The following is a 72,089-nucleotide window of genomic DNA, read 5'->3' on the forward strand; positions in this document are numbered from 1 at the left end:
TGGGTCCACACGGCCCCACGATGTTTTCTGTGTGTAGTCGATAACCCGGCCTGGCAAAGGTTAAAAAAGCGGAGAAAAACAACAACTTACACAACCAAGAAACAAAAAAACACAACAATGTCTCACCTGTGTTTCTGGCACTACATCTGTGGCCTTGACCTCTGCTACTTTCTTGGTCACTGAAGTCACATCCACAACATGGAGAAAGTTGCTGCTGATGTTAAAATCTTCCACCTGAGAAATAAATAAAAAAATAAAAAAGAAGGGGAAAAAACAACAACACTTCAAGTTTTGGTTTGGTTTGGTTTGGACCGTTTGTTTGTTTGCTTAACGCCCAACCGACCACGAAGGGCCATATCAGGGCGGTGCTGCTTTGGCATTTAACGTGCGCCACACACAAGACAGAAGTCGCAGCACAGGCTTCATGTCTCGATCACCCAGTCACATTATCGTGTTTCTATAACCCACCGAACTCTGACATGGATTACAGGATCTTTTCCATGCGCACTTGGTCTTGTGCTTGCGTGTACACACAAAGCGGGATAAGCCACTAGCAGGTCTGCACATAAGTTGACCTGGGAGATCGGAAAAATCGGCACACTTAACCCACCAGGCGGCCGCGGCCGGGATTTGAACTCACGACCTTCTGATTAGGAGGCCGACGTCTTAGGCACAAAAAAAATAATAGTCTGTTTACGGTATCTCGACCGACCCTATTTTTTCGCGCGACCCTAGACTTTTTTTTTGGCATTTGGAAAAAAAACTAAATATCTGGGGTTTTTGTCAAAATAACTTAAAAATAAGTTTTTTGGGGGAAAAAAAAAATTAAAATAAAAAAAATAAAATCCCGACCTACCGACCCTATTTTTTTTGCCAATGTTACCGTAAACAGACTTTTTTTTTTTTTGCCTTACCACCCCGCCACAGCGCCCGTCAAGGACACATACCAAAGATGAACATCTCGGGTGCTTTCTGCCCACCCTGCACAAGAAGCAGTCAGAGTGTTGATTGTTGTAATGTGTCCAAGTGGGGGGGATGTCCTTATCTGCCACGTGTATTATCTACTAAAGTGTGGCGTTCGTGAAGATGTGTATGTGCCTGTGTGTGTTGTACTAGTATAACGTATGCGTACATGGAATGACATTGCGGGTTACCTGAACATTGACAATGACGAAAGAAAGATTGTGTGTGTGTGCGCGCGCGCGCGTGTGTGAGTGTGCGTGTGTGTGTGCGTGCGTGTGTGGGTGTGTGTGACTATGTTTGAATTTATTCGGATTTAGTTCTCTTTCCTTGTTTGTATTATGATTATGTAAGTGTAAAGCGCTCTGGGCTTGTCACCACGAGGTTTACGCGCTATATAAGTAATCGTTATTATTATTATTATTATGTAAATGCATGGCCAGACCCGAGATGGAGAGCTGAATAGTTCATACAAGAAGGATTGAGCCTGTCACGTTAATTGTTAACACTCTAAGGATAATACTGCTTTTAACTCATTGTCTCCCAGGTACGGATATATCCGTACCCACAGTCACTTCAGTCGCTTCCTGAAACGTCGATCTAACGCCTGCATTCCATCCTGTTGATACACAGTTTCTACACAGTTACTACATTTCTGAGTGACCTGCTGCAGCACAGCTGGTCTCGGCTAAAAAAAAACTTGGGTCAAAATAGGTGGGGTAGAAAGTGTTAAGTGATGACTGTTGCCCTTCATGCATTCATTTGTTGACAGGCTGGTACAGTCTTCTTCTTCTGCGTTCGTGGGCTGAAACTACCACGTACACTTGTGTTTTTGCACGAGTGGAATTTTACGTGTATGACCGTTTTTACCCCGCCATTTAGGCAGCCATACGCCGCTTTCGGAGGAGTTCGTGGGCTCAAACTCCCACGTACACTCGTGTTTTTTGCACGAGTGGAATTTTACGTGTATGACCGTTTTTTACCCCGCCATTTAGGCAGCCATACGCTGTTTTCGGAGGAAGCATGCTGGGTATTTTCGTGTTTCTATAACCCACCGAACTCTGACATGGATTACAGGATCTTTTTCGTGTGCACTTGGTCTTGTGCTTGCGTGTACACACGGGGGTGTTCGGACACCGAGGAGAGTCTGCACACAAAGTTGACTCTGAGAAATAAATCTCTCGCCGAATGTGGGGACGAACTCACGCTGACAGCGGCCAACTGGATACAAATCCAGCGCGCTACCGACTGAGCTACATCCCCGCCCGGCTGGTACAGTGACACCTCCCTGTTAAGACCCGCGATTTAGGACTAACTCCCTTCCAACACCTTGCTTTTTCACATGTTCTGTTCTTGCTTTCTTTATTTGGTGTTTAATGTCGTTTTCAACCACGAAAGTTATATCGCGACGGGGAAAGGGGGGGTGATGGGATAGAGCCGCTTGTCAATTGTTTCTTGTTCACAAAAGCACTAATCAAAAATTTGCTCCAGGGGCTTGCAACGTAGTACAATATATTACCTTACTGGGAGAATGCAAGTTTCCAGTACAAAGGACTTAACATTTCTTACATACTGCTTGACTAAAATCTTTACAAAAATTGACTATATTCCATACAAGAAACACTTAACAAGGGTAAAAGGAGAAACAGAATCCGTTAGTCGCCTCTTACGACATGCTGGGGAGCATCGGGTAAATTCTTCCCCCTAACCCGCGGGGGGTATTAAGACTGATATATTTTTCAGATCTTTTCAGGTCTTGAAAGAGGGGTTTCACTGTAATGAAGCAGAAAAAGCAGAGCTCAGCAGCGACTTACATAGTGCGCTGGCGTTTTGAAAAGCTCTCCATGCGTGATGACACAACCATAGCAATGGTGCGGGGAGGAAGGGGGCTGCAGCTGAATGAGGGTGGTGGGTCGACCATGAATCACCTGACACACGGCCTCATCATGAACGTCCCTGTGTATCAAACTGACCACTTGTTCTACCTTGTTGCCTGTGGGGGGAAAAATGAGAATAAAGAGTTTATTGAGTGAGCACAAAAACACAGCACAAAAGCTAAAGAAGAAACTGCCAGAAAGACACAAACAGAAAAAGTGGTCAAAATGATCAAACTGTTCACAAATTTCTTACAAAGAGTAAATGGTAGAAAAACAGACACTGTACCACGAACTTGATGGAAAAAAAGCTTGGTATAGATTAGGAATAAAACAAACAAACCAAAACTAAAGCTTTAAAAAAAAAAAATCTCTGAGCCGTAAAGGAAACATTCAGAAACAAAATAATAATAAAATTAAGAAAAAAAAAGACAACAGATAAACATTCAGTTGAACCTCCCCTGGCACCTCCTCTCAATAACAACCACCTTAAACGAATTTTTCTTTTCTTTTCAACATCATTCACCTTTCAATTAGGTGACCGCCTGTCTATAAGTATAACGGCCACTCTTAGTTGGTCCCTAGGGTGGTCATTACTGACAGGTACGACTGAAATAACAAAACAAGCTAAACCAGCACCTACCCCTTTCCTTATAATCCAGGAGACCTTTTACAATCTGCGGGACAGCGGTGGCAGAGTGGGTGCACACCAGTGACGTCACTGAGTCGATGACAACACCCACTTTCAGATTCGAACCCTGGATACTTGCATGCAGAGCAGAGATGGTGGGCCCCACTGGAAGCCTGTTGCCGATTCTGTCAGGCTCGGGAAGGCTGTTTGGTGCTGTGACTCTGTATTGGAACAAAACAATCTTAAAGAATATGGAAATGACTGATTACATGTGATTACTGAAGAACCCCCTTTTATTTATGGCCCTCTGATTTAAAACTACCCCCCTTTTGATTTTCTGTTCTTTACCAGGCTAATGTAAATTTACCTCCATCTTAAAGGTGGTCGTCTACATTTTTGCTTTTTTTCAATAATCTTACGGTTAGATTTCGATACTAAATTATGTCAAATGATGAATGAACCATGGGGAAAAAAGTTATAGAAAATTTTTATTTTTATTTTTGGGTAGCGTGACTCACGCTTCCAATATTTTGTTTTCTGTTTGCTGAGAACAATTGTGCTTTGCCTAAAAATACTGACCAATCAAAATCATGTCACTATGCTAATAGCCACGCCCAAACAAGTGCAGCAACAGTTTGACACTGGAGCGCTGTCCACGCTTTTTTTTAAACGCACAAAATGCACGGGATTTGAGAGGAGTTTTGCGCTTGGCATTTTCCAAATAAGGATATCCTACTATGAGTACTGCGCTGGAATACTACAATGAATTTTCAAACGGCTACACTGGCTTCGTCTTTCCTGATCGAAAGGGGGTGTATTGTTGATATTTGTAGATAATAGACTCTGCATTTTAATGGTCAAATGGCGATTTCGGTATAAAAATGTAGACAAGGACCTTTAATGGTCAAATGGCGATTTCGGTATAAAAATGTAGAAAAGGACCTTTAAGACTCCTTCTTTTTAAGACATGATTTTCTCATGTTTTTGAGGTAGTACATGTAACACAAGCAAGTATGGTCGCTAAAGTAGCATTCCTGTTTGACTCCGTAAAAAATAAAAGCACTGAGATACAAATACGTCAGTATTCCTTTATGGGAACAAGTGTGAGACGGACAGACAGACACATGTACATATACATATCCCTTCCTCCGTTCGCCATTCTGCTTCTAAGGACTCTTTCCGCAGTTCCCTTAAAACGCACCTTTTTCGCGAATCCTTGTAAATTTGTCCTTGCCATCTTTATAGACTGTTAGAGGTGAAGTTAGATTTGTTGTTTGAATGTGTCTTTTTTGTATAGTTGCTTCAGCTTTGATTGAGCTATAGGGTTCTGTATGAAATTTGCATTTAGTTTTTCTTTTTCTTGCTGAGTGTATGTACAGTCCAGAGAGGAGACGGACATGGTGTGAGCTTGTCCAGGGGGGTATATGAACATCTCAGTGGCAGGGGGATGGAAGCACTTGTTAATGAGTGGGAGTGTGTATGCGCGTGGTGTGCACGAGGATGTATGCACGTGAGTGATATTTGTAAATGTGTATTATTATAATATCATCTTTGTATTTATATTATTGAAATTGTTATATCTCGATGTACAGCGCTAAGAGCATAGTTAAAATTGTGAAGCGGCGCTATATAAGCTATCTTTATTATTATTATTATTATCTATATATATATACGACTAGTGTCTGTGTGTCTGTGTGTCTGTGTGTGTGTGTGTGTATCTGTCTGTGCGCGATGCACGGCCAAAGTTCTCGATGGATCTGCTTCAAATTTGGTGGGCATATTCAAGTAGACCCGGGACACGACACAACCTGGTCGATATTTCAACACGTGCTCTCAGCGCGCAGCGCGGAACCGATTTTGGTTCCACCTCAGCTATTTTGGTTCCACCTCAGCTTACCCGGGCCCCCATACCGACACACCATAGCCACTACACCACATCACAACGCCAAAGTTCTCGGTGGATCTTTTTCAAATTTGGACACCGTATTCAGCTACACCCCGGACACAATATCATCGATGAGATATTTCAACACGTGCTCTCAGCGCGCAGCGCTGAACTCATTTTCGTTTTTGGGTTCATTTCACCATTATAAGTAACTCTTCCTTATCTTCTCCAGTGTTTGGCGTTTATCTCCCTTCCTTCGTGTGGCTTTCCCGTTCAGTTGTAAGTTACTACACTGCGCTGTCCACTGCGCTGAGCGTCTTCGGATATTCCCGGCGTTCTGTTACTGTTACCTATTTTTAGAAGGTCAACGCAGTGTACAGAACGTAAATTGGACCCGTAAATTATCCTCACTGTAAAAGTGCAAAGGTCGAATCAATTTATAGCCACGCGAAAAATACACTGTCATCTATCTCTCTATAGATACGGCTTCTCTGTGTTTGTGTGTGTGTGTGTGTGAGTGTGTGTGTCTCTATGTAAGCAACACCTGTGCATTCTTCAGTTCTGTTTGTGATGTGGTCTGGCGGCTTTTGTGTAATTTTATGTACTGGCCTTCCTTTGAGAAGCCATAACTTGCTCAGTCCTGTTTGAGTGGAGTTCGCCTCCAAAGGTGATTAACACGGTTACATTCGTCGACAAGGATGGGACTCGATATGGTCAGGAATGGCATTATGGCCACTGAATCATTTTCGTGCTGTTCCCATTTCACGAATCTGGGAGGGACCTAAGCTTGGCGGGTCCATAGTTCGGCGTACGGCTCTAAGTACTTCTTCCCGGCGAAGCCGGCTACCCGGCGAAGCGGGTATTCATTCTAGTTATTATATATATATAGAATCAAAAAACAAGCAAGGTAGGTTGTTGAAACGTTTGTTATTGACAAAACAATACGTTACATTCACTCTTAATAATTGAATGTAGCATATTGTTTTGTCAATAACAAACGTTCCAACAACCTACCTTTCTTGTTTTTTGATTCTGAATTTTGAAACGTTGGCAGTCTCTTTGTTTTTGGATTTATTTATATATATATAATATATAAGGACAAAAGATGGACATTAACAGTAAAACACTATTTACACGGACATACATTTGTCAGTGAGACACACACGCACACAGCGACACATTCACACACAGCATTTAGCTTTCTATTTAACTGAAATCAAGAAAAATAACTTTTTCCGTACTTCTTTCGAAGCTCTGCTGGCAAAAAGTTTGTGCAGAAATGCAGTGGACGCTCACTGGACAACAGCAGGACCTGGTCACACCTATAACAAATAATAAATAACATTCATTTATAAATGACAGGGTGAAAAAAATGTGATATAATTTGTAAAATGTCCGTGTCACAAATTTGTCATTCTAGTGAATTTGTTTTCTTGCTGATTTTGATATTCCCAACACTTGTTTAAAATTGCTAGTCAAATGGAACAAAAGAACACAAGAAGTGCAACTTGATGAGTATGTTCTGTAGAGAGAAAATCCTCCTCCTGTTCCATGTCTTTAAAGAATGTTTCATACCCAACAGTGGCAACACAACTTTCACAGAACAGCTATGCATGTACATGTAGTTATAAACTTGGAAATGACTGGTATTATCTGTGTTTGCAGAAGATATTGAAAAAGAATTAAAGTCGGTTTTCACATCCAATTTTCCTGGATATAATAATTAATACATATATATGTTATATCATTTGTGCATAATCAAATTTCAGTGAACAAACCCTTTTGTTCATCGGTTTAATTAAAGTCAGAATCAAAATTATCACACTCATGCATTGTTTTGTTCCCATGTTGGCCTCTGTCTTCAGTCATTGATGCATACTTATCTAATCTGACTCATTGGTCCGACTCCTGGCTGGTCAACATCTGATAGTTTTGACATGTGGTAGGAACTCAGACCATCTATTTTTCTACCTAGCGGTCAAAGCCAGGACATTTGGACCTTTCATATTTTAAAATCCAGATCCAACTGACCTTTTGTACTATGAGGATTGGAACAACACAGTACAGTGACTCACTGACTGAGAGTCAACATTATTAAAAAAAAATGTCAGATGTTGAACTTGTAAATTAAGGCACTTAGATGAAAGAAGCTATTTCAATCTGGCCAAAGATTGATCAATTTGATGTGTTTGGAGGTGAATAAATAGGATTGGACGAAGAGAATTGCTCCACCATGAAAACACAATAGAAGATTTATGTTCAGTCGACTCCATAACACATGCACAGTTGAACCTGTCTCAAACCACCACCTGTGGGACCAACCTAAAGTAGTCGTTACAGAGAGCTGTTATGAAAAGGCAAATCATTTCCATGGGGCTTTATCAGACATGGGATTCAGAAAAAAGTGATAATTAAGGAAAAAGAAGGTGGGGGTCTGGGGGCCGCAGAAGGCCCCCAGTAGGGTCCAGGGGCAACGCCCCTGGTCGGGGTCTGGGGGCGAATCCGCCAGAAGCTGAAGGTTTTTAGTGTTTTAGACACACAAAAATGGCCCTGAAATGCATATTTCAGCTTAATCATAGCCCCCCCCCCTTCTCTTCCTTCCCATGTTTCTCAAATTAATTTTACGCTAAGACTGAAAATAAGGAGGAGAAAGAGAGAGAGAGAGAGAGAGAGAGAGAGAGAGAGAGAGAGAGAGAGAGAGAGAGAGAGAGAGAGAGAGAGAGAGAGAGAGAGAGAGAGAGAGGAGGAGAAAGAGAGAGAGAGAGAGAGAGGCGGGGGGTGGGGGGGTGGGGTGGTGGCGTGTGACGGTGTGGTTTCAATGTTCTTACCTTGTCGGTGCCAAACGACCCCAGTGACTGATTACCCGACTGGGTTTTCAGGATAGTCAGGTGCTTGTTGCTTTTCAAGTGGCTTTTGAGGGCAGTCTTTCCATTGGAGCCGTAGTTGATAACATTAACATCGTTGCACAAAGTGCACTGAGATTTTCCCGGCAAGTTGATTTTAGCAAAAGCATCGCCAACTTTCAGTTTCACGTCTTGTGTCTTCTGGCCTTTCTCGTATTTTCAGCTCAATGATACAACTTCATCGAGCCAGTCGAATCTCCAGAGATTTTTCTTGTACTTCTGCTGGCCAATTTCCCGGGCTAGAACGGTTTCGTCTCGCTTTAGCTTCCTCATCATTTTGGCAGGTACTGGCTCGAAGCGATGTAAAAATGGCGCCGAATCATTCTTATACGGTATGCTTATACTGAATCCCCGATAGCTACGTTGAAACGGTGACTGTAGGAGACAAAGAGCGCGTTCCCATACGGATCGACCAGCAACAGTCTGACCGTTTTAGGAACCAACCGTTCAAGAATAGTATGGAATGGAGCGTCGCGATCAGCGGACCGGCCGAAAAACTTGGGTCTATACCTACATATATACCCCAAAATTTTCTCAGCGGATTTGCACGAATCTCAAGAATGATCCCTGGAGCCTAAAAATTTACGGAATTCCGTAAATTTACGGAAGAATCCCATGTCTGCTTTATAGATATCTGCCATCTGGAGTATGCCATAATCAGATATTGAGTGTCCTACCTGTGACACAGAATGTGTAGTAGGACCTGAATTAGATGGCGACCTGGCACTTCTGAAAAATCTGAAAAATGTTAGAGGAGCATGTTATTTGCTATTATGAATATTATTAAAGTGTAAAAATGTTTTTAAGAGTTTTTGGTTCCGGGCCGACCATGCAGCCATACTATCCCACCCACCATCTCCCATGAATGTTTTTTTTAACCATTTAAGTTTAACAAAACAAAACAAAAATCTTGATTTGCAGACGACAGAAGTTCCTGTTCCTCTAATCATCACCCATTCAGGCACTGAGTCACAGTCACTGTATGAGTGGTAACCATGTGCACTGATTTAGTGATTATCATGCATGCAAAATTGCAACTTGCAAGCTGCAACCGATCGAGTAAGCTTACAGACTTAAAATACAAATTACTAACACATATATATATAATATATACTAGTATGTACCTTTATACTTGTTTGTTCATGTCAATTTGAACATTCGTTTTTTCTTTTAGCAGTACATTTTAGCACACACACATACTACATTGTGACATTTTCGCGGTCCTTTTGTTACTCTATGCTCTCGAAATCGATGAATAGAATTTGAGAGAGAGAGAGAGAGAGAGAGAGAGAGAGAGAGAGAGAGAGAGAGAGAGAGAGAGAGAGAGAGAGAGAGAGAGAGAGAGAGAGTGAGTCCTATACCTTCAATCACTACATTCTGCGACTGTAAAGTACCCTTACACAGATCTTCTAACACCAACATCGTTTTGCTCACTAAATAACTCGAATACCGAACTTCTAAACGTAATTTGCAAGCGTCACAGCTGTATTTGTCGGCCTTCCACTATATTGTGGGAGCTTATAAACTGAAAGCAAAGCAATGGTGGTCGCCATTTTAACCAAGGGACGCTACTCTACAGAGATGTAGTACTATACATGGAGCGAGTTTTAGCGTCAACTAAGGTGACTCGAGTCGAACCGGAGGTCGCAAAAACTCGGTCCGGTACGACTGGAGTGACGTCACCGGTTAACCAACTTTCAACCTTGCTTCCTGCGTAGGGTCTCTCCAGTTCCAAGATGGCTGCCAAGGCGAGGTGAGAAACTTCTGCAAATATTTTTTGACAAAGTTACGGATTGTGAGAAGACATTTGTTGTAAATCACTTAGCCTTTCAAAAATTAAGGATACTGGGTTGGATACTGTCTTGGTTTTAATGCATTTTATTTTAGCAGTGATGTTTATTTTGGGAAGAAATGAGGTCAACAGGAGTTTGGGTGCGATTTCGGCTCAAATGTACACACACACCCAAAAAGAAAATAGTTATACACCAGTGAGTAACCTTGCACGGTTCCAGCGTCGCGGACGACGCTGGTATCTGCGGTCGGGAAAGACTTGCCACGAATTTGCCACAGGGCGCCGCCATGAGCAAAACTCTCCAAGCCAAAACAATTTCAAAGCTGGGGCCAGCGGTAAAAATAGCCAGCGGGGCGATATCACTTTGTCCGCACGTCGCTGGGCATATCAGCGCAGTTCAACGTTGCCAGAGACCAAAGAAGCGCTTTACTCAGGTCGCAGCGCGCAGCGGCTCACTGGAGGAATGTTTGAAAACTATCTGTGCTCGACTGCGAGCAGACCACAGGCACATTACACCCAATAAAGTTTGGACTTGTACTGGCAGAGAGCGAATGCAAATTCTTGTAGGCATACACAGACGCAACATAGCATATACAGACAATAACACCCACAACACTTCAACTGCATATGAAAGGAATAAAAATAAATCCGCAAATCGCGCACAATACACCAGTTAGAAAAACAAGGAGTACCAAAGCGGCGTGCAGAAACTAAACTGACTCGGAGACTGAGAAGAAACATTTATCACACGATGTGGATAGCAAACATTAAAATAAAACAGATAAGTCAAGCAAAAAATAAACACAAATATCGAAAACACAATAAACAAAGGTAAAGAAAACAAAAAGAGATGCTTGCCGACAGTCAGTGTGTGTGTGCGTGGTTTGTGCGTCAGCGGGGTGTGTGTGTGTGTGTGTGTGTGTGTGCGTGCGCGTGCATGCGTGCGTAGGCTACGTTCTTGCGTGTGTGCGTTCGAATGAGAAAGAAGAGAGAGAGAGGATTGAACAATGAGGTCACGCTCTCTGTCACATGAATACATATACACACACTGAAGGCTACTTCGGACACGAACACTTGCCAACAACTGTGGTTGGACATGCTTTTGAAATGTAATATTTTTTCGACATGATTTCTGGACATACGAATCCCGCTGTGTTGCCTACTGATGTTGCGAATGATGAAGGTTTTGAGTTGACTGACCTTGAGGAGGGATTGCATCAGGCGTTTATCGTCTCAAATTATATCCTTGCTACTTTTCAGGAGTCAACTATTGCCATTCATGGTAACTTGGATAGTCAATGTTTTTATTTGTTTGATTCCCATCAAAGAAACAGAAATGGTAACCATTCTTCAAATGGCGCTGCAGTTTTGATGTCATCAAGTTAATTCCTTTGCAGAATTGATTGATTTTCTCAAAAGCCATTATCAATGTGTTTATCAATTAACACCTGTTCATTTCTGTCCAACTGCAATGCAAACTCAATGTGGAGGAAACAAGGATTCATTACAAACAAGTCATCCCTGTACATCAACAGATTTATGTACCTCAATCAATACTGCTAGTATGAGTGACAGGAATCTAAAAGAAAAAACAACCAAACGCAAATGTACTACTACTTCTACGACTCGTTTGAATGTAAAACAGAAATGTAACACTATCTGTGACAATGACGGTTCTACGACTCGTTTGAAGGACGGTATAGATCGAACCTTAACCCACAACTACGAAAATTTGTGTCAGACTTTTTTGAACAGGAAAATATGCCTCTGTTCAACAGTAACCAAAACATGGAAGATGTTTTTGAAACTTTACAGAAATGTAACACTAGCCTATCTGTGACAATGTTGCTTTTGAATTGAACCCACATTTGTTGAACAGGAGAGAATGTTCCTGTTCAACAGTGCCCAAAACACTGAATCTGACGTTTTTGAATCTTTTCTGTCATCTAACTGAATCTGACGTTTTTGAATCTTTTCTGTCATCTAACCCAATTGCTCATGACTTCATCGATCTTGAACATGCCTACTTTTCAAAGAAAGACAGACAAAAGCGAAATCTGCATGTTAGCCATCTGCCTGAAATGGTCAATGCACTTTTGTAAAATTGTCACAGCTGTTATGCACTTTTGTGAAATGGTCAGTGCTGTTGTGCACTTATGCAAAACTTGGTGCTGTGCTGTTAACATTTGAACAAAATGCATTTTGTTCAAATGTTTAGTGCAACTTGCTACTATATAATCGCTGTATGCGCTTTGTGGTAATAATGCACTGTTGTGAAAAGTTTGCGCTAAATGTTGGCACTATGCATCATTGTTGGAGCACCCTCCTGTAGATGCACCATGCTGAAAAATGTACTTATGTGAAATGTTTCGTGTAAATTATTGTCACAATAATGTTTTGTGCGCCCCCATGTATGTGTTCTGTGCTAATAATGCACGGTTGTGAAATGTCCGTACACATTTTGTGGCAATATGTAATTGTTAGTGCATCCTCCTGCGGATGCTTCGTGCTAAAAATGCACTTCCATTAAAATATTGTACGCTCATGTCAACTGGTACTATATTTTCAATTGTTTCTCTGTCAATTTCAGATGTTTGTTTCCAATTACTTCAGTATCTCCCTGTTGCAATTCCAGGTGATTCATTATGCATGTGCCAATTTGAGGTGTTTAATTCTGATTCCTGTATTTACAGTGTAAAATTAAAACTATTGTTTTCAAACATTCCTATGACACCTGGTAATGGTTCTGTGTTTTTTTGTAATTTGTATTATGTTTTTCTGCAATAAATATTTGAAATGGATCTGAGACTGACTTACTACTTTTAGCACTCTTTTTCACCACATTCCCACGTACAGATATTGCAATATCAACTCTTCCTTTCTACCTGTTTCAAACAAGCTCTATTTTTTAATTAAAAAGTTTTTTTTTCTTGTGGCTGTTTGATCAATTCATAGCAAGCATTGACTGAAATAAACAATTTATATATCCAGCACAACATGCAATTCATTAACTTTTGACCCTAACCTTTAACACTTCCCAAAATAAATCTTTGGTGGACATTGCATCGACGCTGTTCATTTTGAATGAACATTTTTCTTGTTATTGTTCAGGAAAGGCCTGCAATGCGCCACACGGTTACATTATCTTCAGTGTCTGGGGGGCTTCGCCCCTAGCACCCCGGCCACAACTTGATTCGGACCGCCGCCCCCCCCCCCCCCACCCCTCCATTACCCCGTGATCCGCCCCTGGACGACACTGAGATGTCTCTTTCTCTCTCTCTCTCTCTCTCTCTCTCTCTCTCTCTCTCTCTCTCTCTCTCTCTCTCTCTCTCTCTCTCTCTAAATGCATTGTTATTACCACAAGACAAAAGCATCAGCTAAGTCCTCTTAAATTACAACTGTCCTTAGGTACAACTCAAATACAGCAAGTTAAAGAACATCGCATACTTGGTGTAACTGTTGATGAAGAAATGAAATGGCAAACACACATAAGCAACCTCTGCAAAGTGTTATCAAGGAATTTGTATTTGTTGTCAAAACTCAAACATTATGCGAAGTCTGAAACATTAAAAATGTTCGTTCATGCTCATATAATGCCTCATATTAATTTTGCTTCGACATTGTGGGATGGCTGCAGTGATGTTCACTTATTAAAACTCAATTCTCTGTACCGTTGTGCTGCAAAACTTATCCTGTATGAATCGCACATGTCTACAGAAATGAAGTTAAACAGCCTTAATTTCCTTCCCCTAAAAACCCACCTTGCATACAATAAGGCTGTCTTTATGTATGAATTAGTTCATGGTGATGTGTCCAGTTATGTGCAATCCTATTTTACACATGTTACCGTCGAAGAGGTATGGGTCTCAAAATTTACTTCCTCCAATTCCTCGTATAGATTTTTATAAATCCAGTTAGCTTTTTCAGGATCATCTCTGTGGAATTCTTTGCCAATAGAAATCAAACGATCCGCATCATTAAAGGCCTTTAAAAGGCAGTTGCACACACATTTGATCACACTATAAACTGCCCCTGATGTCTAGTTTCCATTGTGTACTCGGATAATGCATACAATGCTCTTAAGTGCTTTGTTTTTTATGTTTATACTCACGATCATTATTTTGATGTTTTACTAGTTTAATACTTTGATTAGATACTGTTCCTTTTAGGTATGAAATGATAGCATGTGCATGTGTGTAGGTAAGCGAGCGCACGCTCGCGAGCGCGAACATGTGTGTGTGTATATGTGTGCATGTGTGTGTGTGCATGTGTGTGTGCGTGTGTGTGTGTGTGTGTGTGTGTGTGTGTGTGTGTGTGTGTGTGTGTGTGTGTGTGTAAGTGTGTGTGAGCTTGTGTGTGCGTGTGTGTGTAAACGAGGGTGTGTGTGTGTATGTGCGCAGTCTTTGCTTTCGTTTACAATTATTCTCTGTAGTATGTTCCAAGGACAGGTTGGAAGATTAGGCTAAGCCTAAAACCTTTATCCTTATGTAATAAAGTTCTGAGTTCTGAGTTCTGAGTTCTCCCACTGATTTGTGTGTGATTTCATGCCTTCAATGCGAAGTTCTATGCATTCACTGACTGACGTACTTCACTGATAGACTGACAGACTGTCCATAAGTTCATGCACTGGGCGATATGTTTTTCTCTGTCTCTTTTTTTCAATTTTTCAATCGCTCACAAAATCTCCAGTTTTAGTTGTTTAGGCCGATAGATTGACCGAATTTTTCAATTTTGCTCCACTTGACCTTTAGTATTTTTTGTGAGTGTTGTGAGGACACATTTGTTCATTTTATTTTATAACCGACAACAGCAACTCAGTTGAATTGCGGGTGAATCACTGCAGAAACTTGTGTTCGCCATACACACCCGCCTTGCCTTCTTTGCTTTTTTTCAACCTGATATGCAGTTTCACATGTGAAAGAAAACTGAATTCTTCAATCTACTGCTGGAGTAACTCCTGCTCTTGCATTTGCCAAGGACCAAAAAAGGAAGAATTAATTATTCACAGGTGAAGAACAGGAAAACATTCAGGACCTTTTTGTAAAGTTCTGTTCAAGGCTAGAGTGTACCCTGAGAACAGGAAGTAGAGTTAAATACCCACTGAACGCGAACAAAATGCTCAATTAAAATAGCACTCTTTACAAAAACTTTCAATGGTTTAAAAAGCGACTTTAAAAAGCATTTCCTTCAACGAGCAGCACAGAATTGTTATTTCCTTTCCAAGCCATGCTGTTGTGCCTTCGGTCTCTTATTTCTGGTATTGCGTCACGTCATTTTTATTGTTGTCATTTTTACATTTGTCAAGTTATAACATACACTGCCGAACTAAAGTTAAGGGCCGGCCTCTGATTTGCGCAGCTTTCCGTTGTTATTTTTTATGCCAACACTGCATGACGAAAAAATGGCCAACTTGGGTTTTCCAGAAGCCTGTCTCACTGCTGCACGTGCCTGACCTTGTTTTGCACGCATTGCAGTTCAGCAACACCGTTTTTAGGGGCAGTGAAAAGGTTGTCAAAACACGATAATTTCCTATAAAATTTGCTCGACTTTAGCTGAAGAAGCAGTATTGCAGTCGGTGTTTGGCATTGTGCAGGAGCAAACCATGGCTATACTGAAAACTCCTCAACGAAAGTTGCACAGGAATGGGTATTTAGGGGCGCACACCAGAGGTCTGAGTAAGCATGCCTCCAAGAACGAAACTGACAACATTGGATCGAGGACGGGCGCTGGGATGGCTGCAGGACGGCGTGTCTGGCAGAGAAGTTTCCAGACGGCTAGGAGTGAGCCACTCTGTTATTCAGCGGCTCCACCAACGCTTCCAGACTACCGGAAGTGCTGTTGAGCGACCTCGGTCTGGGCGCCCAAGATGTACAGATCGATGCCTGTGTCCAGGAACATGACAGGTATGGAGGCGGTTCAGTTATGGTGTGGGCTGGCTTCCATCTGCACGGGAGGACCCCCCTGTACCGTATTAGAGGCAATCTTACCGGCGTGCGGTACAGGGATGAAATCGTGAGGCCTCAAATCATCCCTACACTGCAAGCCATGGGTGCCGGCGCTATGCTCCAAGACGATAACGCGACCCCTCATCGCGCTAGGGTGGTCCAAGATGTTCTGCAGCGTCAGCAGATTGTGAGGATGAACTGGCCAGCCCGATCCCCCGACTTGGCGCCCATACAACACCTCTGGGACATCATTGGGCGCCGGGTGAGGGACAATCACCCCCCACCTGCTGATGTGGACCAGCTCTTCCGATTCCTGCAGCAGGAGTGGACGGCAATCCCTCAACAGATGCTCCAGAACCATGTAAACTCAATGCGCTCACGGATCGGTGAATGCCTTGCAGCCCGGGGTGGCCACACCCGTTACTGAACTTGAACAAACTGACAGAACTTTCTTGCCACTTTTCGAAAGGGGGGTGGGGTACTTCCGACGGTTGCTGCGCAAATGAAATTTCTTTGTTGGGGATTTTGTTTACATGACTCGAACGGTTACATGTCGTATTAAAACATTTCAAGGGTTGAAGGTGTTGCTTTGATTTGTTGTGTTATGAGAGATGATTCTTCTTCTGGCCCTTAACTTTAGTTCGGCAGTGTAGAATGGGAATCGAGACGAGGGTGGTGGATTAAGTGTGTGTGTGTGTGTGTGTGTGTGTGTGTGTGTGTGTGTGTGTGTGTGGAGCAATTCCCGGAAAACTACCGAACCGATCTTTATGTAACGTTACATGATAGTTCCTGCAAATGATATCCCCTGGCGATTTTTCCCCCTCGATAAATGTCTTTGATGACGTCATATCCGGCTTTTTGTGAAAGTTGAGGCGGCACTTAATTGTCACACCCTCATTTTTTGATCAAATTGATTGAAATGTTGGTCAAGTAATTTTCGATGAAGCCCGGACTATGGGATTGCATTTTAGCTTCTTAAAAGTTAATTAATGAGTTTGGTGATAAAAAAATCAGAGAATTCTAATTAAATCAAAATTTTAGTAATCGATCCAAAAATGATTTAATTTTATTCTTTATTATACCCTGAATCCAAAAACACACACATATATATATATATGTTATGTTTTAAATGCAAGCTCAGAAAGGTAAAAAGAATAAAGAAAAGCGCGCTTTCCGCCTGTCACGCGCTTTTCGCTACCGCGCGCAAAACTGTCTTGACACTTCAAGCGACGAGCGGGCTGCTACGTTTTCCACGTGAATCAGTGTCAGCGCTCTCAGTCTCGGTCGCGGGGTATCCGCAAAGCATTGTCTTCCTGAAATGAAATGCGTTCAGTATCTCTGCGAGTTTGAACTAAATGTATTAATTTCGCTTCACGTACGCGACTTTTAAAAAAAATAATTAAAAAAAAAAGTAATTTTGATGTTTCACAATGTGGCATTCTATAAAACATAATTTTACAAAACATATCTTTACTGAAGGTTTGTTGACCGGTGTCACGAACTGAAAACTGCCTGAACAATCCTTCTCATTGCGGTCAATGCGCATGCGCTAACATGGGGAGATTAATCAGGTCGTGAACAACCTAACCCTAACCCTTACCCTAATCCTGATCCTAACCCTAACCCAACCTTAACCCTATCCCATGGTTCGTTCGGTCAAAGGGTCGCATTTTGTAAGTCCAAGATTGGCGCATGCGCATTGACCGCAATGAGAAGGATTGTTCAGCAGAGGTTTCAGTTCGTGACACCGGATTCTGAGCTGCGTCAGCCGTTTACGAATATATCTTGAATAGTAACGTGACATGGCATCTCGTAACAAAGCTATACTCACTAATTCAAGAGAAACGTGTGGGTAAAAATAATCCATTTGACACTGCATAATTACTCTGTTTTGTTCAATTTTGCGGGTTTTGTCAGCTAGAAGGATGGCTGAACTAGAAACAGAACAGTGTTGAACACCCAGCTGATTATTTTTTAAAACATTCAAATGCTAATGTTTGAAGCAGGTGGCAAGAAGCCACAAAATCTATGTTAAAGTTTCCTGGTCGATCACCATAAAAGGCAGTGCATCATTGAAAAAAAGCTAGAGAGCTCAGGGATCCTTCAAAATCTCACGCTGTTCTTGTGCTTCGGCCTCGATTCGGCGTTTTTGGTTTTTGTTGCAGCTGAGTGCATTTACAGTTCAAAAATCCTCCTATGGTAGTAAAACAAACCCAAAACTACCCAACGACGACATCTGTGAAGCTCGACAGTTTCTTGTTCACGCGAGTGCATACATTAACGTGGTGTTAAGTTTGGTCGGAGTTCGATTCAACTGAGTGATTCCGGCCTCCATTTTGTTTTACACAAACTCATGATGATGTCTGACATAGTTTGCTAGTGACGTGTCTTTTTGTGCATGATGTGATCTACCTGATCTAAATTTAGATCCAAAAATAGGCCAAGACCAGCCGGGTCCGAGTACGAAATTAATTCGTAAAAAAATCGCAGTTCTTGACTCTTTGGGTGCAAGTCAATGAAACTTGGTAGTTCTTCTAACGGATAGCTGCCTGAGGTATGACTAAAAGCCCCAGGGGCTCCGTGCACCTGGATTTGACAAGTTCAGGCGAATAGGAAGAAGAGAAAGGAAAAAATCAAGGCGTGGCACCCAAAATGGGTGTTTACAATAGTTTTGTAGGATGCTGCCTGTGTATGATGTTTGCATCATTGTGTGTGGATGTGTACTGCTTCCAAAATGATGAAGAATCAACCGGTTTAATAGACTGCGAAGAATGTTTTTTGGTAAATAAGCCAATATGTGGTGTGAGCTTCTTTCCCTGGGAACCTTGCGGGGAAAACCGGTGTAAGTGCTGTGGCCAGGATGAAAATAATGTATCGCCCGTTATGGCAGACTGCACCAAACTTAGACAACCCTTTCCGTACATACCAAAGCTGCCAGATTCTGTCCAGTTGGTCAACCTCTGGAACAACTCCTTGAAATCTGGTGACATGGGCCAATCCTTCTTTTCGAACATCACACAGGTCAAGTACTTGATACTGGCAATGAACAAAATAACTCAGCTCGATCAGACCGTGTTAAAGGTAATGAAAAATCTAAAATGTCTCCGCGCTGACTTGAACCCTTTAACAATGGATACAGTCAAGAATATACTGTCTCTGCCAGGATTACAATGCTTTTCAGCAGCATTGTGTAAAATATCGAGTCCAGATCCAAACTTATTCAAAAACATTACATCTGATGTTACTCACTTTTATTTGATCCACAACAAACTATCCTGTGCCTACGACATGACTGCGTTCCACTTTCTCCGTAACCTGCGGTGGCTTGACCTTTCTAGCTGTGGCATCATTGAAATACTGACCAGAAATGATTTGCTGCTCTTAGATTCTCTCCGCCTGGAGGACAATACGATTTCACATTTTCCACCTACATGCAACGCCCGAAAAGAGTCCTTTTTCCCAAACCTGAGAAAACTCTTCCTGGGTGGAAACTACTTAGTAATAATAAGAGATACATGCTTACCTAGCTTAGAATACCTTGATTTACGAGATAATTACGTTGCGTCAGTAAGTTACTGGCTCGATGTAGCATCCTTCCCGAAATTGGAAATACTCAATTTGTCATCTCAGAGGCCATCTATAGACATAGGCATCAATGCATTTCAAAATCCATCCCTGAAGCATGTCAGTCTCGAGAAAAACCAGCTGCAGTTTGACCAAGATGATGTCGTCGACTACAGAGCATTTAACAATTGCCCTAGTCTACGTAGGCTGGATTTGAATGGAAACAGGTTTGAAAAAGTTGATGACCAGAGATTTCTGAAATTGTTCGGGCATCTTCACCTCACGGATTTAGTGATGTCTGACAATCAATTGTACTCAATTGCATTGACGACTTTTACACATTTTCAAAACCTTACGAATCTGTCACTAGCTAGAACTGCACTTGATACTGTGCATGCTGGTGTTTTTGACTCCTGTACAAAGCTAGAAAACCTTGATCTCTCAGACAACAAAATAACAGGTGTTACAGAACACACTTTCAGCAAGGAAACACGTCAACGATTGTCTACCCTGCGTTTGAGTGGAAACCCGTTTCTGTGTTCATGTGAACTGATGTGGTTCAGGGATTGGCTTGTGTCAAAACCACGACTTTTCAGCGACAGCAAAACATCTGGGATGGGCTACACGTGTCAAAATCTACCTGGGACAAACCTAAAAGATTTCGATATGATTCAACAAGCATGCTTGCTGAGTGCAGAAATGAGCGTACAGATTGTCGTCAGCTGCAGCATTCTCATCATCACATTGACGGTTGTCTCAGCCATTTTTCGCTTCCGCTGGCACATACGTCTGACATTCTATGAAGCGTTCAGGACCAGAGGTGCTGCTCGGAGACTGCGATTCCTCAACAACTACTTTGACTACGACGTCTTCGTGTCATATGCATCCGAAGACTTGTTCTGGATTCGTACACACCTTATGCCTGAGCTGGAAGGTCGTCTTGGGCTGAGGCTGTGCATCCACGAAAGGGATTTCATCGTCGGTAACAACATTGTAGACAACATTGTGCAGTGTGTGGAAAGCAGCAAGAAGATCCTGATGGTCTTCTCCAAAGACTTTGTACGTAGCCAGTGGTGTCAGTTCGAACTGACTCTCTGTCTGAATTACGTCATGGACCGTGATGACTCTTTACTCATTGTGTGTGTCGATGACGTCATGTCACGTGAGATGACACCAGCCATGATGGCGGTGCTGAAAACAACGACCTACATCCAATGGGAGGAACATGTCGATGCTGTGGATTCCTTCTGGGGACGTCTTGGTCTGGCTCTGCAGGAGATCGCAGCAAACCCTGTGGTACCCGCGAGACCCGTGGATATTGATGAGCATGCAGTTTAATACGCATGCGTTGATATGGAGCTGTGGTTCCGTTTGATCATGGCTGAATTTGTTTTAGACCAAAAAGAAGCTTCAAGAAATAAAAGGCGGTAACAGATGTAAAAACCGTTAACGCCAGAGAGAGAGAGAGAGAGAGAGAGAGAGAGAGAGAGAGAGAGAGAGAGAGAGAGAGAGAGAGAGAGAGAGAGAGAGAGAGAGAGAGAGAGAGAGAGAGAGAGAGAGAGAGAGAGAGAGAGAGAGAGAGAGAGAGAGAGAGCGAGCTAAAACTTAGAGCACCCTTCCACTGGCCCGGGACTCATAACAAACATCAACAGTCTGCATGCTTCCTGTGCAAAATGTGAAATCTTTGATGAACTATTTTGTTTACTGACGCGCCTATGTGTATGCTAAAGTAATCAAACAACCGTACTACAAAAAGAACAGTTTAACCCAACGCTTAAGAGGGCACAGCTAGGCTGATGAGTTTTGGTCTGCATCCAAGTAGACGGATACTCTTATCTCATTCTTTCTTTATTTGGTGTTTAACGTCGTTTTCAACCACGAAGGTTATATCGCGACGGGGAAAGGGGGGAGATGGGATAGAGCCACTTGTTAAGTGTTTCTTGTTCACAAAAGCACTAATCAAAAAATTGCTCCAGGGGCTTGCAACGTAGTACAATATATTACCTTACTGGGAGAATGCAAGTTTCCAGCACAATGGACTTAACATTTCTTACATTCTTTATTTGGTTCTTACATACTGCTTGACTAAAATCTTTACAAACATTGACTATATTCTATACAAGAAACACTTAACAAGGGTAAAAGGAGAAACAGAATCCGTTAGTCGCCTCTTACGACATGCTGGGGAGCATCGGGTAAATTCTTCCCCCTAACCCGCGGGGGGTCTTTGAATGATAATGAGAAAGGGTTTGATCACATTACAAAAATGTTGTGTCACGGTTTAATTTTTAAATCACTGCCCTTGCTCATTTTCACTGGGACTGTAAACACTGAAACATGTACAGTCATATCGTTAAGTCGGTCTTTGCTCTGATAAATCGTGCCTTGATTTGTTTATAATCATTGTGTGTGTGAGCGTCCGTTACTGGAGACAAGCAAGGTAACGCATCTTCTCTATTTGTATTTAAAACTTGTTTTAAAACGTTTTGTGCGTGTATTTAAACCATTTGAAAGATTCTTTAGCAGTGAGTATGAATACTTCGAATACACTTTATAGGCAAACTACAAGCAACTATGTGATTACATTTGATTCATATTGTGCTTTTGCAAGCACAGTGTAACAAGAACAAATGCAAAATTGTTGTATTTCTAACGGGTCCAGCAAAGCCAAAGGTTTTTCAACAAGGCTTTTCAGCAAAGGGTTTCCCCTGGGAAAAACGTGTCGCGGCCGAGTCAGTCTCGCCGAGGCTTCCCATTCTTAGTTTTCTCCTACCTCCGTGTAGTTGTGTTTTCCAAACCCTTCAATTTTTCGCTGAGGGCTTGGGAACTTTTTAGTGCATAATTATGTGTGCACGGGGACTGAGGTGTGTGCCGGTGTGTGTGTGTGTGTGTGTGTGTGTTGTGTGTTGTGTGTGTCTCTCTGTGTGTGTGTGTCTGTGTGTGTGTGTCTGTGTGCAGTGTGTGTGTCTGTGTGCAGTGTGTGTGTGTGTGTGTGTGTGTGTGTGTGTGAACAACTGGAAGAGTAAAAAAAAAATCGCCAGAGACCGTCGGATTCGAGCCCACTCCGATAGAGATTAACTGATTATAAAACCAGATCTCAATCGACTATTCATTATAGCTACGCGGTGCACCATGTTGTGTGATATACTCGATTATGCTACGTATTACGTGATCAAGTAGACAATATATATGCTAAAGCCGCTCCTGTTTTTTCATTGTGATCAATTCATTAACTGCGCAATATCACTGTAAGCTCAGTCACGGACCTGAATTTCTCATAAATGATTAGTCTTGTTGGTTGGACAAATCAAATATTTTTGAATACCGCCCACCTCATCTCCAGCGAAAAAAAAGGGTAAAGAAAACATAAGGATGTATTTAAATTGTTGAAGACGCCAAATGTTCAAAGGCAAAGTCTTCCTCACGGAAAACAAAAGCTGAACAAGAAAAGTTCAAACACTTCTGTGTGAGCGCGTGTGTTTTAAAGCCCGACCTCCTCTACAAAACTTTCCCTACTGTGGTTCCACAGCCTTTATCAGCTAAGCTGTCAACACAAGACCTGTGCTAGCGGTGGTTTGTTCAGCGAATTAGGCGTTTATAGTAGTGCCAAGACTGTTTGTTTAACTAGCGCTCCCATGCTATCGCCGACTTCTGACACCTCATGTAGGCTATAGCGTGTACCCTGGGGCCAGGAGATTTTTACGATGCAGGAGCTGTCAGAAGTCGGCGAATATGAATTATTCACAAATACCTTTTATTACATTTTGTGAAGTTTTGACTAAATGAGTTCACATGGACTGGGAATATAGACGAGGGTGGTGGTGGTTGTGTGTGTGCGTGTGTGTGTGTGTGTATTAACTCCTGAATCCAAAACTATGTCATGTCATGTTTATCCTGAAAATGTCCTCACAATCAAAGAAAATCCCTGCGCTTAGAACTGTACCCACGCCGGAATACGCGCGATATAAGCCTCATATTGATTGATTGATTGATTGAAAATAGATTATTTTGGTACAACGTTTGCATGCTTCGCGGAGACGAGTATGAAAAATCTCGTTCTTCGGCTAGCCAAGCCTTAATACATGCAGCCTCGGTGATGGCTGGTTTTCGGGCGTGTTGATCTTTTAGTTTCAAGCCGACATATTGACTAAACGATTTGATATTACTTCACGCAATTTGTTTTATATTTGTTAAATCACATCTTTTTCTGATATATATATATATATGAAAATGTCTACATGCACAATTTACTTATGTGAATAAAAATCATTCCTGTGTGTATATATTTAATTTGTGCAAGAGTCCACGCAAGCTTCTCCTCAGTCTATGTGTGTGTGTATGCATGTGAATGTGTGTGTGCGCTTGTGTGTGAATGCATGCACCATGTTTGTGTATGCATGCGCATGTGTAGGTGAGTGTATGTATGTTCAGAATTAACTATCTATACAAAGAGAGTAAGCTAGTAACAGAGATTCTTATACATGTAGTATGTTATCGAATTGTAAGTGGTCTGTATATTTTCTTCCAGAAGACGGGCTCCTTTTTACATTTAGGCACACCCACACCCACACACATGCACTCAGATGGACAGACAGACTTTTGTACAAAGCACACTGCAGAACCAGTTTTCCATGAGGATGTGGCCATTTATTTTATAAACAGCTGCCATATAGTTGTTTTCATGAACAATTAAAGGTCTAAAGGTTATACATTCAGAGTTATTGAAACACACTCCTAGCATGCACCCTCATACTCTGCATTCTTCAAGCGTTACGACTAGTTTTAATAATATAAAGTCAACAAAATTATTAATCAGAGTATTTGATTCTTTTTAAATTGCCAAAGAGAAATCACCACTGAATCCACTCCCATGACATGAGTCACTTAATCATGCACGTTCTGTAGTCTGGTTACAGCCGGTCCATTAATGACCTTACTTCAAAAACATTGATTTAACTTTTTATGCATGGCCGGCACACAAACACGCATGGCCATTCTTGTTTCACATGCTTTTCTTTTTTTTGCAGTTTCGATAATTTCCTGTTATGAAAGCCAGCAAGGTATTAGCACAGAAAAGCAACACAAAAACTATGTTTAAAGAAGTGACATACATTAAAAAGTATTCCTTCAAATGAACTGACGCTGTTCTCCAACTTTGCTGTGAAATGGGATACAAGGTTGACTAAAATGGGTCCATGGAACTTTGAGAGGAGATCAAGGTTGAGATACATTAAAATGTATTCCTTCAAATGAACTGACGCTGTTCTCAAACTTTGCTGTGAAATGGGATACAAGGTTGACTAAAATGGGTCCATGGAACTATGAGATTGTTTGTTTGTTTGTTTATTTGTTGCTTAACGTCCAGCCGACTACGCAGAGCCATATCAGGACGAGGAAGGGGGGGATGAAGGGGGCCACTTGTCAAGCGATTCCTGTTTACAAATGCACTAACCCATTACTTGTGTCCCAGCAGGCTTTAGTAAAACTAAATTAATACCTACTGGAAGATTACCAGTTTCCAGTATGTTAAAATAGGCTTAACCTATCTACTGCTGGACTTACATCAGAACACTAACAGATTAAACTATACATGAATCGCGAGACAAGCGGCAAGAGAAGAGATTTTTGGAAAAAATACAGGTGAATGAGCAAGAAGGCAGAAAAAAGAAAAGAATTCATGAAGAAAAAGAGAGCATGACAGGAAAGAGGAACCAAAAATCTACCCAACAGCAAACTAGAAAGCTCCTGCGGTTCCAAAAACAGGAGGGGCTTTTAATTTCATAACCGCAGTGCCCCACTGCGGGATGGAACTATGAGAGGAGATCAAGGTTTTTACTAATTTAGTTCAAGTGATGTCCAGGAGTTGTCTGCTATGCTAAAGGGTCTTGTCAAACAAAGAAAATAAGATTAAAGTTCAATTTAAAGAAATATTAACTTATGGCCAACAAACATCACAGCCTTTCAGAAAAAAAAACCATCAAAAGATATATTCTGCGTCTTCTTTTACTTGAAGACTGCCCATCAAGACACTATCTCAGATAGAGAGAGAGAGAGAGAGAGAGAGGAGAGAGAGAGAGAGAGAGAGAGAGAGAGAGAGAGAGAGAGAGAGAGAGAGAGAGAGAGAGAGAGAGAGAGAGAGAGAGAGAGAGAGAGAGAGAGAGAGAGAGAGAGAGAGAGAGAGAGAGAGAGAGAGAGAGAGAGAGAGAGAGAGAGAGAGAGAGAGAGAGAGAGAGAGAGAGAGAGAGAGAGAGAGAGAGAGAGAGAGAGAGAGAGAGAGAGAGAGAGAGAGAGAGAGAGAGAGAGAGAGAGAGAGAGAGAGAGAGAGAGAGAGAGAGAGAGAGAGAGAGAGAGAGAGAGAGAGAGAGAGAGAGAGAGAGAGAGAGAGAGAGAGAGAGAGAGAGAGAGAGAGAGAGAGAGAGAGAGAGAGAGAGAGAGAGAGAGAGAGAGAGAGAGAGAGAGAGAGAGAGAGAGAGAGAGAGAGAGAGAGAGAGAGAGAGAGAGAGAGAGAGAGAGAGAGAGAGAGAGAGAGAGAGAGAGAGAGAGAGAGAGAGAGAGAGAGAGAGAGAGAGAGAGAGAGAGAGAGAGAGAGAGAGAGAGAGAGAGAGAGAGAGAGAGAGAGAGAGAGAGAGAGAGAGAGAGAGAGAGAGAGAGAGAGAGAGAGAGAGAGAGAGAGAGAGAGAGAGAGAGAGAGATAGGAGAGAGAGAGAGAGAGAGAGAGAGAGAAGGGGAGAGAGAGAGAGAGAGAGAGAGGGGAAAAAAGAGTGAGACAGAGAGAGAAACTGACAGAGAGAAACTGACAAAGAGAAACTGACCAAGAGAAAAAGAGCACAATGTAACAATTCTTACATAGTCATCTGGAAAAAGATATGCTGACATCCATAACACATATGCATGGCACAAAATTAAGTCTCTATAGCATGTTCTGGTATGCCGAGGCAAAATTCAATTTGACAGCACCAACCTCTGAATGAAACTGAAAACATTCCATCCACATAGTAAAACTGCATTTTATATTTGAAGACAGAAGAGTTCACAAAACTGCTTTTAGAATCTGTAATGCACCTACGTTCAAAGTTAGCCAGTACTGTATTCAACTTGGTCTCAAATGCTGAAAGCCAAATACAAATTATAACAAAAAAAGCAAATGCAAAGGGTTTTGTAGGTCTTATAAGGAGGATTCCACTCCCCCACCCCCAATTTTTTTTTAACAAAACGAAAAAAAAAAATGTTCCAGTTTCATAAAATAATCTTCAAGAGAACTTTATACTGTCCAACTGATTGACACAAACTTGATCCTTATGTGACCTGTATCAATCCATTTAACTCTAAGAATATTTCACATATTCAAACCAACCTCCTTACCACCACCATCACTAGCCTGACATACTCAACATCCACCAAATTATTGTTGAATTTTTTTTTTTTTAATTTTTTTTTTAACAAGAATCATAATTACTCATTTTCTTTCCCAAATTGAGTCTTGGCTAGCCCAGACAAAATATGTACACTCAAGACTTATATCCTTGATAGCTCAGTGGACATTTTCAGTGGTGAAAATCTTTTCAAGCAACCATTTTCCTGCTGAGACTAACATTTGATGAAACAAGCCAAATTTTGGTCATGTCTGCTGATTACCAACACCTACAATTTCGTGAAATTTGGAGGCTTTTGCTGAGAAAATCGCAATGTAAAGCTTTTACAAACATGACCCCGCTGTGACCCCAAAATGTGACGGGGTCAACCAAACTAGGGTCACTTCGGTAGATTATCAAACCCTTCAAGTGTTCAAAGTTTCAAAGCTCTGGTTTCAAAAAACACCTGAGATAACATCAATGTTATAATAATAATAATAATAATAATAATAATAATAAAACATTCTTTTATAGCGCTGTTCACCGCCAAATGGCAGTCTCATATGGCGCTTTACATTAGACATTAAAATTTAAAATTGTACATAAAAAGTTTTCTCGTAAGAAATAACATACAAGCATTAAAAACAATTCATAAACGACCACTTATAGTTATATAAAGTTATGTTAAAGGCACAGTGCAGCTCACAGCCTTCGTTTTGTGTTTTTGTTGCAGCTGAGTGCATTTACAGTTCAAAAATCCTCTTATGGTAGTAAAACAAACCCAAAACTACCCAACGACGACATCTGTGAAGCTCGACAGTTTCTTGTTCACGCGAGTGCATAAATTAACCTAGTTATTACGTGGTGTTTGGTCGGAGTTCGATTCCACTGAGTGATTCCGGCCTCCATTTTGTTTTACACAAACTCATGATGACGTCTGACATAGTATGCTAGTGACGTGTCTTTTTGTGAATGATATGGTGATCTACCTGATCTAAATTTAGATCCAAAAATAGGTCAAGACCAGCCGGGTCCGAGTACGAAATTAATTCGTAAAAAAAATCGCAGTTCTTGACTCTTTGGGTGCAAGTCAATGAAACTTGGTAGTTCTTCTAACGGATAGCTGCCTGAGGTATGACCAAAAGCCCCAGGGGCTCCGTGCACCTGGATTAGACAAGTTCAGTACCTTTAAGTTATTATGAATCGAACATGACCCCCTGTGACCCCAAAACTTGACGAGGGTCAATCAAACTTAAGTTAAGTCAAGTCGATAGATTATCAAACCCCAGAAGTGTGCATAGTATCAAAGCTCTAGCTACAAAGACATCCAGGATAACCTCAACGTTAAGTTTTTATGAAACGAACATGACCCCGCTGTGACCCCCAAATTTGACGAGGGTCAACCAAACTGGGGTCACTTCATGAAATCATCAAACCCTAAAAGTATGCAAAGTTTCAGAGGTCTAGCTTTAAAAACTTCCGAGATAACCTCAACGGCCGGCCAGATGGCCGTCCATACCACCGGACACATATGAATCTTAATACTCACCAATTTCTCAGGTGAGTCAAAAAGCAACAAAACATACACTCTCTTTGCCCTTGTAAAATAAATGACAACATGTACACAGACAGATGAACTAAAGTATACTATACACACAGACACACACTTAACTGACACCCAGAAATGTTCACAATGACTTTACAATTAAAGCATACAATTATTCCAACACATTCTCATTATCATGCTTTTATGTAAATGCAAAACTATGTTCACCATAATGATTAACAAAGGTGATTTTTGGCTTTGCACATGATTACCATAACACATTATGTCTTTCTTCCATTCATTGAATTCATGTACCTGCAGAAAAAAACCCAAACCAAACCAAATCAAAACAATAAACACACACACACACACACACACACACACACACACACACACACACACACACACACACACCTCCAGAACAGCAAAAAAGAACAAGAAATCCTAACACAAAAGCTAAACAATCACTCAAGAAATCATCCTTAATTTAATCCAACACACAGTCATAAAATGTTTTCCTTCTGCACTTCGATTGGCAAATTTCATTTCAGCACAGTTTGTCCATGGCAGTGACATGTATCTCTATTTACAAAGACTGACGATATCACAGTCTGAAAAGAGCACCCTTGGTCAGCAAATTGATGTCTAAGCGACAATGGTAGGATCCCCATCCAAAGGTCGACGCATAGTTGCCTGTCACACAAAACAAAGAGACAAAATGAGCTTTAAATTTCAAAAAATAAATCAAAGAACGTTGAGTATTATGCACAAAAAACATATTCAGTCGATCTTTCTTACTTTCCCTCTGAAATCGAATTTTGGCTGCCTAAATGGAAGGGTAAAAACGGTCATACTTGTAACAAGAAGAGCAAACGCTCGATCGAGTCACTTTCGCAGTTCTGAATATTATATGAGGCATCAGATGGACAGGAAGAAATTGCTATTCACAACACAATGAGTCACGTTCACATAAAATTTGAGCCCGGTCACTTTTATAGTTTCCGAGAAAAGCCCAACGTTAAGTTGTGTGTTGCCGAACAGAAAAGGCTAGTTATCTCCCTTGTTTTTCTGATAACGTTCGTAAAAGGCTACAGATGTAAATACTTTGATGTAAAGAATAATCCTACAAAGTTTCAATCACATCCGATGAACTTTGTCAAAGATATAAAATGTCCAATTTTTCCTTTGACGCTGACCTGTGACCTTGAAAAAGGTCAAAGGTCAACGAAACCATCGTTAAAGTGTAGAGGTCATTGGAGGTCACGACTAAACAAAATATGAGCCCGATCGCTTTGATAGTTTCCGAGAAAAGTCCAACGTTAAGGTGGTGTCTACGGACGGCCGGCCGGACGGCCGGCCGGACAGACTAACACTGACCGATTACATAGAGTCACTTTTTCTCAAGTGACTCAAAAACCCACTCATGTAAATAACACTAGTGTACATGGGAGTTTCAGCTCATGAACGCAGAAGAAAAAAGATGATCTTTTTAACTAGATATTTCAAGCATCCAAATGCATATAGTAGGGGCCTAGAACCCTCGTTTGGGGCAATTCAACTCAAAATGTACAGGATTTACCAAAATTAACCGGTTCAGTTCTTAAAACTATCGCAAAACCATTTGGTATGTGGATAGATTGGACCCTGAAAATTTAAAAAAGTTAAAAATGTGGAAATCAGTATATCATCTCCTGCCAACGGTTTTTATCACATTACTCTAAAAAGTGTGTTTGGTCCCTAACAACACCTTTTTTCTCCAAATTCTGTCACTTATGCCTTTAACATCCTAAGCATCTTCTTCTTCTTTTGCGTTCCTGAAATTCTAAGCATCTCATCTACTCACCGACCACCTGAGTGGCTCCGAGTCTGACTGAAGCAGGCATGAAACGAGAGAAAAGATGGAGATTTTCTGCTTGACCAGGCGGGGGCATCCATCATCTGCTTTCCACACCATGGTCAGTTCCGGTCTCTTGCCTTCCTTGTGGTACGTGAAACTCTCCAATGGTAGCCGCTGAAATTCATTGATGAAATGATTATGAATGAATGAATGAATGAATGAATGCATCTCACTTTCTCTCTGATACAGATCGAGATACCCTTCTCTTTCTAACACACTAAAGCAACAACAGAACTCATTGAAGCAGGTCTTGACACACACACACACACACACACACACACACACACGCACACACGCACACACACACACACACACACACGCACACACACACTCTCTCTCGTTATCCATCAGAACAACAACAAAACGGAATCAACTCTGAAATCGAAAATTTTTAAGTAAATTTTCATTTCATTAATATACTTACCCGAATCACATAAAGAGCATTGACGCAGTCTGAATAGCTAAGGTCTGAAAAGGCTACCCGTCTTAAAGTTTAAAAGGGAAGCAACCCAACCACAAAAAAGGTAAACACAGCTATGGCAACGACCATATACCCGGGGAGTTACCTCCCCTGCCGTCACTTCCATTGCTGCACCACGTGGTACACTCATTCGACATTAAAGAAAACTAAAATATCATAAGCGGGGTTGGCGGGAGGGAATACACTATGTGATTCGGGTAAGTATATTAATGAAATGAAAATTTACTTAAAAATTTTCGATTAAATTACATATTCTTACTCCGAATCACATAAAGAGCAGATAGCATCAACAAGGCGGTGGGAATGAAAAACCAAACTCACCTCAAACCCTTGAAATGAACTGGCCACCTGCGATCAAGGCAGGTAGCGTTCTTGAACCATCTTGCCGAACAGCGGAGACATCTCTGAGGTAAAAGTTCAAAAAGACATCCTCAGAACGCCAGTAGGCTGTGCGTAGAACCTCGTCCAGCTTTCGTGACCGTAGGACGGCCAAAGATGACGCCCAAGCTCTGGTTTCATGAGCTCTAGCAGAGTTCAGAGGGAAAGCAGGCAGTGCCCCCCCCTTTTCCGCAAGGTTCCACTCATATGCTTGTTTTATCAGAGCGGACACCCACCGAGCCATTGTCGTCTTTGCAATATCCTTATTTCTCACAGTATTAATGGAGATAAATAAGAGTTTTTGAGATTTCGACCTAAGCGGTTGAGACCGGGCAAGGTAGATGTCAAGGGCTCGCACAGGACAATTAAGGGCGTCCGGATGTCCGGGAGCCAGTATGCTAGTCAGAGGTTTGACGCGAACCAGAGGCGAGGCCTGGTCAGGGGTCTGGTTCTTAGCCAGAAAATATGGCCGGAAACGCAAGGAAATAGAACCATCAGGTTCTTTAGAGATATCCTCCGGGTTTCCAGAGAGCGCATGGATCTCACTTCCTCTGCGCGCAGAAGCTACTAGTAGCAGAAAAAGAGTTTTGCGCGTCAGGTTAGCGAAACTCGCCGTGACCAGAGGTTCAAAACGTGCAGAACGTAAGAACTCGAGCACCAGGAAAAGATCCCATTTTGGCATGGGGGAACGAGTAGAAATCTCTTTAAGGGCAGCGCCCTTAATCCCCCGTGAAATGACTCCACTGACGTCAATAGAGCGGCCCATCTGGCGTAAGGTTACCGCAATGGCAGATCTTCTAACCCTCAAGGAGGAAGCAGAGGCTCCTTGAGACGCAAGCGAAGAAAGATGGTTTGCCACGTGCATAGACCGAGGGGCTAGCGCGTTCAAACCCTGGGCCTGACACCAGGCAACCCAGGCCTTCCAGTGGGAAGCATAGACTGACGACGTAGAAGCCCTATGAGAGCGTTCCACTAAGTCGAGAGTCTGCTCAGACGCACCAGAACGCCTCAGAAAGGACCGGACAACCTCCACACGTGAAGATTCAGAGACGAGGGATCCTCGTGTGGTATGCCGGTGTGAGGCTGCACCAGTTCCCCTTTTGTGAGAAAGAGCGGAACTGGTGGACCGTGGGCGAGCCTTAGAAGGTCTGGGAACCAAACCTGAGACGGCCACAGAGGAGCGACCAACAGGAGATCCGGACCCTCCATTTCCGCCTTCCGAAGTACTCGACTGAGTAGCTGGAAGGGAGGAAAGGCGTAGGCCTGAAGCCCTGTCCAGGGAAAGGCCAATGCATCTGTCTGCCAAGCCTCGGGATCCGGGAATGGCGAGACGAAGATTGACAGCCTCTTCGAGAAACGGGTGGCAAAGAGATCCACCAGAGGCTTTGGGACGAGGGCCCAAAGGCGAAGCAGTGCCCCTTGAGTGATCGTCCACTCTGATTGAAGCACTTTGTCGGAGCGACTGAGCGCGTCCGCCAAAGTGTTCAAGCTCCCCGGAAGGTACCTGGCTGTGAGAGTGATCTGATGGTGCCAGCACCAGACCAGAATCTCGCAGGTCCTTCTCGAAAGAGAAGGGGACCGCGACCCCCCCTGCTTGTTCAGATAAGCTGCCACAGTCGTGTTGTCTGTGAACAGACGAACATGATGGGCGTGAAGGGAGGGCCGAAACTCCTCCAGAGCAAGGGCCACAGCCTCGAGCTCCAGCAGGTTGATGTGCCAGTGGCTCTGCTCTGCCGACCACAGGCCCGACGCAGTCTGTCGGTCTGTGTGCGCTCCCCAACCCGACAGAGACGCATCTGTGAAGAGGTCCGTGTCTGGGGGAGGCAAGGCGATCGGCACACCTCTGCAGACCCAGTCCGAGTCCAACCACGGAAGGGTCGCTGACTGGAACCATCCCTGGAGAGGGACGAGGACGTTCCAGTCCACATGAGCAGAGTCCACATACGGCTTCAGAGCAAGCTGAAGAGGCCGCTTGTGAACTCTGCCCAGAGGCACCAAGAGAGCCATGGATTCCATCTGTCCCAAGATGGATGCCAGCGTCCGGAGGGAAGCCCGCAGGAGAGGCAAAGTGGACCTGATAAGCGCTTGGAGCTTGTCCACCCGCCGCTGAGAGGGTTGGACAGTCCAAGGGACCGTGCTGAAAGACATTCCCAAATAAGTGAACGTCTGCGACGGAATCAGTTCCGACTTTGTTGTGTTGATCGAAAAGCCCAACAAGTGGGCTTGACGAAGAACAGACTGGGTATGACCCGAGCAACCTGTCCGGCTTTGGTTCATGATGAGCCAATCGTCCAGATATGCCCTGAGCCGGATACCCTGCGACCTCACCAGTGCGCATAGCTGTCTCACGACCATGGTGAAGACCCATGGTGCGAGAGACAGCCCGAAGGGAAGAGCGCGGAACTGGAAGATCTGATCGCCCCACCGGAAACGGAGCCATTTCCGGTCGGACGGATGCATGAGAATATGAAAGTATGCATCTGTCAGATCGATGGAGGTCGCCCAGTCTCCTGGACGGAGGGAGTCCCTGACCGAAGCCGGCGTCTCCATCTTGAACCGTATCGTTCTCAAGAAAGTGTTGAGCTGCGATAGGTCCAAGACGGGACGCCACCCTCCTGACGACTTGGGAACGGCAAAAAGCCGCCCGTAGAAGCCCGGAGAGCTGTGGTCTAGGACTTTCTCCACCGCGCCCTTCTGCACCAGGGTGACAATTTCCGCCTGAAGGACGGACCTTGCCTCCTGCGAGGAGGGGGGCTTGCATGCCGGCGGACGCCGGGAAAGCGGCGCCTTTTTGTCCAGCCAAAGTAGACGAAAACCCGATCCCACAACGCCCACTATCCACTGGCTGTGTATGGTGGCCGACCAGTGTGATAGAGCCCGGGAGGGGCCCCCCGCCATCACCAGAGTGGAGGGCGGGGGGGGGGGGGGGGGTGAAACCGGGAACACTTCATTGGGGGTGGGGCTTGCTGCTAGAGCCACCCCGCCCCCTGCCGGACGCTGATCTTTTTCTCGAACCCCTCCAGGGTTGAGAAGAAGACTTTGTCTGCTTCGTGCCGGCAGGCTTAGACGAGCCGGAAGCCTGAGGAGGCTTGGGCTTAGAAGTCTTAGCCTGCTTGAAAGCCTGAAGGGAGAAATCCGAAAACTGCTGATCCCTGTTGGACTGGATCTCTGATCTTCGCGCATCGAAAATCAGAGGACCGAACAGAGACCCCTCCACAACCGGCGAAGCTCTGAGTGTGTCCAGTGTCGTTTGCTCAGAAAACTGAGAGTGAGCGAGGAATAAATCCCGACGACACGAAACAGAGTGCACGTACTGAAGGGCAGACAGACGCATCTGTTCCTCATTGACCCTGGCCAGGGCCGAGAGGAGCGTGGACACGTCATCAGCGTCCTGCTCACGACTGAGCAAGAAAGGATCAAGCGTCTCAGTAAGAGCGCGAGAGAGAGATCTGATCAGAGTCTCCGAGATGGAGGACAACTCCAGGAGTTGCCGACTGATCTCTTCAGAAGCCAGAAGAGTGTGATCAGGCAAGACCACACCCGAGGAAGGCTTGATTGGCTTGGCCAACAGAGGATGCAAGTCCGGCGTAACAGACAGAGTTGTACGCGGAAGAGCAAAAGAAGCCAGTAAGTTGCGAGAAAACTTCGGCAGCACGAACTTCTTAAGACCAGAGGGGGTAAAAGAAGAAGCGTGAGCCATAGAAGCTAGGTAAGACTGAGCCTCTTCCGGAACTGGACCGTGCGGAACCAGTAACGGAACAGGCGTGCAGGGGAGACCACTTCCGGAAGGAGATGGACGAGCCAAAACCTGAGACAGCTGATATGCCACAGAAGGAGACTCGGCAAAGCGGAAGCTCTCGTCGCCCTCCTTCGCATACCGGAAGTCAGCCATAGCTGACGGAGCCGCTGAGGTTGAAGAACCCTTAGCAGAAGCACCTTCCGGAAAATACCGGGAAGTAACTTCCGCGGCAGCCTCCAAAGCACGCTTGAGCTGCGCCGGAAATCCCGAGCGAGGTTGCTCACTGGCTACATAGCCACAGAATAGCCATGATCAACTTGACCAAAGTCAACAGAACCGGAAGCAAGCTGGCGGTCAGGGTAAGCCGAAACCGGAAACCCCCCAGACCGCAAACCGTCATGTCCCGTAACCATACCAGCAGGCAGAGAAGGGAGCGCTGACGGCAAGCTTGAAGCCGCCGGAACCGGAAGGGGTGTCGACCCAACACCAAAGTGAAGGGAAGAATGCCCCAAACGTCCGTAGTCAGGAAGCTGACTCTCAACCAAGGACATCCGAGAAGGAGTACCCGGAAGAGAGAAAGCAGATCCGGTCTGAGCCGGAAACACGGCCGGCGAAGCCACACCTTGATGTGGAAACGCTGGTCGTGATGACTGAGGCCGGAAGCCCTGCTGCCCGGAGGCCAGTCCACAGTCAACTCCAACACCTGCCGCTGAATGGGAGTGTGAAGGAGGACCTTCGCTTCCGGAAAAACCCGGAAGCGCGACTTCCGAAGGAAACCGCCCTTGCTCAGAAACGAACTCACGCTCAATGGGTACTGAACGAGACTGAGCAGGAAAGCGGGAGTGACCCGCGCCAGATGAGCTCCGTCCCAGCAGGGACAGTCCAGTGGCTTCACTAGAGCCGAAGGACAAGCTCGACGTACCTTGAGAGCTCCCCGCGGAAGCAGAAGCCGAAGGAGTAGTCGAAGTTCCGGTAGCACAGGAAGCCGTCACCACAAAACCGGAAAAGGAAGCCAAAGAGCGGGCATCGCTCACTGCAGGCGGATGTACGGTGCTTTCCGGTGGAGTAGCACGCTTAAGTACGTCGCGAACTAAACTGCGAATCTCTGGAACCAAAGAGCTCAACAACGAAGACACAAGTGAAGCTTGCCCGTCTGAAGAAACGGAGGACGAGCAAGCCGCCGACGTAACGCAAGTAGAAGTAGAACCGCTCGCGCTAGCGTGTCCGGGAGGAGAAATGGTAACAGACATGACAGTGTTTTTCTCTTTGTCCGAAAGGACAACTAACACAGGTTTAGAACCTTGAGAGGATGATTTAGGTTTAATTTTGCCCTTAACATCGCCCTTGCCACGTCTACTCGCGTTCTCTGCCATGCCGGCCAAAATGCAAATGGCGGCCAACACAACAACAACAACAGTTACTGACAAAATTTCACAAGTCCGAAAAGGACGAAAATTATCAATAACCAGCCAAAAGTTCTTACGATAGGTAAGGTAAAATGGAAAGAGCTCACCAACTACCAGGTAGAGGGAAAGCAGACGGGTAGGTGGTCGGTGGGTGTTATGAAAACTCCAACAACGCACAGAGCCTATGGAAAACACGACCTCTCGTCAGAACTGAAAGATGTCGAATGAGTGTACCACGTGGTGCAGCAATGGAAGTGACGTCACATACCCGGCAGGGGAGGTAACTCCCCGGGTATATGGTCGTTGCCATAGCTGTGTTTACCTTTTTTGTGGTTGGGTTGCTTCCCTTTTAAACTTTAAGACGGGTAGCCTTTTCAGACCTTAGCTATTCAGACTGCGTCAATGCTCTTTATGTGATTCGGAGTAAGAATATGTAATTTAATAGAGCTTTAGAAGGAGATCTTTGGCACACACACACACACGCACGCACGCACGCACACACACACAATCTCATTCGTTCTCCCTCAGAACAACAACACGGATTCAACTCTGAAAGAGCTTTTGGAGGAGATCTTTGGCACACACACAAACACACCCACCCACACTCTCTCAATCCCTTTCTCTCTCATTCCACATGTGGTCAAAGTGTCAGATCATCATGTAGGATTCTCACCTCACAGTACACCCTTTTGACAACGCCCAGGGCCAGGAAGTAGACGTCAAACGACTTGTCCAGCACGGCCATCACCATGCCCTTCTCCTCAAGGGGACCCGCCTCCTGCAATCAAGGGAACCAAGAAAGGGTATTGCATATGGAGTAAGAAAAAAATGTCAATGCATAGCTCAGTTGGCAAAAAGCACACGGCTACTGAAACTGTGGAGAAGCGGTAAGGGCAATGGTGCATGAATAGCGAGCTCCTGTGAGCAAGACAGTTCGATAAAGAAGAACATGTACAATGAATCCATTAAAAAACAATCATGTCAACATTCTTTGAATCTGCAACCACATACATGTACTGACAAACCACATTCAGCAGTCAACCTGAGACTGAAGGAAACAAAGGCTGATTATACTCCTGGGGGGAGGAGGGGAAGAGAGAGAGAGAGAGAGAGAGAGAGAGAGAGAGAGAGAGAGAGAGAGAGAGAGAGAGAGAGAGAGAGAGAGAGGAGGGGAAGAGAGAGCGAAAGAGAGAGATAGAGATTCAGAGATAGAAAGAGAGCAAAAAAAGATAAGAGAGAGAGAGAGAGAGAGAGAGAGAGAGAGAGAGAGAGAGAGAGAGAGAGAGAGAGAGAGAGAGAGAGAGAGAGAGAGAGAGAGAGAGAGAGAGAGGGAGGAGGGGAATCATCATCATCATCCACACACACACACACACACACACGCACGAGAAACAAGCTTTATAAATTAGATTGTACCTTTACAAAGATGGAGAAGTAGATCTCATTGCTCTTCTCTGAGCACATTTTAGCGTTGGTTTTCTTGTCGTTACACTTTTCAGCAATCTTCTGCAACTCTCCCGATGACCTTTGTGTCACATCGTTATAACCTGTACATCACCAACAAGTTGTAATGAAAAGAAACGAAAAAGAATGAACCTTCCCCAAAACACATGCAGACACACACTACTTCCCAACCCAAATCCGTGTCACTCGCACAAACACTGAATCCCCCAAAACACACACAAATGGCAAGCAAAGTGTATATCCTTCCCCCCTTCCTCTTGGCACACACACACACACACAGACACACACACAGACACACACACACAGACACACACAGACACAGGCGCACACACACAGACACAGACACACACACAGACGCACACACACACACACACACACACACACACAGACACAGGCGCACACACACAGACACACACACACAGACACACACACACAGATACAGACACACAGACACAGGCGCACACACACGCACACACACAGACACAGACACAAGCACACACACACACAGGCACACACACACAGACACAAGACACACGGATACAGACACACACAGACAGACACACACAGACACCGACACCGACACACACACACAGACACAGGCACACACACAGACACAGACACACACACACACAGACAGACAGACACACTCACACACACACACACACAGACACACACACACACACACACAGACCTGTTCATAACCTCTGTACATTTAAAGACGCTCTTCTTTTTAAGACCCAATTTTCTCAGCTGTCACTGTGCACACATCATTGCTCTCAGTGCAAGCACACACATTCAATGACTCCCCACACAGTCAGAAAACGACACAGGAAAAGTAAGACGCTGAACCCACCGAGAGCAGCGGCCAGAGTGCGATGGACGAGGACGTCAGGGTAGCGGCGAATGGGAGAAGTGAAGTGAGTGTACAGCGGCACGTTGAGGGCGTAGTGAGCGTACAGTTTCTCATCCGCCAGAACTCCGCAGCAAAAGTACTTGGCATTCTGCACACGCACCGCAGATTGAGATGCAAGCAGATTTCAGTAACCAATCCACATCAGAGAACGAAACATTTATCATCACTTGACTCATATATATATGCTACAGGGTAATAGAATGATTATGATTCATGAAATTAAGAGCACAAAATTCTTCTTCTCTATACCACCCCCCCCCCCCCCCCCCCAAAAGATAAACCCTGCACGCCACACATACAAGGCACGATAATAGTAATTTAGCAAATTATTCAGTTAGAAATCAATATTCACCTCTTTTCCAATGAGAATACTCTTGCAGGACTGAAGTGCAAATTTCACGCAACAATTTTGAAAAGAGACATTTGATAGTGCATGTTCAAAATGAGAACAAGAGGCGAAGCCATCAAGGCTCACGTAAGAAATCGACAAACAGTAACACAAACTCAATCACACACACACACACACACACACACACACAGACAGACAGACACACACACACACAAACACACACACACACACACACACACAGACAGAGCATAGGTGAAACTGTGCAAGAAAGCGAGACACTAGATCTAGATCTGTCTGTCTGCATGTAGCCTACTTACAAGGACACGACTGCCAACTAGTCTCGGCGCGCTCAAAATAATAATGACCGAGACTGTCAGTACTTCCTTCGCGTGACGTCTAACCCTCTTACGTCATAATGTGACGTCAATGTAATGTGACGTCTTCAAATGTTAGAGTTTCTACCACAGACATACACACGCACAGACGCACGCACGCACGCACGCACGCACAGACAGACAAAGTTACGATCGCATAGGCTACACTTACGTGAGCCAAAAACGTGCCTACAAATAATCCAGCATGGCACTGACCTGCATGGGTCTGGAACACAGGACAACCAAGACCTGGAGACGAGCCATGGACAACTCATCTTCTCCTGTATAGCGTGCCAGTGACAACTGAAAAGATAAGAAAACCATTCAATGTTGTGCTCTTTGTATGAAAAGTTAAACAGTTTTCAAAATGTTCAGTACAACCACACCACAAACAAGAAGGGCAAAGCCCATACGACTCACATGCTTTACACATTTTTCCTACCAAAATACATGTGACCTTGACCCAAGGTCAAGGTCATCCAAGGTCATGCAACACAAAGCTGTTAATTCAAGACATAGGAAGTACAATGGTGCTTATTGGCTCTTTCTACCATGAGATATGGTCACTTTTAGTGGTTCTCTACCTTATTTTGGTCACATTTCATAAGGGTCAAAGTGACCTTGACCTTGATCATATGTGACCAAATGTGTCTCATGATGAAAGCATAACATGTGCCCCACATAATTTTTAAGTTTGAAACAGTTATCTTCCATAGTTCAGGGTCAAGGTCACTTCAAAATATGTATACAATCCAACTTTGAAGAGCTCCTGTGACCTTGACCTTGAAGCAAGGTAAACCAAACTGGTATCAAAAGATGGGGCTTACTTTGCCCTATATATCATATATAGGTGAGGTATTGAATCTCAAAAACTTCAGAGAAAATGGGAAAAATGTGAAAAATAGCTGTTTTTTAGGCAACATTTATGGCCCCTGCGACCTTGACCTTGAAGCAAGGTCAAGATGCTATGTATGTTTTTTTGGGGCCTTGTCATCATACACCATCTTGCCAAATTTGGTACTGATAGACTGAATAGTGTCCAAGAAATATCCAACGTTAAAGTTTTCCGGCCGGACGGACGGACGGACGGACGGACGACTCGGGTGAGTACATAGACTCACTTTTGCTTCGCATGTGAGTCAAAAAACCACCACAAAATAACAACAAAAAACACCAACAACAATAACAAACAAACCAACAAAACACCAACCAACAGAAAACCTATAGCCAAACAACCAATTATTTGGCTGGCACCCAAACCTCATAACTCATCTCATAACATTTTATTGATCCAACAAAGGAAATTAAATTAGTCATCAGCACATATAGGTCATTAATTAATAACTATAAAAGAATAAAAGAAGAAAATTCATAAAACCCATGATATAACAAGAAGAGCAAACGCTCGATCGAGTCACTTTCGCAGTTCTGAATATTATATGAGGCATCAGATGGACAGGAAGAAATTGCTATTCACAACACAATGAGTCACGTTCACATAAAATTTGAGCCCGGTCACTTTTATAGTTTCCGAGAAAAGCCCAACGTTAAGTTGTGTGTTGCCGAACAGAAAAGGCTAGTTATCTCCCTTGTTTTTCTGATAACGTTCGTAAAAGGCTACAGATGTAAATACTTTGATGTAAAGAATAATCCTACAAAGTTTCAATCACATCCGATGAACTTTGTCAAAGATATAAAATGTCTAATTTTTCCTTTGACGCTGACCTGTGACCTTGAAAAAGGTCAAAGGTCAACGAAACCATCGTTAAAGTGTAGAGGTCATTGGAGGTCACGACTAAACAAAATATGAGCCCGATCGCTTTGATAGTTTCCGAGAAAAGTCCAACGTTAAGGTGGTGTCTACGGACGGCCGGCCGGACAGACTAACACTGACCGATTACATAGAGTCACTTTTTCTCAAGTGACTCAAAAATACCCTTTTTTCTTGCACACCTGACACACCGACACACCAATACACATGCATACATGCCTACATACATACCTACCTACATACATACATACATACATACATACATACATACATACATACATACATTCCATGTTAAAGTGTAGTTAAGAACATCACAGTAATTATATCCTTGTTTGGATTAACAGATAAGTTAGCAATCAAACATATCACACTCATCCATTCAACCACACTCAACCTCCAACTCAAACTAAGCAGCTAATCTGTCAACCTGTCAAACTACTGCTTGGCTGGTCAATCAATCAACCACACCGATTAACATAATATTGCATTTATTCCCTTCTCAGAGATTTGGACATGTTATACCAGACAACAGTCAATACAAATAAAAAACATCACAGGGATGTTGCCAGGATTTAATTTCTTCAGCACAAATTTGCCGAAATGGCCAACACAGTTTGGTCAATTTGCCAAAAACTGAAGGCTGCAGTTAGAATAAAAGAAGGGCAGATCTGCTGAAATGACAGCGAAGTTTTCAGCGATTTGAAAGAAGTTGTTCGCGTTTTGCTGGACTGCCAACACCAACCTCCCTGTGAGACTTTCTCCAATCTAAGTTTTCTTAGGATTACCTGTATCTCTTTTGCCGAGTCCGTCTTCATGGGATATCCCAGGCTGGCACACAACTCCTTCTGAAAACGTCCACAGAAAGAATCAAGTGTTTTTCGGTCATATCTCTAGCAGTTAACACTATGGTCTTTGGGGTCCTTCAGTCAGTTCTTCCCCCCTTACAATACATGAGTTTTAGACTGCAGTTCTTAACCGCTTCATATCTTGACAATGACTGGAACAATTCTTTATTTAACGAGGGTACAAGAACAAGCAGAGATCATGCTTTTTTGCATACGGCCCTCACCCTAAAGAGGGACTTATCATCTACTATCGTCTCGAAGGAACGAAACACGCGGAATGTCACGCCATGACGCGGTATAGGCCCTTCCTAAGAGCCAGACATGCTGCGGGAGGTGGGAATACCTTACACTTAAGTTCCACAATGCAACAGTTCCACCGTCCTGTGTTTCTTGAGTCTAAAGTAGAAGTTAGCAGAAAAGATATACTAAACAGGGTCTACCGTTAGGCACTAAAACTGCACGACTGACACAGAACCCTTTGAACAGACCAGATTCACACCTCCATTTCAACCATGAAAACATATCTACAGATACCCATCTAACAATGACATAATTAGAAGAGAACAAAATTCAGCAAAAAATGGTACAGTGGTAAGACAAAAAAAAAAAAAAAGGTCTGTTTACGGTAACATAGGCAAAAAATATAGGGTCGGTAGGTCGGGAATTTTTTTTTTTTTTTTTTTTTTTCCAAAAAAACCATATTTTTACGTTATTTTGCCAAAAAAAACCAAAAGATTTTTTTATTTTTATTTTCCAAATGCCAAAAAAAAGTCTAGGGTCGCGCGAAAAAAATAGGGTCGGTCGGGTTACCGTAAACAGATCTTTTTTTTTTTTTGGCCTAACAGCTTTGAAACTTGAAAGGATACCCTTTGGACCAGTTACCAGTAGGGACATCCAGATTCAACCTTCGTCAGACGAACATTCGTCGGTGGTGGGGATTTCCTCTCTATTTTTAACTTTGTACCTCAATGCGCATGCGCTTGGTTTTTGGCGCTCACCACTGCTTGCCGAAGATCGGGATCTGCGTGGTGAAAAAGGCATGTTTGACGAACCTCAATCAGCAATCTTCGTGAGTACTTTTAGTCCTTTTTATAATGTTAAAAATATGTTTTATGTGGGCAGTGTTAACGTTTAATATCTTTACGACGCTTCTGTGGACTGTGCATCTGTAAACTGTTCATTTTGGAGGCGTAGTGCATGAACACTGATACCCACACAAAACTCAGAACTTGAGTCGACGGGGGACATATCCTGCCAATTATCTCCCTTCATCTCTCTTGCACAAGACACTTGTTTCCACTAGACCTATTTGTTTTAGAGTTGGGAGATTTTACAGGAATGAATCTAAAAATCGAAAAAAAATTCAGTGTTGCTTGTGTACCCAGCATATTCAGATGTCTGGAATATTCCGATAAAAAAGACTCGTCATATATAACACAACTCGTCATCACTGTTTCGAAAAACAGACGAACGCACGAAGAACTTCGCGTAGATCTGGACCGAAATTAGAAAGTGGTGACCGTGACGGGATGTGACGTCACCACTTCAACATACTCACGAAGATCGGAACTCACGAACTTTTGACGAAGGCAAATTTGGATGTCTCTATAGTCTCTGCACTGCAGGTGGCCTGTCAATTGACAGGTATATTTGGTCAAGATAATAGATAACATGACAACAGGTGTCCTTGCATGGGAGGTGCCCTCTCATCTGAGGGGCCTCACACGGCAGGTACCACTGTGTCTACTCACCAGTTCGTCGACCATGCGTGACTGTGGGGGCGGGTGGCGACGAAGCACAGCCTTGTCCTTGTGACAGCTACGGATTTTATGAGCCACCGCCATGTTCGCAAGCAACATGAACTCTTCCACCAGTCTGTACAATACAGCACAGCAGAATTCATACACAGGACTTTCATATACCCTCCATGGTAATCTTAAGGGCAGAAATAGATAATACTACATGGCTTGCTGTGTTGTACAATATTTACAAGAGTTGCTTTTTAAAATATTGAAATGCGAGCGAAAGCGAGCTTTTCAATACTTGAAAAAGCAACGATCATCAGGGGTCGACACTAACTTATTTGGCCTGGGGCCACACTGGCCCCAGAGATGGAAATTGCTGGGGCGGAAAACAACAAGAAGGGCAAAGCCCATACGACTCACATGCTTTACACATTTTTCCTAGCAAAATACATGTGACCTTGACCCAAGGTCAAGGTCATCCAAGGTCATGCAACACAAAGCTGTTAATTCAAGACATAGGAAGTACAATGGTGCTTATTGGCTCTTTCTACCATGAGATATGGTCACTTTTAGTGGTTCACTACCTTATTTTGGTCACATTTCATAAGGGTCAAAGTGACCTTGACCTTGATCATATGTGACCAAATGTGTCTCATGATGAAAGCATAACATGTGCCCCACATAATTTTTAAGTTTGAAACAGTTATCTTCCATAGTTCAGGGTCAAGGTCACTTCAAAATATGTATACAATCCAACTTTGAAGAGCTCCTGTGACCTTGACCTTGAAGCAAGGTAAACCAAACTGGTATCAAAAGATGGGGCTTACTTTGCCCTATATATCATATATAGGTGAGGTATTGAATCTCAAAAACTTCAGAGAAAATGTGAAAAATGTGAAAAATAGCTGTTTTTTAGGCAACATTTATGGCCCCTGCGACCTTGACCTTGAAGCAAGGTCAAGATGCTATGTATGTTTTTTGGGGCCTTGTCATCATACACCATCTTGCCAAATTTGGTACTGATAGACTGAATAGTGTCCAAGAAATATCCAACGTTAAAGTTTTCCGGACGGACGGACGACTCGGGTGAGTACATAGACTCACTTTTGCTTCGCATGTGAGTCAAAAATCTGGGGCCCACTCTCAGTATTCACGTGCGGCAATGCATTGTCTGTTTTTCTTCATCGTACACATTCTTTCAACCATTTGACATTGAAATTACGACAGCGCTTCGCGCTTTTGGCTGCATCGGTCTCCTTTTTTCGTTTCTCTCCACCCTGTTCTTCATCTTCATTTCCATGTCTTTTTACACCAGGGATGTGTCGCCACATTTTGCGTTTGGCATTTGAAGGCGATACTTATCTCTCACCTAAAGAGCTCAATCTGGGAGTTATTTCCCTTGCGGCATTGTCCTTCGACGATTGCAATGTTTTTTTTTCTTGACTGCGGCATTGATTGTAACACATATTTCAGTGACGACTTTGACTGGCGATTTTTAGTGATTGGCTCTGGCATTAGAATTTTCGGTTTGTCATTGTTGGAATTTATCCTGGGGCGGAGTGGGCCCCAAGCTTCGGCAATGTTTGGGGCGGAACACAAAACTCTGGGGCGTTCCGCCCCCCGCCCCCGCTAGTGTCGAACCCTGATCATGATCGAGAGCATGCACACACTGAAGCACGCATAACAACCACACATACACACTAAGACATGCACTCAGGCATAGACAAACTCATACCCACACCTTGCCCGACCCCCACCCAGTCAACCCACCCACACACACCCCCCACCCCATCACTACAAAACCTACTTGTTACTATCTCTCTGCTGATAGACAAAGTAGCCATTGGGCAGTCCGGTCTCCTGGTTCAGCATGTACTGAATCTTGACCTGGTCAAGCCGCAGGGCACCGCCGTCAAACCGCGCCTGGCGCATGGCTTTGGCAATCTGGAGTAGTCCCGCAAATATATCATTTAATCATCTGGCTTTAACAACTTTCAGATAGAAAGATCTTGGTGTTGCCCGATTTATTCTTTAAAACACAACATTGAAATGTAACTATACAACTTACAAGGATACTGGTTTTTTTCTTCATTAAAACCGATTGCAATAAAAAATTTAAAAGTATCCGATGAGTATTCTCCAAATTATTCCTCAATCATATTCTCTGTGCATCAGCCTTCCGCAAATATGACGTGTAATCATTCTTTTACTCAATCAAGTGAAAAATGATTACTCTGCACACAAACATGTGAAATTCATGTACTGTATGAAGCTGAACACTAAACAGGAAAACACACAGAGAACAATTCTGATAAGCAAACCCCAAAACCAACCAACAATAAAAAAAACCAAAAAAATCAACTGATATAAAAGCGGCGACACAAAGCAGAATTTAGGGCTCTCAATCACCTTGTCCATATTGAGGACTCTGGATTTGATGTCCTCTACCGTATATCCCTCGGAGATGGGAGGCAGCTCTTCTCTCGTCCATTCCCTATCTGGCTGCTCAATGAAACCCTGATGACAGACACAATACCCTCAATTCAACCATTGCTTCTACAGATGCCTATATACTTGAAGACAACTGTCCATCCATTTTTGCCAGATACAGCCAAAAGAGCAAGTTCATCTTTGATGGTATTTTTTCCCTTCAAATTTTGGCGAGTGTACGGTGCGGCAAACATGTACAGTGAAACTTTCATTATAATACCACCACCCCCCCCCCCCACCCTTTAAGACCTAGCTTTTAAGGATGTTCTGTTCACAACCTCTGTAATTTTACCTACATTTTAAGACTCCCGCCTTCTTAAGACCTAATTTGTTCATATTTTTGGAGGTTGTAAAAGGGTAGATGTGCGACTGTGTATGACTGTGGGAGTGTAAGACACACGCAAACTGCATGTAATCTCAAGCATTTTCTCCTTTGATTTCAAAAGATCAGTTGCAAGGACTAATACATAATTTGACTGCTGGTGCCGAAAAGATCACGCTAAAATTCATGGAATAATCATTTTCAAGGGCAGCGACTCCTGAACAGCAGCAGTTGAAAGGTTGATGTTACCTGTGCGTGTTCGTAGCTGAGTTTGACGCAGGAGCGAATCACAGTGCGCCCAAACCACTCTTCAAGAATCTGCACAACAAATGTAAACATGTTTTGTAAATAATATTTTTATGTTGGAAACCTTCAGTGAACTTCAGACTTTCTTCGCAAGAAATTCAGTTAAAATTAGTTCAAACAAGTCGCCTGAGTATGAACACACACATTGAAATTCTCATCATGTAGGTGCAAAGCCTTTCAAAAAGTGTTGCCATAACCTACCCCTTTTATGTCTGGCCATGTTAATCAAACCACAACTACTGTAATGTGTGCCTTTAAGTTAAATAATCACTGAACAACTATCAATGAAAACAAAAGGCTAAACAATTGTCAATAAACCACAAGAACTAATTCTTCAAATGGACTCAATTCCCTTGAATGAATGTATCCTGAATTACAAAGTTAAACCAACAAGGTCAGAAATGAACAAAATGAGCAGAACCCAATTCTGTCATTTCAAAAACTTCATGCATTCCAATTCACCATTTACGCTACCATCGTCTGGCTATCATCTTACCTCGCCATTTTCTGTCATTTTCCAGATGACAGAGAAACTGAGACGATCTTCATCTGGGTTGAGACTGCACAGCTGTTCACACAGTAACCTTGGCAACATGGGAATCACCTGCACAATGTACAAGTTGATCAGCTACACTTTTTGTGGAACATGTTTATTGTTTTCACACAGTAACCTTGGCAACATGGGAATCACCTTTGATCAGCTACACATTTTGTGGAACATGTTTATTGTTTTCAAAGTCATTCGAGCAAAGTCCTCTTCTGTCAAGGATATGAGTCAAGAGGTGAACATTGGTTCAGAGTTTAAAGTTTTATTTGTAGTTTTATTTTTTAGGAAAGACATATGGCTTATCTACTACAACATTCTTCACATGAACGTTCTGAAACCAATTTGAAGATACTTTTATTTCAGATGACACTTATATGACGCAATAGCCTAATGAATAAGATGCCGGCCTTCCATGTGGGAGGTTGATCGAGTGTTGAAATTCCGGCCACGCCTGGTGGGATAAGGGTAGAGATTGTTCTGATCTCCCAGGTCAACTTATGTGCAGACCTGCTAGTGCCTTATCCCCCTTTGCGTGTACACGCAAGCACAAGACCAAGTACGCACAGAAAAGATCATGTAATCAATGTCAGAGTTTAGTGAATTATAAAACCATGAAGATACTTAAGCACGCATCCCCCAAGTATGGCTGGGAGTATGGCTGCCTAAATTGCGGGGTCAAAACGGACATACAAGTAAAAACACACTTGTGCAAAGGAACAATGCACGATTGTACGTGGAAGTTCAAACCATGAACGCAGAAGAATAAGAGCAAGTCAGAGCTAGCATGTCCACAGTTAGTGTAGAAAACGTGTAGGCACACATTGTTTGCATGAATACATGCTCCATTTTTAAGGTTCTCTTTCCCTAAATCCCCTTTTATAACTTAAATATAGGAGCTGAACAGCGCCAGAATAGCAATTGAGTAACTTCAGGCCGTGACTTTTGTCCCGAAAAAAAAATGTTCGTACACTAAGCTTTTTAGCACGAGTGGGTTTTTACGTGTATGATCGTTTTTACCCTGCCATTTAGGCAGCCATAGAAAGTATATATGATGGCAGAGTAAAAAAGTGTAAACTGACCTTTTGCACAAGGTAGACGCTCGTCGCTCGCTCACTGGCGACTTTGTCCAGCTCCGTGTACTCCTTCACGAAGTAGCTGACATCAGCGATGTGAACACCCACCTCATACACACCTGTCGACACAGAGACCAGAAAATAAGACACTGGCGGCATATCATTATTGTTCTGCACAAAGGTGCGCTGGAAAAAGCAACAATTTCATCTGCTCTTGTTTCTGTGTCTCATTTTGATCTGTTGTCCTGCCTGTCTCAAAGTAGGTAAATGCCTGTTAGCTCTTTCAAATTTCTTTAGTTGATCCAACAATCTCAACACTCCTACCTCTTAATTGATGCTCATCTTCCACACAAACATATGACCGGACAACTGCCAACACCAACAAATGCATGCTTACATGCTATCAAGTATGCACATAAACACACAGAGACATACACTTCTTCTCCTTATCATTACAATGCAAATAGATTATAGACATGGACTTTCTTCTTCTTTCTTAGGCCCTTTGCCCCCAGCGGAGCATAGGCCATTGACGACATTCCTCCATCGCACCCTGTTCTGGGCTGTTCTTTCCGCTTCTGCCCAGCTGTTGCCTTGCCTCTTCAGTTCTGCCTCTGTGTCCCGCCTCCAGCTGTTTCTCGGCCTCCCACAAGACATGGACTAGACAAGGACGCACACACATACACACACACACACACACACACACACACACACACACAGACAAACACATGTATACTGATGCAGACAAACAGACAGAAAAACACACTTACCATCCCCAAGATATGTACAATGCAAGGCGTCGTCAAGGTCTCGGGCAGTGGAGGGGTCAATGGTAAAGATGCACTCTTTTCGCAGGTCTCGCCGCCACTCCAACTCTTTGGCTGGGATGGTCCAGGGCAAATCTTGAGGCAAACACTCCAGCACCTGATATGGCAATGAGAAGCTTTCACGAGTGACTGAAAGTCTGGTTACCTTAGCCTTTTATTTTTTTAATTATTTGTTATCATGTTATTCAGGCAGCATTATCTTATTGCTTGGAAATTCGGGTTGCTCATTCCTCCCAGTATAAATTAGCTAGCAGCAACAAAGAGTCTTGCAACCCATGTGTGTGCGTGGTTTAGGTGTAATCAGCCACCTGCACTTTTGGCAGAAAGACCAAGGTCCTTTAAACGCCATGGCCTCAACACAGGTGTGGGACATGGATACAGTCCCTGAGTCATCGCATAAAGTTAACCCATGTCTGTCCCGCCCTGGATTCGATCAAGTCCAGTGCTCTACAGTGAAACACCCTTTTAAGACCCCCCCCACCCCCCATTTAAGACTTCATCCTTTTTAAGACCCTGATTTCTCAGACCTTGTGTTCATAACCTCTGTAAATTAATTACCCACATTTTAAGACTCCCTCCTTTTTAAGACCCGATTTTTTGACATCTTAAAAGGGGGGTTCCACTGTACAAACTGACCTATCAAAGCCTCTTTCAAGTCCAGTGGTACCTGTACTGCATGGCCCCTCCGACACCTCTTACCAACAAACAAAAACTCCCCCCACCCCCCAACCCCCCCCCCCCCAAAAAAAAAGAAGAAGAAAAAGCATTAGTTTTGAACAATGTCCCACCTCGTCTGAGAACTCGCTGCAGTCAACGTCATTCTCAATCAGCAAGGCCTCTGTCTCTGGTTCCACCTGTCCCGCCTCTCCCAGGCTTCTAGCCAGCTGTCTGTGGAGAAAAAACACCCCACATTGAAGGTCACTTTAGACGGGCGCAGTGGCGTGGTTGTAAGACGTCGGCCTCCTAATCCGGAGGTCATGAGTTCGATCCCGGTCGCTGCCGCCTGGTGGGTTAAGAGTGGAGATTTTTCCGATCTCCCAGGTCAACTTATGTGCAGACCTGCTAGTGACTTAACCCCCTTCGTGTGTACACGCAAGCACAAGACCAAGTGCGCACGGAAAAATCCTGTAATCCATGTCAGAGTTCGGTGGGTTATAGAAACACGAAAATACCCAGCATGCCTCCCCCGAAATTGGCGTATGCTGCCTGAATGGCGGGGTAAAAACAATCATACACGTAAAAATCCACTCGTGCTAAAAACACGAGTGAACGTGGGAGTCTAAGCCCATGAACGAAGAAGAAGAAGAAGAAGAAGAAGAAGAAGAAGAAGAAGAAGAAGGTCACTTTCACAGACCTGCCAACCCTTGTCAAACCTCAACTTTAGCAATTGACATTGTTTTGGTATTTTTAGAGCAGCAAATCATGTTTTAGCGTAGCATTGTCTAAAATTTATTGTCACATCCACATTTAGGCTATTTCTCGCAGGAATATATATATATTTTTTAAAGTTTTAATTAGAAAAACAGAAACATAATGGCCAATTGAGAGTGTCTGCAGTGCCACTTTACAGTGTGGACAATGTTTTATGACACAAATTCTGACCGCTACACGGAGTGAGAATCAGAAATGAGTACCAGGACACACAAGAAAGAGCAAAATGTTGCATGCTTGTGATTATTTGTTTGGGCGTAGCAATTCTAAGCTTGGCCTAAAACAGCGTAGTAATTTGTCTTAAAACGTAACATACTACGCTGAAAGCGAAACAGTAGGCAGCTTTGCTTTCAGTGCCTCTAAACATAGTCATTTCCTTGCTTTCATCATTTTCTTGCCCGGAATGGACAGTGATTGTAGTAGTAATTTTCAAACCTGGTATTTCATTTCAGGCACAATCCAGTCAAACTCATTCTTAAACACAATTACATGTACATTATGTACGTCAGGAAGAACACCATCGAACAAAATATACAGTGGAACCCTCCTTTTAAGACCGCAAAAAATCTGAGAAAATCAGGCCATAAAAAGGGGGAGTCTTTAAATGGAGGTAAATTTACAGAGGTTATGAACAGAAAGTCTGAGAAAACAAGGTCTTAAAATAGAGGGGGTCTTAAATTGGGGGGTCTTAAAAGGGGGGTTCCACTGTACAACCAACATAAAGATGTCCACACAAACACATAAAGTCTTACCCTTTAGGAAGCTTGCTTGACTCATTCCAGTCAGTGATGCGAGCGATGAAAAGCACCTTGGTGAAATCCTCTGGTCGTTCTTTGAAACCTGGAATGTCATTGAGTATTGGAATTATTAGACGTCTGTTTGGCATCTGCATAATAACATTGAAGGCAAGTTGGGATATGAATTGATAATGATGCTTATGTCGAAGCTCATGTAAGCAGTTAACTAGAGAGTCCTATTATTTCATCCTACCATGCCTACATTGGACATTCTGAGTAACACTCAAAATCCCAGTAATCGTGAGGCAGGACTAGACAAGCTTGATGCGTGTGGATCTAAATGGAAAAAAATGGAACCAAATACTGTGTGTCACAATTTTCTAACGTAATCTAGTACAATTTCTTGACATAAAGTACTCAAAATAGATAGAACTTTTGAGCTGGTTGCAATACATTTAGGAATTATGACCCATCACGGATAATGGCAGATGCCTAGCTGAATTTTTGCAACCACTTATTAATGCGAAATCTTGTGATAATGCAGCTGCACATGCATATCTAGGCAGTAATGTGAGACTATATCCTGATGTAAAAGATAAAATGTTGGCGCAACCATGAAACTGCGTCCCCCATACTGACCTTTGGGCAAGTCGTTAGTGGGAATCATCATACGAGGGACGCGGGAATCCGTGGGAGCAAAGGTGGCGAAACTGTGGTTGACATCCAGCATGGGGCGAAGATGACCTCCGGCAGCCCTGGAATGTTTCTTTTCAAGGATTGCTACCACCTGAATTAGAAAGAAAGGAAGACAAAAAGGTGAAGTCTGAGAACCATTATGAACATCAAGTTATGGAGAAAGAAGGGGTGCTGGGGCCGTGTACATTGTGTCGACACCTGAAACTGAAAATCCTACGAGTCCTCAATCTGAACATACACTGGTGAAAGTTCTTAAAAAACACAAAGCTATATATGCCCGACAGTCAAACTGAAATTCCATTTCTTAAGCTTTTTCAAAAAACGGAAATCAGGGTATAAACTGAAAAGTTAAAATCCCCAAGGAAGTAAAGATCTTAGATTACAAGACAACAGTGGGTGGGTGTCTTGCAGACCCCATCTTTTGGCATACTTAAATGGGTCGTCATCTGACATTCACTTGTCAAAGATCTGAGTGGCATAAAGAAAAAACAGGGATACATTTATGTGAGAAGCTTGCTGACTGTCTCTTTCAAACATTTTCTTTTCTTACAAATCTTCAGTAAAGAAGCTGAACACATCCTTGTGAAGCAATGAAACAAAGAAAAAAAAATCACTCCACACACAACACATGCACACAAACATAAGCACTCACACTAGAAAACCAGCCCAAAAAACATTTCCATTTACCTTGCCCGTACGTTGCATGAACCGGTCAAAGTTGACCCCGCTCCCTTCACCTCCTGGCTCTCCGCCCTCCTCTCCAGGCCCCGCCCCCTTTTCGCTGAACAGTTTTTTTGCCACGCTGCTTCCTTGGTCCATCACGTCTTTAACGGACATGAAGCGCCTCTGCTTGCAAGACGAACCTGGTGTGCCACCCCCTTTCTGTGACTTGTCGTCTTTTGGTCGGGCGCCTGAGTTTGGGGTGGAGCTTCCCTGAGAAGTGGGCGTGGCTTGAGGGGTGGAGACGCTGTCTGGTGGCTTTTTGACCTCCGTACTTGCTGTAAAGAAAGAGGATGATATATATATATATGCTAGTTACTGAAGTAAATCTGTGTTCAGGTAAAATATTCTGCAAGGATCTGTCGGAGTAAATTCATAGAACACGAGAATAGTTATTGAGTGAGCAGGGAAAACTGTTCTGGTATTGTAATTCTAATTGTGAGCAGTTAATTTTAATCTTTGATGTTGATCTTTTCTTATATTACAAGGCTAACGTCAACCCACACATCAGAAATTCCTTTTATCCCCCTACACGATGTGTTGCTATCCGTTACCATTACAGCCTTTTTAAGTTGAGCCCGAAGTTCACTTCCTGAAGACTTAGCCAAGTCTTTGTAACAAATATTCAGTGCCAAAGCTTTGTGCAGCAAGCTTCGTGAAGTGCTCCATGAAGTAGACTTAAGAGTTCTCTAATTTCTTATCCCCATCATGTACTCACACACTGTTTTTCCATCGCCGTCAAGCTCCACCTCCATCTCCTCCTCCACCACCACATCTGGTGCGTCCTTCTCCTCCTCCTCTTCGCTTTCTTTGGCTGAATTTTCAGGGCGGGGAGGCGTGTTGATCTTCTCATAGTTGTCCAACTCCTCTTTAAACACCTAAAACAGAAACAAAGCTATGTTTAGTCCTCATTCAGGCATGACATCAGTATTCACATCTCACACTCATCACCAGTATACCAGCAGATTGTACATGAGTCTTCTTCTTCTTCGTTCATGGGCTGAAACTCCCATGTTCCCTCATGTTTTTGCACGAGGGTTTTTACGTGTATTTAGGCCATTTAGGCCGCCATACCCTGCTTTGGAAGGAGATTGTACAGTCAATCCTGCCCTAGCAACCACCTCTCAGTAATGACCACCTGCCAACAATGACCACTGGAAAATATCCCCAATGAGTTTTTCTACATAACTCACCTTTCCATAAGTAACCACCTGTCAAGGATGACCACACTTTATCGGTTCCTTGGGTGGTCACTATAGACATGAGGCTCAAATCTGAGAAAATCAGGTCTTAAAGCAAGGGAGTCTTAAAATAGGTGTAAATGTATAGAGGTTATGAACATAAAGTTTGAGAAAACAGGATCTTAAAAGGGAGGGAGCCTTAATCTGGGGGATCTTATTCCTTAAAGGGGGGGGGGAGGGGGGAGCACTGTACTACACTACTGATGCCTTTAACTCATTATCTCCCAGGTACGGATATATCCGTGTACCCACTCATATGGCTCTATCTGACCTGTACACACAGTCACTTCCTGTAACGTCGATCTAATGCCTGCATTTCAACGTGTTGACACACAGTTTATACACAGTTACTACAATTCTGAGTGACCTGCTGCAGCACAGCTGGTCTTGGCTAAAAAAAACCTTGGTCAACATAGGTGGGGTAGAAAGTGTTAACCAAAAGAAAAGAGTGGTATTGTGACATAATGATGCATTATCTGTAAGACTTTGTCTCACACCAAAACATGCCCTGCTGACATTCAAACCTGCTCAATACACTACAGCTGAGTACAGTGGAACCCCCCTTTTCAGACCTCCTAAAATCTGAGAAAATCAGGTCTTAAACAGGAGGGAGTCTGAAAACGGGGGTAAATTTACCGATGTTATGAACAGAAAATCTGAATAATCAAGGTCTAAATAACAGGAAAGTCTTACATTTGGGGTCTTGTTTGTTTGTTTGTTCGTTCATGGGTTGAAACTCCCACGGCTTTTACGTGTATGACCGTTTTTACCCCGCCATTTAGGCAGCCATACGCCGCTTTCGGAGGAGGAAGCATGCTGAGTATTTTCGTGTTTCTATAACCCACCGAACTCTGACATGGATTACAGGATCTTTTTCGTGCGCACTTGGTCTTGTGCTTGCGTGTACACGCGGGGGTGTTCGGACACCGAGGAGAGTCTGCACACCAAGTTGACTCTGAGAAATAAATCTCTCGCCGAACGTGGGGATGAACTCACGCTGACAGCGGCCAACTGGATACAAATCCAGCGCGCTACCGACTGAGCTACATCCACGCCCCTATTTGGGGTCTTAAATGAGGGGTTCCGCTATTGTATCTTACAGAAAAAAACTGACTAAACCCTTCAGTATTCTATTCCTGCAACATGCGCCGGTTTGATGAACATCTCTGCTTACCCGCCAGTTGCCTCGATCTTGAATCAGAACAGCAACAGTGTCTCCGTTCAGCGCTCTGTTTCGGTCAGACATGCCAGCGATGTAAATGTCCATGGTACCGTCCTGATGCCAGAGAGAAAAGAATAAGCATTAGAATTAGGTCTGTAAATAGTAAGTCGTCATCCCTGCCAAAACGCTTGACAAAATGAGTGAGATGGTAGAGATTTTCTTCTTTGTCTTGGACTGTTGGGACAGTTCTCAGTAAAAGGAATGCTGAAATGTATGTGTGCGCATGCATTTTTTTCAATAAGATATCTGTGGCACGACCAAATAACACATTTGCACACCACGCATATTTACTCTTATTTACCCAAATTTAACTCACCGGAAAAGGAACGTATGCATCCTCATAATTCTTGGGGTTGATTCGTATTCTGCCCTGTAAATGGAAACCATTATACATGAACAACAAACATATTGCTTTATCTTCAAATTTGAAAAACACAAAGTATGAAAGCAACATTCAAAGTATTTATTACAATTTTAAATTGTGATAACAAAAGTTTTTATAACATTTTTTAAAATTTGAAACCATCTCTGAGAACTTCAACCTTAGTTAACACTTTCTTCTTCTTCTTCTTCGTTCATGGGCTTAGACTCCCACGTTCACTCATGTTTTTAGCACGAGTGGATTTTTACGTGTATGACCGTTTTTACCCTGCCATTCAGGCAGCATACGCCGATTTCGGGGGAGGCATGCTGGGTATTTTCGTGTTTCTATAACCCATCGAACTCTGACATGGATTACAGGATCTTTTCCGTGCGCACTTGGTCTTGTGCTTGCGTGTACACACGAAGGGGGTTAAGTCACTAGCAGGTCTGCACATAAGTTGACCTGGGAGATCGAAAAAATCTCCACTCTTAACCCACCAGGAGGCAGCGACCGGGATTCGAACTCACGACCTCCGGATTAGGAGGCCGACGTCTTACCACCACGCCACTGCGCCCGTCAGTTAACACTTTCAAAAGCTGATCAATTTAAAACAAGTTGAACATACCAATCTTTTAATACTCTTGAATGAAATATGCTGACATGTCAAAACATACCTCAACCAGTGTCCCTCTCTTCAACCCCTCCGAGACTTGTTCCATTGGCCAGTAAGGTTCAAACTGCAACATCATCAAATACCATCACTGAAATACATAATATCACATCCAAATTCAAAATGATGTTAAATATAATATCTATAAAGAACAAAGTAAAAAAAAAGAAAGTAAAGGACGCAAGAACATAGAAAAAAATCAACTTATTGCACATAAACTGATTTCTTCCATGCGTACATGTATACAGATCTCATAAAGTTTAACTTGAATAATATTATATAGATATGTTGTTTGTATTTTTACATTACTTTCTTGTTTGTTTTTTTGTTCATAAAAGTTTCTCACAAAAATTAAAAAATCACACTTTCAAAACTAAAGTTAAAGCCCGACCTCCTCTACAAAACTTTCCCTAATGTGGTTCCACAGCCTTTATCAGCTAAGGTGTCAACACAAGACCTCGTGCTAGCGGTGGTTTGTGGTGGTTTGTTTAGCGGAGTCAATTACTGAATTAGGCGTTTATAGTAGTGCCAAGACTGTTTATCTAGAGCGCCCATGCTATCGCCGACTTCTGACATCTCCTGTAGGCTAGCGTGTCCCCTGGGACAAGGAGATTTACGATGCAGGAGCTGTCAGAAGTTGGCCACAGCATGGGCGCGCTAGATAAACAGTCTTGGCACTACTGTAAACGCCTAATTGACTCCGCTGAACAAACCACTGCTAGCACGAGATCTTGTGTTGACAGCTTAGCTGATAAAGGCTGTGGAACCACAGTAGGGAAAGTTTTGTAGATGAGGTCGGGCTTTAAGTAGCCACCGGTTGGATTGCTTAATATTCTTTACATGGTGTTCTTACAAACAGATCATTAACAAAACTCATTCATATCAATTTTCACATACCACGTTTTTCTTCTGATGATGCTTCCTGCCACTGTGAGATGTGTTTTGACCCCCTTGACCGCGAGGCGTATTCTGACCTGCTTGACCTTGGTGGCGAGGCGTATTCTGGCCTGCTTGACCTTGGCCGTGAGGCGTAGTCTGACCTGCTTGACCTTGGTCGCGAGGCGTATTCTGACGTCCTTGACCTTGATGTTGACGATTGTGGTGTTGGTGCTGCTGCTGTTTGTGATGTTGCTTTTCCTCTCGTTGCTGCTGCATGTGCTGTTGCTGCTGCTGCCGCTGTTCTTCGGTCATGTTGCGATTTTGTAGTAGTTTCTCATGAAGTCGACGTATGTTTTCCGGCAGTTGACTTAGCGCCTGTGCACTTTCCTCACCCTCTTTAGAATGACCCTTTCCCTCTCCCCCTTCTGTGGAATCAGCCATTTCTACAACCTGGCCAGCACTCGCGTCCATTGTTTCTTTGTTTTTCTTCTTCTTCCTTTTCTTTTTAGGTTTTTGTGCTTGAGACGTGGACGAGTCAACGCCCGATGCATCTGCCCCTGATATGGCCATGGACCCTAAACTCGCTGACAATGTCACATCAGCTTCCCCCTCTGCCTGTTGACCAGGAAGAGAGTCCGCCTGGGCCGTTTCGCTGCCGGAAGAAGTCTTCGCTGACTTTGGTCGTTTTTTCTTTTTCTTGGGTTTTGAAGCTGGAAGAGCACTGACAGAGTCTGCCGTTCCTGTTAGTGTTAAATCTCCCTCGGCTCCGAGAATAGCTTGCCTCACAGAGTTGACGTCCATCACTTGTGATGTGAAAGTCGATGATGCAGAAACGGAGGAAGAATCGGCGGCTGGTGAAGCAGAATCAAGTGGAACTTGTCCAGTCACATCAGCTGTAGCCATTATGCTGCCTTCGGAAGAATCCATGGATACAGTGAAAAGATGACGTCTGTGATGAAAATGATCGAGTAGTGGTGGATAAGTAGGGACTGAGAGTGTGACGACAGGTTCAGCTAGATGTTATTCTGTAAAAACAAATCATCAGAGAATTGGTAAATCAGGTTTGAGAGAGAGAGAGAGAGAGAGAGAGAGAGAGAGAGAGAGAGAGAGAGAGAGAGAGAGAGAGAGAGAGAGAGAGAGAGAGAGAGAGAGAGAGAGAGAGAACTGTAACTACATTATTTAATCAGTCATAGACTCATACTTGCAGTGATCATGCAGTCCCCCATTTCTTAGTAACTATAGTAGATGAAAGAATGACAAGTTTTTGAAAATGAAGCTGGAAAGTTAGTTAGTATAGTTATTTGCCATGAGGCAGGGCTCCCCACAAATGGCCCTCCTAGAGGGTCCTGGGACCCCCACTAATAATTTTTAGAGGGTCCAAAAGCCGAAAAATCCTGGTGTAGACTTATAAAACATTCTGGTCACGCATAGTGAAGTGTGTACAATAGCTGACAATTGCAGGCTGAAAATCATCTACGGTACGCACGATAAAGGAAATGATAAGTGCGTACCCGGACCCGCTCTTGTAAAGTTTAGTGCGTCCCGTGACCCTCTCCATAAATTTCAAGTATGTGTTTTTGGCTTCTACTTCTAGTGCGTATAGGACGCAGGGACGTGTACTTTGGGGAGCGCTGCATGTGGACCACTCAGAGCAAGGAAGGCTATAGAATTTGATGAGAGAATGCAAGCATAGATTCCTCTGGAGGTGCACACCATGTGAAAAAAGATTGTGGCTGTAAAGCAGCAAAGGCTTTATATGAATGACTCTTTCGGTGACAACCAAGGATCCTTAATACTGACCTGCATGGCCACAGCACAAATTCGATTCATAAATTTATATACCCTTGCTAATTCTCACTAAGTAGGTGCTATATAGTGATTTTTTTCTCTGCAAGTGCAACAGTTGTCAGTGTTTGCCTCAGCTGCAGATCAAGGCACATTCCATTTACCATTCTGGTCAGTTATTCCAGAACAGGGCTGGATCCCCACAGACGCTTCACCTAGAGGTTCCCGGGACCCCCACTTTGAATTGCTAGAGGGTCCATGGACCCCCTCAGCGGAGTTTTATAAGCGTTCAAAAACTCCAGACATTACAACAACACCACGCGCACAGACACACACAAATACTCAAACATGGTATATTTGGTGCTTGCACTTAGCTGACCACTAGTCTGAAAATGTTACCCACGGTAGAACGCAGGGCCGCGCAGTTTGGGGAGCCCTATAGAGCTGTTCCAGAACATTCGAACTACTCTAATGTGCAAACTAACAGGTTTTATCTGTGAACACGCACACAGTGACACACACACACACACACACAAAAACAAGTGTTGCCACTAAACTCTAGTCTTACTTTGTGACCTAATGAAGACGACAAACTCCTGGTTGCTCTCTTGTAATCTGCGAAGTAATGCTCTCGCGCTTTTTAAAATCTAATTGAAGGCATGGAACCACCAACACACTTCCTTGTAGCGTCTTTGAATCTAGTTTCGTTATCGTTTATTACGTCTTAGTACATTCGCCCAAAAAACGGATGTCCGCTGACTGCACAAGAAATGGCAGCGGTTCTCAAAATTGTGGCTTCGACGAATTAGTATTCTGTCACAGTGTTCCCTTAATTTACGCAGCCAGAATGCCTTCACTAATTCGAATACAGCATGAGTAGTATCTATAAATAGCGATACGCTGCACGGACTCTATTAATGGTTAGCTGCGTTGCACAAGGAAAAGCTCTTATTCCGTCAGCAGCTTACTCAACGGCATGAAAGATTACAGAGCAAGGGAAACAACTCTAGTTTTCCCAGACAAGTAGCGTCCCTTTACCAATGCTTTGTCGCTGATCTCAACCACAGGAGCTTGTAAATGTAAGTTGTATCAGAGCGCCAGTGTGACGCCGTCATCTTGGCCTTACCGTCATATTACCCCCTCGATTTATACTCGAGACTGAAATGTTGTTTCCTGGTAGAATTAATGAAGTGAAATTATCAAAGGACGAAAAGCATGTCACTGAGTTTCTTGCAGTGATGAAATTTAATAGATTTCACCGGCAAAAAATCGATTTCTTCGAAAACGTGTACCGAGCCAGAGCTTTTATCACACAAAAATTGCTATATATGACAGCTAAGACCGTATTTGTTACATTTTAGCAGTGTTGACCCCGAGTTTCTACTGCAAACAAAAAATAATAGCAAAATGTCAAAGCGTTATGTGCGAGTCCCCTAATATGGACCACCTTCAACAAATCGAAGAAAATAAAAGCTAAAGGCTATTTTCATTAATTCATTAAGAAGCTTGCTGGAAATAACCTATAACTAGCCCTCGAGATTTAAAAAAAAAAAGGTAACAAAAAGTCTTCTTTTCGTGGAAGTTGATAATTTCACTTATTTTCACTCTGTTTTTGATAAGATTCTTTAGTTTCCTGGTGTGCTTCAAATAATGCTCTCATCAACCCGAAACAGATAAATCTAGAGCATATTTTAATTAGTCTGACTTGTACACTAAGTTGTATCATGTTATTTTGAAATATAGGGGGCTTTTTACAGTGATTCGTGAAGGCCGCTTCACTGGTCCATATTAGGCGCCCAGGCTCCTAATATGGACCATTTATGATTTTTTCTGTATTTAATTTTTGCTAAATGTCTATCAAAGCTATTTCACTCTAATTAGGCCTAACGGTTAACCTAAGAGAGAAGGACTACCAAACACAAAATGAAACTTCTTCGCAAGAAAACAAGCTAGTTATCAGCATGAAACAAAAAGTGGTCCATATTAGGAGCCCTTCCCCTAAATCAACAAAAATGGCGTCAGAAAAATGGGAACAGGCTCGGTACATATATTGGATCGAAGCTACGGTCCATTGACACGATAAATTCATTATGCATGATTTGTTGGAAAGTCACTTTGTGAAACGATAAAGGTTCATTCCTGTGCAATTGTTGTTATTATTTTCTTTGTGTTTGAGACCCCCAAAAATGAAGTTGAAAACAGCCTTACGTACGCATCGAATGTTGTCACGCCCACTTAGATTTTTCCGACCTCTGTAACCAAATGAATTTTTATAATCACTATTTTTTTTTACGATCACGTCAACAAGTGCAGCTTGAAGATGCAGAAAATGCATTCATTCAACCGAGGACACACTTTGGACGAATTTGATGTCTCAGAGAGTGTTTTGTGTCACACGTGATGGCTTCGTAACGGCCGTTTTCATAATAAGCTAGCATCAATTCAACTGAATGAAAGCATACATGTTCATGTTTGCACCTTTGTTAATCACCCCGCCATACAGATGCATGACGTTTTTTTTTCACAATTTGTCGTGTCTTTATTTTTAAACAACTACTTATACATTCTTGTCAAGCTATAATTAGTACAACATATAATCATTCAATATGGCTGCATTATTAACAAATTTGTGTCACGATGATGCGGACAAAATGAGACGGGTATACCCCCCTATCAGATACCTGTATTTTGTAAGGAAACGTATTTCTTGCTTTTTTGTTTCTTGCAAACTGACATTCTGATAACAAAGAACCTTTGAATCAATAATTCAACTCAAATTAGTCAAGTTTTATTTTTGGGCCTTATTCCCACTTTTGTTAACCAGTTTTGGAGAATGACTCATACCCACGAATTATATATATCCGATGTCCATAGCCATCAAGCTCAGTGACATTAGTTCTACCCTCAAAGCTAAACATTCTACGATCCTCAGCTGAGGATGATCACAAACAAAATCAGTACTGAGTAACGCTGAAATATAATCCCATAGTCCGGACTGAGTCGAAGATTACTTGACCAAAAACTGAATTTGCGTGAAAAATGACGTCAACACAGTGCGGCCTCACCGTTTGCAAAAAAAGCCGGATATGAAGTTATCAAAGGCATTTACTGATCGAAGAAAAAAAACTGAAGAGAAAAAAAAAAGCCCACCAACTGCATGGTGATATCACCTGCAGGAACTCGCATGCAAAATGCCATACTGAGACATCTATCGGGTTGTTCTTCTAGGAATCGCTGTGCACGCGCATACAACTTGAACACACACATGTATACACACAATTCACTGAATGACTTGTCACTTGATGTAAAAACTGGCAAGTCTCGCACATAGTTTATTTGCATTGACACTATTTTAGATAAAACGCTGACGTATCAAATCACTTGCATTGACGCCATTTTAGATAAAAACGTCACTTGCCTCGACGCCACGTGGATTGGCATATATTTGCAAGTTAAGTAAACTTTCACTTCTGTGTTCGTATACTGCTGATACTTGTCTAGACTGTACCTTACTGCCAAGGCTGAAGACAGACTGCATCTTACCACCAAGGCTGAAGACAGACTGCATCTTACCGCCAAGGCTGAAGCGGACAGACTGCATATATCTTACCGCCAAGGCTGAAGACAGACTGCAAGGCTGAAGCGGACAGACTGCACCTTGGCCTTGCCGCCAAGGCTGAAGACAGACTGCATCTTACCGCCAAGGCTGAAGACAGACTGCACCTTACCGCCAAGGCTGAAGACAAGACTGCACCTTACTGTCAAGGCTGAAGACTGAATGCACCTTACTGCCAAGGCTGAAGATTGACTGCACCTTACCGCCAAGGCTGAAGATTGACTGCACCTTACCGCCAAGGCTGAAGATTGACTGCACCTAGGCTGAAGACTGAATGCACCTTACCGCCAAGGCTGAAGACTGACTGCACCTTACCGCCAAGGCTGAAGACTAGTGACTGCACCTTACCGCCAAAGCTGAAGACTGACTGTGGCCTTATACCGCCAAGGCTGAAGACTGACTGTGGCCTTATACCGCCAAGGCTGAAGACTGACTGTGGCCTTATACCGCCAAGGCTGAAGACTGACTGTGGCCTTATACCGCCAAGGCTGAAGACTGACTGTGGCCTTATACCGCCAAGGCTGAAGACTGACTGTGGCCTTATACCGCCAAGGCTGAAAACTGAAGTGTTCAACCATGGAGCGTAGCAGTGTTTGTCGTCACGGAGTCCTGGGTCTACTGGTGTTTCACGGTGTGGGAATCTTAATAAACATCCGGGTCGTTGCGGGCGGTGACTGCAGCTTGAAAGGCTTGCCAGGAGTCAGGATCATGGTGCACCACAAGCCAGTCGTCCCCTACATCTTTCACACCAACGCCAGCCCTGTTCAAGGACTGCATCTCGCCCTAGCTGGAGAGAACATGTTGCGAGCGACGTGGATGACTCCTACATTTCCCCGCCAGAAAGGAGTTTCATCACCGATGTGTTTTTACACAGCTGCGGAACCTGGTAAAAAACAAACAGAAGAGAAATTGAACAGACGGGAGCACATCCACAGCACAAAACACTCCGAACACAATCGCGCACGCAGAATAAGACGCGATGTCGACTTTGATGGTCGTATCAACCTGGCGGGGAGTGGAACTCGGGTCCATGGTCAATCTGGCCCAAGACGCGACGACATTGCCCACCCTGTCCACAGCGCTGATGACCATTCTCAACGAATAGCTGGCGGTCTCGTCTACAGTGACCAGCGAAAGGCCAAGACACAAGGTCAAGGGCAACGCTCCAAGAGTCACGTCCATGGCCTTGGACACTACGTGAACGGTCAGGTCCCAGCTCGTAGAGACGGCAGCCAGAGAATGCAAGGTCGAATTCATAGCCGACAAGGTCAAACTCAAAGCCGACACGGTCAGAATCATAACCAACAAATCCATGTTGGGGGTGAAATTCCCAGCTACAGACACAGGTCCCAAGCCTTCAGCTATGTCCCAAGTTCGAGAGACAAGACCCTTGGTCTCAACTCTGTGTCAAACGACAAGCACCGTCACATCAAACTCAAACATGAGTCGAAGGCAGAATCCTACAGGTACACGGCAGGAGGGTTTTCTGACACACTGCATTCCGCTCTCATCAACCTGACCGCTATTCCATGTCAGGGTCAGCTGTCCAGCACTCGGTGCACTCGCTCTTTGGCCTACCAGTGTGGCGACAGGGCTGCGGGTCTGAGCCACGCGATTCACGTGCAAGTGCAGGATAGCTCTGTGCCCCTGACAGCAGGACCACAGATCGCCATTGTGGCTGACCTCGGGTTACCCTCCGGACTGAAGACGATTAACTCTATTGCCGCTCGTATCCCTGATGCTCGTGACCAAAGTTCGGGGGTGTCCATGTTGATGCACGCGGGGGACATCGGCTACGCTGACTTCTACAACAGATCGACACATCACAACAGCTACGTGTGGGTGGACTACATGAACGGCTTGCAGAGAGTAGCCAGCAGGATCCCCTACATGGCGGCGCCGGGCAACCACGAGGCTCAGTTCAACTTCGCCGCCTACCTGCACTGGCTGCCCATGCCCTACGCACCCAGCAACTCCTCGTCCCCTTTCTGGTTCTCCTTCCGCCACCTCGGGGTGCACGTCCTGGCCTTCTCCACGGAGCACGACTTCAGCCCCCGCTCCGCGCAGCGTCGCTGGATGGAAGAGGACCTGAAACGAGCCAATGAGAACCGTGCACGCGTTCCTTGGGTGGTGGTGATGGGACACCGTCCCCTGTATTGCAGCAGCGTCATGTGCCACAAGCGGTGTCACGTCAAGGCGGCCCGCTATCGGAGTCACGTGGAGGGTTTGTTGCGCCAGCAGCGTGTGGATGTGGTGATCGCGGGCCACAACCACCAGTACGAGCGATCTTTCCCCGTGTACCAAGGCCGCGCCACACAGAGAGACTACGTCAACCCTCGCGCCCCCGTCTACATTGTCAACGGCGCTGGGGGAAACCCCGAAATCCTCGACCCCACCTTCCAGCGTGACGTAGCGTGGAGAGCGTGGTACCTGCCCTCTATGACCACTGGCTTTCTCCTCATGACGCCATCCATCACACGTCTAAGGTTTGACTACGTCAACAGCGACAGCAGCAACGTCATCGATTCTTTCACTATCGTCAGAAGTGGCTGATATCAGTTTGACCGATGATCACGTGTAGAGAATGTGTGTCACTGTGTGTCCTGGCACCCCGCTGAGCTGGCTACGCCGCACAAAAAGGAATCAACGATGGAGGAGGCAACGAATTGCCCCGGTGTAACACGAGAAAATTACTCCCACGAGATTTTTACTCTGGAGTAAAAATTTCGAACGAAAATGTTACTCCCTTTACGAAAAAAGTACTCCCCCATTACACGAGAAAATTACTCACACGACAGGTGAGTTCCAAGTAAACATTTCGTACAAAAATGTTACTCCCCTGACGAATAAATAACGAATAAATTACTTCACGATCTTGCCGCGAGGTTCCGCCTGTTACCAGCCGAAAGAATGAAGGGGCATAACCTCCCCAGAACCGCCCATTGGCTCTCAACGACAATGGCTGTGACGAAAAACGTTCCATTCTTTTCTCACGTGTTTTAAGATGACAAGCAAATTTACACCAGTGTTTTTAATCAAAATAAATCTCAAGTACTAGGGCCTATAGTTCTTGTAAAAATCATTTTAATTTCTGTATTCGCGCGAAGTTATGTTTCAAAATTTTTTTTTTTTTATAAACCTGTTACGGGTTTCTAAACTCTTTCCGGAAGTTTGAATAACCTGTATGTGAACACGAGCTTGTAATGTTCAGAACATTTAATAGAAGAATCCTTCGCATGTAGGGTGTGCATGTCTATTTGTCCATATCTTGAATGCATAGTTGTTTTCGGTGATGTGCATGAATGGTTGTTATTGGTGATGTGAACGTATGGTTATTATTGGTGATGTGAACGTATGGTTATTATTGGTGATGTGCATATATGGTTGTTATTGGTGATGTGCATATATGGTTGTTATTGGTGATGTGCTCTTTGTGTTACTTTGAATCATAAATAAGGGTGTGACACTGATTTCGCAAGCAATTATGTCTGTCTGTCTGTCTGTCTCTCTGTCTGTTTGCCTGTCTGTCTGCCTGTCTGTCTGTCTGTCTGTCTCAGTGTTTGCCTGTCTGTCTGTCTGTCTGTCTGTCTGTCTGTCAGCCTCTTTGTCTCTGTCTGGCTGTCTGTCTCTCTCGTATGTGTGTTCCCAATTCAAATAGACGACAGGAGGGTCTTTGTGGCAATGGGAGAGCCGCGTTAGTATTTTCACGGGTGCACAGACTGAGTTCAAAGCAACACGTTAGGCCTACTCTAGTCAGTCTCCAACGCATTGGCACCGCCAGCAATGATAAACGTGAAACACACCGGTGACACTGTGACGGTTCCCCTACGCTTTGTGTCCGGTGCCCTGACCCTTTGTGTTCGGTTCCCACTCGGTTCCCACACGCCAAAATTCGCGGACAAAACATCCATTTATGGTAGTATTACGCAATGTTGCTCTCTGAGAATGGTCTTGTTAGATCTGTGAGTGTTTACACTACATGCCTAGGTGCTGTTGGATTGAAGGTTTTTGATATTTTAGCCGTTATTAGGTAGAATGCCTTCCACTTTACTGCAAAACTGCATAATTCGTAGCATCGGCAAGAAATATCCTACCAAAAAATGCCTGCTTGGAACTGTCGTTGGTCCAGCAAAAAGTTCAACATGTCTGTAGCAGACAGCCCAAGTTTCAAGATTGTAGGGCCATCCAAACAGCCGTAATAATAAAAACAACAAAAGTAGTCAGTGAAATTGGCTGTGTTCGGTCCCCACACACTTTTGTGACGTAGGCGTGACGGTTCCCATAATTCATTGTGTCGGTCCCCACTTTCTGTGTCGGACCCCACTTTCGACCTAATTTCTCTGTGACGGACCCCACAACCAGCCTATTTTGTGTCGGTCCCCACACCTTCTTGGATTTATGACTTGCCGGTTACTTGTATCATTGTATTCATTGAATCTAATTGTCTCGGAGTTATTTTTCAGCAAAAACCGGCAAGGCAGCACCTTTTGTGATACCAAGTAAGTCAGATGACATCAGTATGTGTGTGTGTGTGTGTGTGTGTGTGTGTGTGTGTGTGTGTGTGTATGTGTGTGTGAGAGAGAGAGAGAGAGAGAGAGAGAGAGAGAGAGAGAGAGAGAGTGAGAGAGAGAGAGAGAGAGAGATTGACACCTTTCCAGATCACTCCGGTTATGCGACACTACTGCGAGCGTCACTACCGCGTGTCACACTACGGCGAGTACGACACTACCGCGTGTAACACTACCGCGTGTCACACTACCGCGAGTACGACACTACCGCGAGTATAACACTGCCGCGTGTCACACTACCGCGCGTACCACAACCGCGAGTACCATAACCGTAGAGAGAACGCATGCAAACTTACTTCTTGTGAGTTTGTGTTCTAACGGCTTTGATTGGAAGCAACCCATTCTATATGTATTCTGATAGTGTGTTCTGATCGTTTTGAGTTCTTGGTTAGCATGACAAACATTGAATTAGTGTTCAGAGAACAGACCAGGCCTTTTTGTTTTATATTTCAAGGAAACATTTCAACCTTTGCCTTCAGCCATGGAAGTCATAAAATGACACGCGGTAATGTTATACTCGCGGTAGTGTGACACGCGGTAGTGTTATACTCGCGGTAGTGTCGTACTCGCGGTAGTGTCGTACTCGCGGTAAGTTCTGTTTCCGTACCCGCGACAGCGGCAGCGACAAAAGAAAACGCGCGCAAACGCGTGACGTGTTTTGATTGGAAGCAACCCATTCTATATGTATTCTGATAGTGTGTTCTGATCGTTTTGAGTTCTTGGTTAGCATGACAAACATTGAATTAGTGTTCAGAGAACAGACCAGGCCTTTTTGTTTTATATTTCAAGGAAACATTTCAACCTTTGCCTTCAGCCATGGAAGTCATAAAATGACACGCGGTAATGTTATACTCGCGGTAGTGTGACACGCGGTAGTGTTATACTCGCGGTAGTGTCGTACTCGCGGTAGTGTCGTACTCGCGGTAAGTTCTGTTTCCGTACCCGCGACAGCGGCAGCGACAAAAGAAAACGCGCGCAAACGCGTGACGTGTTTTCGTACTTGCGTTTTAAACATGCGGTAAAATCTGTAAACTCCCGCGTTGCCGCGCGACAACGCGAAAAAATCGCTCCAGGACCCTTTCAAAAAAATCGCGTCGCTTGCCGCTTGTCGCGCCGCTAACGCGTCGCGCGTGTGGAAACACTCCTGGTCATTTTCTATGTGCTTGATTTTCGTCGCACCGCTGGAAAAACGCTATCGCGGGTACGGAAACACAACTTTAGTGTGAGACGCGGTAGTGGTACTCGCGGTAGTGACGCTCGCGGTAGTGACCAGCACCCGATCACTCCACATAAACGCTGGTTCTGGTTGCATTGTGCCGCTGACATACAGCTACAATAGGATTTTTACACCCCCGGTATAGGGGTGTGTATAGGTTTCACTCGATGTGTTTGTGTTCGCAAGTAGATCTCAAGAATGAACGGACCGATCGTCACCAAACTTGGTGAACAGGTTCTATACATTCCTGAGACGGTCCTTACAAAAATTGGGACCAGTCAAACACACGGTTAGGGAGTTATTGGTGGATTAAAATTATACAAGGCCTGGTATAGACGGACACCCCCGTTGGTCAAAGGGAAATAACCATTCTCACTGCCACCAACTGAGAAGGTTATTTCCCTTTGACGGGGGTGTAGTTCCTATCGGAGGAATTTCTTGTTTTAATCCTTTTGTGGTATTGCTGATGATGCTGAACATGTATTTTACTAGTTTACCAATATGTATCTTTGACCCTGATAGCCTACGAAAACGGAGCAATCATGGCCCAACATTGGCCCAATGCTGAATTTATTGGCGCGGTGTTGAGCCTTAGTCGGGCCGTTGTCGTAGGCTGTCAGGGTTTATGTAGCCTTGTTCCATTGTATTCTGACTGTCATAAAGTAATTAATTTTAAGAGAAAGCAGTCATGAACACAAGGAGCTGGGAAAAGTTGCCTCTTACAACAAGCGTGGATAAAGACACATACTTGACACAGGCAAGTACTCTTTTTTTTTTTTTCAATCACCACTAGAAGTCCCTGGGCAGCATTTTGCTCTGAAAACTGAATCTCACATACGACAGGTGGATCTTTTATTTTAAAAATGTGCCAAATTGCATATCTCCAAGGCCTTAAGACTAAGAGTAGATATTGGGAAGGCCAGTTCAAGAAGGTGTGGGTGGATCAACACATAATTTGCTGGTATACTGGGAACCGTCCCAGAGATAAATAATGTTATATATTATTTGTGGCATAAACTAATAAAGTTAGTCTCTCTCTCTCTCTCTCTCTCTCTCTCTCTCTCTCTCTCTCTCTCTCTCTCTCTCACACACACACATACACACACATACTGATGTCATCTGACTTACTTGGTATCACAAAAGGTGCTGCCTTGCCGGTTTTTGCTGAAAAATAACTCCGAGACAATTAGATTCAATGAATACAATGATACAAGTAACCGGCAAGTCATAAATCCAAGAAGGTGTGGGGACCGACACAAAATAGGCTGGTTGTGGGGTCCGTCACAGAGAAATTAGGTCGAAAGTGGGGTCCGACACAGAAAGTGGGGACCGACACAATGAATTATGGGAACCGTCACGCCTACGTCACAAAAGTGTGTGGGGACCGAACACAGCCAATTTCACTGACTACTTTTGTTGTTTTTATTATTACGGCTGTTTGGATGGCCCTACAATCTTGAAACTTGGGCTGTCTGCTACAGACATGTTGAACTTTTTGCTGGACCAACGACAGTTCCAAGCAGGCATTTTTTGGTAGGATATTTCTTGCCGATGCTACGAATTATGCAGTTTTGCAGTAAAGTGGAAGGCATTCTACCTAATAACGGCTAAAATATCAAAAACCTTCAATCCAACAGCACCTAGGCATGTAGTGTAAACACTCACAGATCTAACAAGACCATTCTCAGAGAGCAACATTGCGTAATACTACCATAAATGGATGTTTTGTCCGCGAATTTTGGCGTGTGGGAACCGAGTGGGAACCGAACACAAAGGGTCAGGGCACCGGACACAAAGCGTAGGGGAACCGTCACAGTGTCACCGGTGTGTATTTGTCACTGAGTCACAGACCTTTTGCACATCATCACGAACAACAAGCACAGGCACATGAATGATATACTAATAGGGCCTACTCAGTAAGTGCCAATTCAGTGCGAGTGGCGGGTTGGGTGGGGTGACCGGGGTGAGGTAATGACTGACGTACGTACCTAGCACAGTTATGCCCGATAATACATGTAGTACTATTCAGGGGCGGATCTGGATTTTGAAACGGGGGGTGCAACGTTCTTTTTTTGTTGTTTTTGTATCTTATCAGCGAAGGCGCGAAGCGCCGAACCGATGGCGTGAAGCGCCGATCATGCTAGGGGGGTCCGGGGGCATGTCCCCCCGGAAATTTTTTTTAAAAAGGAAGCAAAATTGTGCAATCTGGTGCAATCTGAGCGTGTAAAGTGCTATTTTCAGGTGATACATTTTTCTTCTTTTTTTTTTTTCTCTTTATTTTTTATTTATTTTTTTTGTCCCGCTGGGGGGGGGGGGGTGCAATTGCACCCATTGCACCCCCCCCCCCCCCAGATCCGCCCCTGCTATTACTGGGCAAGAGGTCAGTAGAGCACATGCAGCTCCCAAACTGACCCCCCCCCCCCCCCCCCGCTTCTTCTCCCTCCCGCCTGCCAGTGCCATGCGTCACATAATTCACTCAGTGTACCAGACATTCATAATTATAAGTTAGTTTAACTTCTTGGTTGACACCGCTAAACACAGTATGAGATATATCTGAAAGCAGAAAAAAACCAGCAAAAAAAAAACCCACCTACACACACACACACACACACACGCACGCACGCACGCACGCACACTGGCCCACACTCACTCACCTACACACACACAAGCACGCACAGACACACACACACCCACACGCACGCATGTACAGACACATATACACAAACACACACACACCCACACACACACACGCGCACGCACAGGCACACACACACACACTGACATATACACACTCACAAACGCACACACACACCCAAACACACACACACAGTCACACGCATACACACACACACACTAACAAACACACACACACACACACACACACACACACACACACACAGACTTACAAACGCGCACTCACACTGACACACACACATACGCATTCACACACGCAAACACACACACACAAACCCATACATGTGACACCAATGCTACGTCCTGGTCAGTCATGCTGCCCCTGACACCCCCCCCCCCCCTCCCCAACCCCCCTGTCACTGTGACTAGAAACCTGTGTCATGTGCCTGATTAGAACATACGCCGGACTAGGATTAGGATTTATGTTGCCCTTCAGTTTCGGCTTCGGTCAAAGTCCACAACCCCGGCCGTGACAGAACTGTGTAGGGCCTACACCAGTCAGTGTTTACCTTTTAAGAATCGGCAACGTAGTGCCGCCCGTATAGGGGCGAAACGACGCACACGCAAGCAATCAACTCGATGATCAAGCGACCAAGTACATGGTAAAGTGTGCCGGTTTTCTTTCTCTTTCTTTTTTTGATAATAATAATAATAATGATGATAACAACATCGCCCCTTCGATTCTCATCAGAGATTACGGCGATGTACAATAGCAACAGCGTACACACACACACACACACACACACGCCGGGCACACACACTGGCACTGACACTCTCTCACACACACACACACACACATACAGACACACACACACACCGTGCACACACACACTGACACTGACATACACACACACACACACACACACACACACAC

At 43.8% G+C, this 72,089-nt stretch overlaps 3 protein-coding genes across 4 annotated transcripts in view; 1 reads left to right on the forward strand and 2 right to left on the reverse strand.

Annotated features, from left to right (window-relative positions):
* Positions 1-9,815, reverse strand: part of LOC138978138 (elongator complex protein 5-like) — an 11,994-nt gene extending 2,179 nt beyond the window's left edge. Inside the window, exons 1-6 of the mRNA XM_070350788.1 lie at positions 9,615-9,815; positions 8,931-8,991; positions 6,592-6,672; positions 3,478-3,686; positions 2,775-2,953; positions 127-234 (exon numbers count right to left, since the gene is read on the reverse strand). Of these exons, the coding sequence (XP_070206889.1) occupies positions 127-234; positions 2,775-2,953; positions 3,478-3,686; positions 6,592-6,672; positions 8,931-8,991; positions 9,615-9,675 (699 nt within the window). The 5' untranslated portion in view covers positions 9,676-9,815. The remainder of the gene's footprint in view (positions 1-126; positions 235-2,774; positions 2,954-3,477; positions 3,687-6,591; positions 6,673-8,930; positions 8,992-9,614) is intronic.
* Positions 9,816-28,920: 19,105 nt separating this feature from the next.
* On the reverse strand, positions 28,921-60,101 carry LOC138978141 (DIS3-like exonuclease 2). 2 transcript variants are annotated; one of them, XM_070350791.1, is made up of 24 exons: positions 59,698-60,101; positions 57,355-58,361; positions 56,462-56,524; positions 55,740-55,793; positions 55,376-55,477; positions 53,679-53,838; positions 52,928-53,238; positions 52,184-52,331; positions 51,560-51,647; positions 50,165-50,264; positions 49,320-49,473; positions 48,556-48,668; positions 47,426-47,533; positions 46,873-46,941; positions 46,221-46,328; positions 45,619-45,755; positions 43,818-43,941; positions 42,007-42,066; positions 39,667-39,753; positions 38,668-38,815; positions 37,767-37,897; positions 37,027-37,131; positions 30,296-30,463; positions 28,921-29,145 (listed from the first exon to the last, which is right to left on the reverse strand). In XM_070350791.1, exons 2-24 carry the CDS (start codon positions 58,261-58,263, stop codon positions 29,098-29,100), a joined length of 3,495 nt encoding a protein of 1,164 aa, XP_070206892.1. In that variant the 5' UTR covers positions 58,264-58,361; positions 59,698-60,101; the 3' UTR covers positions 28,921-29,097. The 2 variants fall into 2 exon arrangements, with proteins under 2 accessions (XP_070206892.1, XP_070206891.1); XM_070350790.1 differs by having other exon boundaries at positions 59,690-60,101.
* Positions 60,102-63,313: 3,212 nt separating this feature from the next.
* Positions 63,314-65,501, forward strand: LOC138979153 (uncharacterized). Its single transcript, XM_070351963.1, has one exon. The coding sequence runs from the start codon at positions 63,314-63,316 to the stop codon at positions 65,288-65,290; it is 1,977 nt and encodes a 658-aa protein (XP_070208064.1). The 3' UTR covers positions 65,291-65,501.
* The last annotated feature ends 6,588 nt before the right edge of the window (positions 65,502-72,089 follow it).

The sequence above is a fragment of the Littorina saxatilis genome, linkage group LG10, assembly GCF_037325665.1.
Source record: "Littorina saxatilis isolate snail1 linkage group LG10, US_GU_Lsax_2.0, whole genome shotgun sequence".
NCBI classification, from domain to species: Eukaryota; Metazoa; Mollusca; class Gastropoda; order Littorinimorpha; family Littorinidae; genus Littorina; species Littorina saxatilis.

What these genes read in the sequence shown, in the direction of transcription:
- LOC138978141 (XM_070350791.1), bottom strand. Translation starts at nt 58,263, where the DNA reads ATGGATTCTTCCGAAGGCAGCATAATGGCTACAGCTGATGTGACTGGA. An exon ending in TCATGCAACGTACGGGCAAG is followed by an intron (nt 52,332 to 52,927) that starts GTAAATGGAAAT and finishes TTTCTAATTCAG; the next exon opens with GTGGTAGCAATCCTTGAAAA. An exon ending in GCAGCGAGTTCTCAGACGAG is followed by an intron (nt 49,474 to 50,164) that starts GTGGGACATTGT and finishes TTGCCATATCAG; the next exon opens with GTGCTGGAGTGTTTGCCTCA.
- LOC138979153 (XM_070351963.1), top strand. Translation starts at nt 63,314, where the DNA reads ATGGAGCGTAGCAGTGTTTGTCGTCACGGAGTCCTGGGTCTACTGGTG.